This window comes from Dermacentor andersoni, chromosome 2, assembly GCF_023375885.2.
Source record: "Dermacentor andersoni chromosome 2, qqDerAnde1_hic_scaffold, whole genome shotgun sequence".
Taxonomy (NCBI): Eukaryota; Metazoa; Arthropoda; class Arachnida; order Ixodida; family Ixodidae; genus Dermacentor; species Dermacentor andersoni.
In genome coordinates this window covers 139,368-211,456 of record NC_092815.1, presented here as the reverse complement: position 1 = coordinate 211,456, position 72,089 = coordinate 139,368, and positions in this window count along the sequence as shown.

Sequence of the window (72,089 nt, the reverse complement as noted above, 5' to 3'; positions counted from 1 at the left end):
GAGGCGTACAAAAGCACAGTTCGCAATAGGGGATCAGAAAATTTGGACGTGGTAGTTCATAGTGTTTGTTATTTTTTTTTTTTTTTCATTGTTTAACCTAGGTAGGATATTAGGCAGCATAGTAGCAAGAGCTTGGTGGCGCAACCCACTGCCCCGTTCCGAAGGGGACGCTCATAACATCCATCCATCCATCCTGAAAACTTCCCTTTACTTCGTGTGGAGTGTGTTCTGTTGGATCGACGTGCTGTCGACTGCAAGTCCAGCCGGCGTTTTCAGCAGTGTCCTCTGTGCTTGCTCTGTGCTTGACGCTTCACTCAATGTAATGTAGATCAGCAACTTGATACTGACTGTGTATTTCTGGACTTCTCGCGAGCTTTTGATTCTGTTTCTCATGATGTACTTATTTTCAAACTTTCTCTTCTTAATATTGACCCAAACATATTTGCATGGATTAAGGATTTTCTCTCTAACAGGACCCAGTATGTAACCGCTAATAATTATACCTCTAGACCTTGTTCAGTTACCTCCGGTGTACCGCAAGGATCCGTACTGGGGCCCCTGCTTTTTCTCATCTATATTAATGACCTTCCTGACTGTATCTCTAACTCAATCATTAGGCTGTTCGCGGACGACTGCGTCATCTACCACAAAATAACTAACCTTAATGATTCCAGTAAGCTTCAAGATGATCTGGTTAGTGTATCAAATTGGTGTAGCAAATGGCAAATGCAGCTTAACACAAATAAATGCAAACATATGCGTGTCTCCTGCCGCTCTACCCCTTCTGATCTGCCCCCCTATTCTATTAACGGTACTGTCCTGTCGGTTGTTAACTCTTATAAGTATCTTGGCCTGCATATTACTAGCAATCTTTCGTGGAACATGCATGTTGAATATATCACTAACAATGCTAACCGAACATTAGGTTATCTAAGACGTAACTTTGCATCTGCTCCGACCTCACTAAAGCTTACCATGTTCAAAACGCTCGTCCGTCCAAAATTAGAATATGCGTGTGCCATATGGGACCCTGCTCATTCCAATCTCATTAATTCACTTGAAAGCATTCAGAACCGCGCAGCGCGCTTTATCCTCTCTAATTATTCACGTCATTCTAGCGTAACATCCATGAAAAAAACGTTAGATCTACCTGACCTTTCACTACGTCGCAAGCATTCTCGCCTTTGTCTTTTTCATAAAATATACTACCTCAATCCTTTCTTGAAAGAAAATCTCTTCACCAGACCCAGTTACATCTCATCTCGCATCGATCATCAATACAAAGTTGAAGTGCCATCTTGCCGCACTAATTTATACCATTCTTCATTCTTACCAAGAACCGCCACTGCATGGAACCGCCTTCCCGCCTCCTTAGTCACCATTTGTGACAGCACCAACTTCAAGCTTGCTGTTCAAAGTGCCTTATAGTTCCTTCATTATTTTTTTATTATTCTCTCGTTCTGCAAATAATGTACTCTACCACTCCTTTCTGTTGTGCCTGCCGGCCTTGAAAGTATGTACAATAAATAAATAAAAATAAATAAAATGTGCACTGTGAGTGAGTGAGAATGGCAAGCCGCCGTCGAAATTACTACTTTGCACCCGGGTGCAGAAGTAGCTACAGTCGCGTGAAAGATTCACTACAGGCGTCTTTTTTCAGCGTTCCACGTAATGAAGAACGGCGAAAGGAATGGGAGAGGAACCTCCACCGTGCAGATAAGACACTGGATGAATCTTGCGCGGTGCGGGGTCTGTGAGTTGCACTCCCAACCGCGATTCATAATTAGGGACATCGTGCACCTTATAGACGGCAAAGAGGTGCGCATTCTTCGTGAGAAGCCACTGCTATCAGAAAACGCTGTTCCCACGATACTTCCGAATTTACCACAGTAGCTGACGAAGACGACACCGAAGCCCAGGAACAAAAGGAAAAGGTGTGAAAATGACAAAGCACCCGCGAAGAAAACAAACCAATGCGCACTGGACAATAACCATTCGGAGTTTTCACCGGCTGCTCCCGGCGCTTCCGGGATAGACCATGACTCAGCGCAAGAGGAGGGCGTTACGGCAGAGCGTCAACACTGTTTGTCGTTTCTTTTTTATTTAAAGATTCCTTTCAAGTATTGGAGTTCACATCAACTCCCCGACCTTGACGGAGTGCTTTAGTGCACGTCGACCAACCTAAAAGAAGGCGTTGTCACGTCCGATAAAGTAGTCGTGTCCCTCTGCGACAGAAAACCGATGTTTACTGCAAGGTATACATGAGGGGTGTTGCTAATGGGTCGCAAGCCCCAAGGGTAGCGTTGGCCTGGCGGCCTGGGGCACAACTGGAAGCATCCGAAGGTCCAGGCAAAGCATGAGTCGACTGGTAACAGAACAACTTGTTTATTCTAGCATCGCAAAAGAGCGGGCGGTCAGGTCGACCGAAGTGGAGAGACGGGAGAGCACGTAACTCAACGGAAGAAATCGGAGCCTCTCCCTCGGCGTCCGGGGGCAGCTGCTCTTATACTCTCGGAGTCGAGGGCAAGAGGAAGGCCTCGTGACGAGACCACGTGACGGCGGGGCACGGACGAGCTGAGAGACACGTTGAGACGAGTGTAGTGACGCATCCGCCAAGCCGGCGCCGGACAGACCTCCTCGCTTCACACTTGGGGAGCTCCTCTCCCCGGCTGCCGCGCTTTGGCAAGCGTGGGCACACACACACACACGCACACACGAAGACACGTGGCACTGAAACACGCCTGGACGCGCTTGGCGGGGAGGCTCTGCGGCAGCTCCGAACGGGCCAAAATGTCCGCCGCTTTGAACGAAGCCCCGGCGTCCGTTGCATCCGCGCCGGCTATATCGCGCGTCGTAGGCGAAACGTAACAGACCGCCCCGCCGGGGGAAGGAGATCCCGATGGTCAGGGGACTGCATCCGCTGTCCGGAGGGATGTCGCTTGATGATGCTCATAACCGAAGTCGGTCGTCCTTCGGCGTTTCTTGAGCGCAGCGCACAGAGAAGGCCTCGTTCTCTCGTTCAGGTTCACACAGGACACTGCAAAGTGACTTCGGGAGAGTTGACATTTTTGTTCTCGTTCCCGGCAAGCGTTAGAACTACGCCGAAAATCAACCGCTCAGTCAGCAAGCACGGCACAACCCTCACTAAGCCCTGCCAGGCTCTTTCCCCTTTTATAGTACTGCCTAGTTCCTTACAGTAGTTTAGCAGCACTCAGAACGCGTCCACAAATCGGAAAATTGCACTAGAAAGCACATCATGACATTGAAACACTAAACAAAAGCAATATGTTAAAAATCCTGCCTCAGGAAGAAAAACATCAGTAACAAATAACTTTGAGGCTGATTCTTACGTTAGGGGCTTCGACTTAAGCCATCGGCGTTACCGTTGAGACTCCCCTTTTTGTAACGCACCTCAAAGGAATATTGTTGCAAAGCGAGGCTCCAGCGCAGGAGGCGGCCATTTTTGGGAGAGATGGTCTGCAGCCATTGGAGAGGGCAGTGATCCGTCTCAATGATAAACCTCGAGCCGGCTAGGTAGCATGACAATTTCTGAACGGCCCACACGAGACACGCACACTCTTTCTCGGTGGCGCTGTACGCCTGCTCACGACTGGTCAGCTTACGACTAGCATACAGGACGGGGTGTTCCACTTCTCCATTTTCCCGTTGGCACAGTACAACGCCCATGCCTCGCTCACTAGCATCGCACTGAACAACGAACCCTTTTGTGTAGTCTGGCGATCGTAGCACAGGCTGGCTTGTTAGGGCGCTCTTTAGGGCGCTAAAAGCTCTTTCCTTTGTCTCGTCCCATACGACTGTTTGGGGCTCTGTTTTCCTTAGAGCATCCGTCAGGGGAGACGCGATATCAGAGTACCTGGGGATGTACCTCTGATAGTAGCCGGCGACACCTAAGAACGACCGAATATCGGTCTTCGTGCGCGGTTGCGGGAAGTCTCGCACAGCGGCGACCTTTATTTCAGAGGGGCGGCGACGACCCCGTCCAATCACGTGACCGAGGTAGACAACCTCGGCCTGTGCTAACTGGCACTTGGGAGCCTTGACTGTCAAGCCCGCATCGCGCAGGCGGGTTAGCACTGCCCGCAAGTGGGCCATATGCTCAGGCCAGGATGCGGAGAATATCGCTACATCGTCTAGATACGGTAAAGCGAATTCTTGCTGTCCCCGCAACACTTTATCCATGAGGCTTGAAAAGCAGTATGGCGCGTTTTTCAAACCAAAACTCAAAACTTTAGGACGGAATGTGCCCATTGGTGAAATGAACGCCGCATACCTACTAGCCTCTTCTGTAAGTGGAACCTGCCAATAACCCCTGACAAGATCTAGGGTGGAAATAAACTGAGCGCTACTCACTCTCTCAAGGCGCTCCTCGATGTTAGGGATCGGATAAATTTGATCCTTAGTGATGGAATTAAGCCTGCGGTAGTCGACGCAAGGACGAGGTTCCTTGCCCGGTACCTCAACTAAAATCAAAGGGGAGGTATAATCACTCTCACCCGCCTCAATAACACCGAGCTGTAGCATTTTCTTTACCTCAGCCTCCATAATATCGCTCTGGCGGGGTGACACCCGGTACGCCTTGGATCGTACTGGCTCTGGGGAGGTAAGTTCTATGTCATGAGTAAGGACAGAAGTCCTACCAGGCCTCTCAGAGAACAGACCTTGAAACTCTTGTAAGAGCTGGTGTAGTTCGGTTTTCTGCTCAGGCGACAGCGATGCTTTACTGATTAAGTCACTAATGACTTGATCGGTGTCTTTCCTGTTCGTCACTGAGCCTAGTCCCGGAAGCTCGACCGGAAGCTCTTCGGGAACGTTTACCATCATGCACACCACTGCTTCCCGTTGTTTATAGGGTTTGAGCAGATTACAGTGGTAAACTTGCTGAGCTTTCCGCTTTCCTGGCAGACTCACCACGTAGTTAACGTCCGACAGTTTTTGAACAATCCGTGCTGGGCCCTCCCACTGCACGTCGAGTTTGTTCTTTAGCGACGTGCGCAATATCATGACCTCATCGCCCACCTCAAAACGACGGGCCCTGGCTGTCCGATCATAATAAGCCTTGGCCCTCTGCTGGGCCTTTGCCATTGCTTCACCTGACAACTCCTGTGCCCTTCTTAAGCGTTCGAGGAGCCTAAGCACGTACTCCACCACGACTGGGTCGTCGCCCCTGCCTTCCCACGATTCTCGAAGCATGCGAAGCGGAGATCGCAGTGAGCGACCGTACACCAGCTCAGCTGGCGAAAACCCCGTAGCCGCATGCGGCGCGGTCCGTAATGCAAACATCACCCCAGGCAGACACAGCTCCCAGTCAGTTTGATGTTCGAAACACAATGCTCTCAACACGCGCTTCATGACGGAGTGGAGCTTCTCAACGGAATTCGACTGGGGGTGGTGCACTGAGCTGTGTAACAGCTTTACCCCGCACCTTTCGAGAAAGGCTGTCGTCAAAGCGCTCGTAAACACCGTGCCCTGATCTGACTGGATTTCCGCAGGAAAACCAACTCGCGCAAATATGGACAGTAGTGCATTGACTATCTCAACTGAGCTGAGTTCTTTAAGCGGCACTGCTTCAGGGAACTTTGTCGCTGGGCAGATCACAGTCAAAATGTGTCTGTACCCGTGGCTGTTACCGGCAGAGGTCCCACTGTATCAATAACGAGCCGTCTTAAAGGCTCCGTAATGATAGGTACCAACTTCAACGGCGCCCTCGATTTGTCCCCTGGTTTGCCCACCCGCTGACAGGTGTCACATGTCCTCACAAAGTGGTCTGCGTCCCGAAAGCACCCTGGCCAATAGTACTCTTGCAAGAGGCGGTCCTTAGTTTTCTTAACTCCTAGGTGTCCGGACCACGAACCCCCATGCGACAAGCGCAACAGATCCTGACGGTAGCACTGAGGCACGATCAGCTGATCGAACTCCACTCCCCTGCGGTCTAGATACTTCCGGTACAGGACCCCACCTCTTTCCACAAAGCGAGCATTTTTCTTGGCGATACCTTCCTTGACAATGCAGCGTATGTTTTCTAGGCTGCCATCCTTCTTTTGCTCGGCTATCAAAGCCGACCGGCTGACTTTTAGCAACCTATTAAGTCCGTCTGACGTAGGCGTGATGAGCAAATCTGCAGATAGCTCTTCTAACTTTCCCGCATCGGGAATTTCCTCTCCAGTATCTGGTGCCTTTAACGCTACAGGCTCAATTTTATTCAGTTCGGGCGTGCTCTGAATATCAGCTTGCTGCGCCTCTGACCCTTTCTCATCGTTCGACAACGTCGGCCCCGCAACTACCGCCTTTGCAGCGAGCTCCCGAACCTTCGATCTGGTTAAGGCCTGAACGCTAGCCTCATCAAACAAAAGCCCCTTTTCGCGCAGGAGGTGATCGGACCTGTTCGAAAATAGGTACGGGTACTGGGGGGGCAGCATAGATGACACTGCGGCCTCCGTCTCAAGCGCTCCGAAAGGTCCTTCAATAAGCACTTTTGCTACGGGCAGACACACGCTATGAGCTTCCACGGCTTGCTTGATCCATGCACACTCGCCCGTGAACATATCGGGTTCTACGTAAGAGGGGTGAACTACATCCATTGTAGCTGCGGAATCGCGAAGCACTCGGCACTCTTTCCCGTTCACGAGGAGGTCTCGCATGTAAGGCTCGAGAAACTTCATGTTCTCGTCAGTGCTGCATAATGACAAAAACACGACTTTTGTTTTTGTTTCCGGACACTGCGCCGAAAAGTGACCCGGCTTCTGGCACGTATAACAAACGCGCGCTTGCCTCGTCTAGAACCGCTTTCTGCGTTCGGCTTCGGTTGCCGCCGTCTCCTTACGTTCGGTCGGACTGCTTTCACTCGCATCCGCACTACGTGTGTCCCACTTTGCTCTCATGGGTGTGAACTTCGGCCTCTCAAACTTGGAGCCAAATTCACCCTTTTGACCGTCCTTAGCTCCGCGAGCCCGACGCGTCACAAACTCCTCGGCTAGCTCAGCGGCTCTAGCCACCGTACTAACGTCTGGCCTATCCAAGACCCAGTACCGCACGTTCTCAGGTAACCGACTATAAAACTGTTCTAGCCCGAAACACTGCAGAACTTACTCGTGGTCACCAAACGCTTTCTCTTCTTTGAGCCACTCCTGCATGTTTGACATAAGCCTGTAGGCAAACTCTGTATATGACTCACTTCTGCCTTTCTCATTTTCCCGAAACTTCCGACGGAACGCCTCCGCTGACAGCCTGTACTTTTTTAGCAGACTCGATTTCACTTGGTCGAAATCCTCTGCCTCCTCTCTCTTCAAGCGAGCGACTACGTCGGCCGCCTCGCCGGGTAGCAAAGTGAGCAAGCGCTGTGGCCACGTTTCCCGAGAGAACCCCTGCTTCTCGCACGTTCGCTCAAAGTTCACCAGGAACAAACCAATGTCCTCTCCAAGCTTAAACGGCCGCATCAGGTCAGTCATTTTTAACGATACTCGTTCTCCTGCACCGTGTGCCTGACTTCCATTACGAGCGCGTTCCATCTCTATCTCGAGACGCTTCATTTCCAAAGCGTGTTGACGGTCGCGCTCCTCTTTTTCTTTCTCTTGTTGCTCTCGTTCTATCTGTTCTTTACGTTCACGCTCTTCTTTTTCTTTCTGTTCTTTTCGTTCACGCTCATCTTTCTCTTTCTGTTCTTTAAGTTCACGCTCCTGTCTCTCTTTCTGTTCTTTAAGTTCGCGCTCCTGTCTTTCTTTCTGTTCTTTAAGTTCGCGCTCCTGTCTTTTTGCCCTCTCCTCAATGGTCTCAAGGCATTCCGACAGCTCGTCATCCTCCGCTTCTAACTCAAGAATAGCCCTTAGCAGTTCTGGTTTTCTGAGCTTGTCTGAGACATCCAGACCCAACTCTCTTGCAAGCTCCAGCAATTTCGGTTTGCGCAACGACTTCAAATCCATGGCTGCTCTGAATGCTGCTTTCTCTACTGCCTACTACTGTCTTGCCGCAAACTAACCCGGCAGCAACGACAACCACAATTACCAGCTCTGTTTCTGACACTAACAAAAGCCTGGCAAAACTCGGAAGAAGAAAGTCCCGCACTCACCAAACCTCGCAGCCAAGAATTCAGCGCATTCGTTCCGCTGCAGGCAACCAGTCATCACACAGGGCTCGTTGCACTGCTCCCGGATGGTCGTTGTGCTGCTCAGCATACAGTCAACCGCATATCTTCGTTGCTGGCCTCCGTTGTCGCGATCTCACCGCTACCAGCCAGTTGTTGCTTTTGCACCGCTGGCACGAGTTGTTGCAAATGGGTCGCAAGCCCCAAGGGTAGCGTTGGCCTGGCGGCCTGGGGCACAACTGGAAGCATCCGAAGGTCCCGGCAAAGCATGAGTCGACTGGTAACAGAACAACTTGTTTATTCTAGCATCGCAAAAGAGCGGGCGGTCAGGTCGACCGAAGTGGAGAGACGGGAGAGCACGTAACTCAACGGAAGAAATCGGAGCCTCTCCCTCGGCGTCCGGGGGCAGCTGCTCTTATACTCTCGGAGTCGAGGGCAAGAGGAAGGCCTCGTGACGACACCACGTGACGGCGGGGCACGGACGAGCTGAGAGAGACGTTGAGACGAGTGTAGTGACGCATCCGCCAAGCCGGCGCCGGACAGACCTCCTCGCTTCACACTTGGGGAGCTCCTCTCCCCGGCTGCCGCGCTTTGACAAGCGTGGGCACACACGCACACACGAAGACACGTGGCACTGAAACACGCCTGGACGCGCTTGGCGGGGAGGCTTTGCGGCAGCTCCGAACGGGCCAAAATGTCCGCCGCTTTGAACGAAGCCCCGGCGTCCGTTGCATCCGCGCCGGCTATATCGCGCGTCGTAGGCGAAACGTAACAGGGGACAACAGATTAAGGAACTCAGCCTGAAATCTCAGGAACAAGCAGAGAACGTGCTGGAAAGCGTGGACGGGGCAACGTGCACTCTAAGAAAAGTTTACGCCATTTAAATCGTATCTTGCCACACAACGATAATCGTCATCTGTCTTGACCGCATTGCCTTTCTTTAACGCCGCGAGCCCGGTACGTCCCAGTAACGAACGGCATGCGCGTTATCAGCATGACATATCATTCCCGACAGGAAAGTAGCGGGCGCGGCGCTTTCAAGAAAGGAAATGCAAGCAAGGCAGATGAATATCGTTGTGTGGCTGGCGTGCATCTATTTGTCGTACAAAAATCCCTCACGTGACCTGATCCTAGGTGCCTAGGGACAGCATCGATTAGGGATTTTTGAGAAGTCGCGATGCTGGCGCCGATCGACGCCGTGGCGTGTTCGTCCACGGCGTGATCGTTCTCTGGACCGCGCGTTGTTCAACATTGCTCATGTGATTGTATACGTGCGTTGCTTGTGTGTTGGTTGTAGGTTCTGTGTTACTTGGCGGAAAGCCGTGAGTAGTAGCGGTGCGGCACTGCGGCTTTGGCCTCGGTGAGCTCTGGCAGTGCAGAATCTGCGATGTGTGACCCGTGCTTTCTTGAGAATCCGGCGGTGGTGACAATTGAAATATCGAAGTGGCCTAGCGCCTCTGCAGCGAAGTTCTGCGAACCGCGATGTGGCGTCGCCGTGTCCGACTTTGCTTAACGGACATCGAGGGATGTGCTGCTCGCTTCAAGTCATGTACATGCAACTGCGTCGACCGCCCACTGTTCTGCGCTGAATGTGTGTTTGGTGTGCTATGCTTGAAACGAGTGGTGCAGCCGTGCAGCGGGGGTGGCGGAGGAGCAGAGTGGCTTAGGGGCTCCGTTTGCGCGTTCACAGACATGTGCTCCCGTCTTGGTCTCATTAGCGGCTGTCGGGGGATTGTGGTGTGCTAGCTCCTTGCCTAGTATGAAGTTTACGACGCTAACACACAGCATGTTCACGTTTCCCGCGCTATATGTCATTTGCATGACGGCCGAGTTGAAAACGAGACATCTGTCTGTGTTCTTTGCGTTTGTGTGTTGTAAATTACTTTCTATTGTGGTAGTTCTGGGAGTCTTATTACGCAAGGAGTGCGAACGTAAACATAAACACATATGTGTGTCTGAAATTTTGAATTACCCATAATACCCTTTACGACTAACGAGTTGGCCACACGGCCTGTGTGAATCAGCTACCGTATGTTGCGACGTTCTTCCGTGTGGTAGACCGATGCATGGTGCACGTTTATTTCTGTACTGTTGTAAAAACCATTTGTTTATTCACTCAATACAAATGTTCGGCTTCTTCGCTGCAGAAATTTTAGTTACGTGGTGAAGCATACTAAAAGTGGGAGGGGGCCGCTATCGGCCAGCATAGTATGTCCACTTAGGTGACCTGAGAGGCGGCGGGTGCGCGAGTGTATAATTTGTGGGAGTTCCTTCGGTCTACCGGGGCGCAGTCGTTGCTGTGCCTAAGGCTCCGGACTTATTCGCCATTGCGAGGAAAACCCCTCCCAAATGCCTGCCCCTCGACCGCGCGCCGTTTTCCCCGGGCGCCGCGACCGCGTCCCGCAACGTCATGCTACGCGGCCCTGCGATTGGGTCGTGGGGGCGTGACGTAGGGAAGAAGCCCCGACTGGGGACGATCGCCGTGCGCGGGGGAGTCGTGCTGCGACAGGGACGAGCGCCGGTCACGAGAGGCAAGCTGCAAGGTACGTGAGCGACCAGCTATTTGTGTCCCCAACGCCCCGGCCTGGGGACGTTCACGTGCTTTGTCAGCTTGCGTAAGTGTGGCTTGCTGAGTGGCTCTGCGTTCCGCCCTTGCGGTAGTCGCAGGTGCTTAGTGCGTCACATTTTGGCGCCCAACGTGGGGCAGTAACTGCCTTTGCATTGCTGCCGTGCGTAACGAGCCGGAGACCCTCTTGATCGGCTGGCCGTGCCATGTTTTCCAGCTTCAAGGAGTCGTCATTGTTGACAACTCTCGCGAATGTCGCCCTGTTCGATTACTCAGCCGATGCTGGTGTCGAGCGAGGAGGCACAGCTCAACTCCCAGAGCACGAAACACGGAGTGCAAGCTTAGTTGGCGCAAACCTACTAGATTCGCGTGATATGTCCACGCCGCTCCGCGACGGGCGTGGATCTCTCAATGCAGCGCTAAGCAACGATGAGCTTGCCGCCATGGAAGAGGGGAGACTGCCGCGAACCCCACCCGCATTGAGGAGCTACGCAGCTGTGGCCTCCACCGCCAACGGCGAGCGCGGAGGGAGTAGGGGGTTACCGCCTGCCGCTAGCACCGTTGTGCGAGGTGGCGAGGTAGCCTCGAGTCGCATAGGGTTGAGCGAGGTACCGCTAACCGAAATGAGGGGAGGGTTGCAGGTGCCCCAGCCTGCCCAAATGCCGCCTGCAGACGCTCCTGGTGAGACGAGCTCACCAGACGCGGGGGCGTTGCTTAGCGAAGCCACGCGACTAATTCAGTCCCTTTCGAGTGCCCTCCGGACTTCCTTGGAGTCGCCAAGGCACTCGCGGCCGGTGGTTAAGCTATCAGTGCCCACATATCGCGGTTACGCGGATGCGGTTAGTGTCACAGACTTCCTCGACAGTTTGGCGCACTATCAGGTGGCTGTGGGGCTTGATGACCGCGAAATGCTGGCTCGTGTTGTGCCCGTTACTCTTACAGAGCGAGCAGCACAGTGGTACAGGCTTTCCGGCAACCGCGCAACGACGCTCGAAGATTTCAAGGCGGCTCTCCGCCAGGAATTTTTGCCTGTTGACTACCATCGTAGAATGCGGCGCGAGCTCGAGTTGCGGACACAGGCCCCGGACGAATCGCTCCTCGAGTATGTGCGAGCGATGGAGGAGCTGTTTCAGATGGCGGAGCCGACGGCCTCCAGCGACGAGAGAGTCGAGAGGGTGATAAGGCAGGCTCACCCAACTTTTGCGGCCTACCTGCGCGGAAGTCGGTTCCGTGATCTGGAGGACATGGCCGCCGAGGCCAAACGTATACAAGGCGACCTGCTGGCCATGCGTGCCTACCGCCCTCCACCGCCTGCAAGCGAGGCACTAGAGCCGCGCTGTGCGTGGACGGGAACTCTTTTTCATTCACGCCAACAGCAATCGCCCGCGCAGTCCACTTTTGCGGTGGGCTTTGAAAACCGGCAAGCTTGGGGAATCAGCGAACGCGCCTTGGATCCTCATGCGTACGCGCGGCGCGCGGCCAGTGCGGGGCAAAGGCCCAATCCGCCCCCTCAAATACGCCAAGCAATCCGCAGCAGCGCGCGCCCAGCGGAAGACGCATGTCCCGAACGGCCTAAGGGCAGCGCGGCGGGCGGAGCAGGACGACCGGGGCAGAGTGCTTTCAACCGCAGGAATGCGCGCGGCGGAGTCCGCTGTTTCGAGTGCAGTGAGCTGGGCCACATTGCCCGTTACTGCCCCAGACGCACCCTCCGGCAGGGAAACGGGGATGGGGGTCGGGCGTGAACGCACGTCCGACCGAAGTGATTGTCGCTCCCTCCGTGTGTCGTGCGGGCACTGTCACTATTGCCGGTCGCGAATTTGCCGCGCTCCTCGACACAGGGGCCAGTGCCTCTTTGTTTGGCGACGACGTTTTGACCCTCTTGCAGCAGCGCTTTGTTCGCTTGCGCGAATGCCGAGCAACTTTTAACCTAGCCAGCGGCTCCGTTCCTGCAGGCGGGGCAGCGAGGCTGTCTGTTCGTTGGGATGGTCGAACGAGGCGCCATCGCTTCGTTCATTTGCCTGGCTTGAGTGTTCCCGTGATTCTGGGTCGTGACTTTCTTCGTAAGACCCATATAGTGGTAGACATTGCGAACGGAGGCTATAGGGTGGGACCGTTGTCCCCTTTGAGGCTTTTCGCTGACCCTCCGGCTCCTGCATGTGTCGCCGCGGAGCGAGTGGCGGGCCCGCACGGCGCGCTAGATAAGGGGGTTGAGCCCTTTCTGGCGCAGTATTCTGCGTGCACTACCGCTCAGGTAGACGTGCCTGCGCGAGGTGGCGCGTTCCACCCTTTGATCGCCCGTGCGGTAGGGCTGGAGTTCAAACAGAAATCTGACATGTCCGAAGTTCTGTTCAGCTATGACGACCTGTTCACAGAAGACCCAGGTTGCACTGACCTTGTACGCCACAGGATTGAGACTGGGGATACGCGTCCTTTGAAGTGCAACCCCAGGCCGGTTAGCCTGTCCAAGAGACAGGCTATCGACGGTGTGCTTAACGAGATGCTGGCGACCGGTGTCATCAAGCGTTCCGATAGCCCCTGGGCATCTCCTGTCGTCCTGGTTCCAAAAAAGGATGGTAGTTTCCGCCTTTGCGTTGATTACCGTCGACTGAACGCACTTACCCGTAAAGATGCCTATCCGTTGCCAACCATCGAGTCAATTGTGGGCAGCCTAGGTTCAGCGAAGTATTTCACGACTCTGGACGCTGCTAAGGGCTACTTACAAGTAGAGGTGGAACCCGAGGACAAAGCAAAGACCGCCTTCACGTGCCATCGTGGGCTTTTTCAATTTGAGCGAATGCCGTTTGGTCTGTGCAACGCCCCAGCCACATTTCAGAGGCTAATGGATCGGGTTCTGGGCAATGCCAAATGGTCCCATGCCATGTGCTACCTCGACGACATCGTGATCTATTCCGAAACGTTTGAGGAGCACATACGTCACGTTGGGGACATACTTGGGAAGCTCAGGTCAGCGGGCATGACGCTAAATCCGGCAAAGGCACAAGTGGCGCAAACTCGAGTCCACTTGCTAGGGTTCACCCTAGGAGGAGGCTCCATTGAGCCGAATTCGGAGAAGCTCCGGGCTCTCCTGGATTTTCCCGCCCCCAAAGATGTACGCGGCCTCCGCCGCTTCCTCGGAATGGCCAATTTCTACCGGTCATTTATTCCATCTTGTGCGAAACTCCAGGCACCGCTGACAAAGTTGTTGGGGAAGTCTGTGGAGTGGCGTTGGGAACCGGAGCAGGAGCAGGCATTCCGCGGCTTGTCCCGAGCCATCGCCGAGACAGCTCGCCTCAGATTGCCTGACCTGACCAAGAAATTCGTCGTTCAGACGGACGCGAGCGATTTGGGATTGGGGGCGGTCCTCCTTCAGGAATTCGATGGTGTCCTGCACCCTCTGGCTTTTGCTAGTCGGGCGCTGCTCCCTGCGGAGAAGAACTACTCCGTGACGGAAAAAGAGTGCTTAGCGATTGTGTTTGCACTGAGGAGATTTGACGTCTATTTAGACGGCACGAAATTCGTCGTGCAGACGGATCACAGCGCGCTCAGCTGGCTCATGAGGCTTCGCGAACCTGCGGGTCGGCTGGCACGTTGGGCACTTCTAATACAGCACTACGACATTTCGGTGCAGTACCGAAAGGGGAGCACGAACGTCGTCGCAGACGCGCTTTCGCGTGCGCCGCTTCCCCACCCGGCTGATGCCGGAGGCGAGCGGCGAAAGACGGAAGCCGCCGATACGCCCGCCTGTGCGAGCGGTGAAGTGGCCGAGGAAGAGAGGGAGACCGTCTTCGGGTCCCCACCTATAGAGGAGACTGCGGTAAAAGAGGTTTTCGGCGTTGTACAGCCGGGCGGCGACGAGAGTTCTCCATCAGTGGGGGAAATAGTTGTAAACGAGCCAAAGGGGAGCGTTGTGAATAGATCGCCCGGCACTGGTGGTAACTTAACCGTTCATGAATGTGCCTTTAATGAACACGATGTCACAGCGCACGATGTTCTCGCACGTGTGCAGAAGGAGTTAGCCGCAGAAAGACAGCCGCGTACCACGACACCGGAGAACGAGGTCTTTGTAGTATCTCCAAAAGGAAGTAGTGGAACCGGCTCTCACTCTGGAGGGACCGCGATTATTTTCAGCCGAGAAGAGCTCCTAAAGGCCCAGCAGGAGGATTCATTTTGCAAGGAAATTGCTGGTAGAGTAGCGGAAACGGAGCGCCGTAACGTTGCTGGTGTTGCAACGAGCGCAGAAGTACCCGGGCCAGCTTTTATTGCTGGTACTTCCGAAGATTCCTACCTGCTGGACCACGATGGGCTCGTGCTTAGATATATCGCTACCGAGGACGAATCTATTGACTCGTTTAAGGTGGTGATACCGAAAAGTCTGAGGCGCGCACTTTTGCACTACGCTCATGATGAACCACTGGCTGGACACCTCAGTGGCTCTAAGGTCTTTGCAAGACTCAGCCACACTGTCACCTGGCCCGGTATGAAGCGCGACGTTTTCCGTTATTGCCGGACTTGCCACGTCTGTCAGGCGGTGAAATCTCGCGGTGGCCGTCCGCCGGGTTTAATGAAGCCGATTGACAGTCAGCGGCCTTGGCAGTTTGCTGCCTGCGACTTAATTGGGCCTTTTCCAAAGAGTAAGCAGGGCTTTCAGCACCTTTTGGTAGTGGTCGATCACTTTACAAAGTGGGTGGAGCTATTTCCGCTCCGCAAGGTGACGGCTCGGGCAGTGTTGGATAAGCTAATGGAAGTTTTCACACGCTTTGGATTTCCGGAGCGTTTGATTACTGACAATGCGTCTTACTTCACTTCTCGAGTGTTTCGTGAGACATGTACATCCCTTCAGATCGAGCATCGCCTCACATCGCCCTACCACCCCCAGTCCAACCTCACGGAACGCTTTAATCGTACTGTGAAGTCAATGCTCACGGCCTTTGCCAGGAGCCAGAAGGATTGGGCAGACCACGTGAACGAACTCGCGTTCGCCATTCGGACGGCGGAAAACCGCTCAACAAGTTTCTCCCCCGCTTTCCTCATTTTTGGCCGTGAACTGGCGAATCCGCTAACCATTGTTACGCAGCGCCGAGCAGGGGTTGAGAATGCGCCAGGGGACCTTTCCTCGTACGCAGCGCAGCTTCGCTCCCGGCTTGCCCGCGCTTTCTCTAGAGCAAGGGACAGCTTGGGAGCCGCCCGTGCCCAGCAGAAGGCTCAGTATGACAAGAGTCATCGCGACGTCTGCTTTCAGGTCGGTGACTTGGTGCTTAAACGCAACCACGCTCTTAGTGACGCCAGCAAAGGGTTTTCCGCAGCGTTGGCTCCTAAATGGCTGGGGCCTTACCGAGTGGAGAAACGACTTCCACCACTTGTGTATGAGCTGACGGATCCTCAGACAGGGAGAACGAGGGGCCGCGTTCACATTGCCGACTTGAAAGCCTACCATTGCAGGCCAGTCGAGCCGGCGCCGGAGCCCAGCGATCTCGGGTGTTCCGGGGAACAGAGCAGGTCCGGTGTTTCCGACCGCTTTCGGCCGTCGCATCGATACCCCCTCAGGCGACGACCACCATTGTGAGTTCGCCCTCGCGTTGCCAGACCTTTCTCGTAAACGAAACGCGTTACTCTTGCTTTCTGCCTCTGCGAGCGAGTATTTCTTTTCTCTCGGGATTTCCCGCATAGAGGCCAGCCCGCCACGGTTCCAGCCCGCCCTAACTAGATGTCAAAAAGTTTGCCCGTTTGTTCAGTGCTTGTATTTCTTCTTGTTTGAATAATAGGTTTAGTCTTCCGCGTGTGCATAGCCCTGTTTTCAAAGTGCCCCGCTTCTTACCCCGCATCGTCATTGTACGTAGCTGTAGAGGCGCGCTTGGTGCCCTCATTCTTTTGTTGTCTCGTCTTTGAGACTCGCCGCGTAAGTGTTCGGAAAGCGGGGGCGTGCGACCATGGCAGCGTCAGATGAGGGGGAGGTTTGAGACATTGGACGCCTCAGACATTGGTGTTGCCTGCGCCCGAATCCGTTGCAAGCCCTAAGGGCACGTGTCGCGGGTGCCTCGTGTGTGCGCGTACAAAAGGGGACGAAAACCACGTCCAGCTGGCTTCGCGACCCTCCATCCTGTGCCCCCATCTCTGCTCGCTCCTTCTTGGAAACGATTCGTGTCAGCATTTACTACTCCTGCTGGCACTGCTGCTGCCGGTGCCCGGAACTGTCTTTCCGCAGTCATTCTCTCTCGACAGTCGACTTCGTCGGTAGCTTGGAGTTGCAGCGCACTCGCGCTCAAGATGGACAAGCCGTCTGCCGTTGTCGCCCCTTCGAGCCGCCGCCGCAGCCGACGCCGGCGCTGGGTTGCACAGCCAGGCGCTCCAGCCGCAGGGATACTCCCTGCTCCAACGACTGTCCCGCCTGCCACAGCTACGGAGACCAGTCCGAAAACACGGAGTGTGGCCACCTGGACGTGCCAGGAGGGCGTATCGGCACCCCTCTGGTACGTGTCGGTGAAGGCATGGCCCGCGCAGCGCAGAGTGGAGAGGTGCCAGCACCCCGTGCCCTATCCTTTTAAGGGGCACACGCTCACTCTAACGGACACAGCCGCGGACGGCGCCCACTTGCCCCTCCCTGCTGGTGCTGCTACCTGCGGGAAGTGCGGGACCCTTGTTATTCACCATAGCCACTACACCGGCCGGATGCACCCGGAGGAGAGGGGGAAGAGTGCGGCGGGAGATCCTCCGGTGCCTTTTGGCGCGGCGACGGCGCTGACAGACGGCGAGCTGGCCCGATTGTGCCGGCAGAGGATGCGGGAGGACCCCGGATTCGCAGCGCTCGTTCGGCAGGGAGCTCCAGACGGTGAAGAGGCGGCCCACCGAGAGCGACATATCATTCCGCCGAAACAAACAAATCCGAACGTGGTGGCCGCCGACCAAGTGCCCGCGATGGCCTTGGAATGAGACGTTCGTGACTGAGCGCTGAGGCTCCGGGGACGTCTTGCCGTTTTCTTTTGTAGGTGGGGTTTCTTTAACTTTTTTTTTTATGTTTATTTGGGAGTGTGTGTCTCTGTGCGTGTGTGCGTATGTTTCTGTGTTCGTGTAGCAGACTGTACGTTTATTCTGGGGGTATTCTGGGGGTATTCTGGAGCAGTGTGTTCTACAGTTTTCCCTTTGAGTTATATTGTTGTACGCGATTTTCACTGGGTTTGCTGTATGCGTGTTAAATAATTATGCTATTAGTGTATTTTATTAAGGGCTGGAACGGAGGCAGGAGGTTAGCCGTCCTTGCAATATCTAATGCTGGCTGATACAGGGGACTTTTCCTTTGTGTTACATGCCGCCGGCTTACTTCTCAGCTGGTAGGGACATTTAAGGGGAGAGGGATGTGGGAGTTCCTTCGGTCTACCGGGGCGCAGTCGTTGCTGTGCCTAAGGCTCCGGACTTATTCGCCATTGCGAGGAAAACCCCTCCCAAATGCCTGCCCCTCGACCGCGCGCCGTTTTCCCCGGGCGCCGCGACCGCGTCCCGCAACGTCATGCTACGCGGCCCTGCGATTGGGTCGTGGGGGCGTGACGTAGGGAAGAAGCCCCGACTGGGGACGATCGCCGTGCGCGGGGGAGTCGTGCTGCGACAGGGACGAGCGCCGGTCACGAGAGGCAAGCTGCAAGGTACGTGAGCGACCAGCTATTTGTGTCCCCAACGCCCCGGCCTGGGGACGTTCACGTGCTTTGTCAGCTTGCGTAAGTGTGGCTTGCTGAGTGGCTCTGCGTTCCGCCCTTGCGGTAGTCGCAGGTGCTTAGTGCGTCACATTTTGCGTGTCCGAACCGTCGCAGACCATTGTCGGTGACGGGAAGCGCTAGGTAGCGTTTGCGAACGCATTTCGGCCCGCGCGCGCAAACCATTGTTCGACGCGGCGCGTAACCCGCCTTCCTCGCCATCGGGAACCGCGGGCGCCGAGTGTACTCCGTGTGTTTCGGTGCAAACTGGTACGTGTTGGCCATTTGCGATTAATAAACGCCTTAACTGTCCTGAACGCCTTGTGTTCCTGGGAGAGCGCCCATGCGTACGGCCAGAGCCGGCCAGGCCTTTCGGCTCGGTGCTCGAACCTGCGGTGGGTCTATCGCCGTACGCCGTCGTGCTGCGTCGTGAGGCTCCACTTCTCGGGGGCCACTTGGCCACGCCGTGCGCGGAGACGTACAGTGAGCCCACAAATTAAAAAACTCTTATTATGTCCAGTGACAGTGGCCCCTTTTCACTTTTAGTATGCTTCACCGCAGTACATTGCTTAGGCTTCACCGCGAAATATTAGTGTATTGCGAGAAAGATAATCGTAAAAAGCCTAATTATGCAACGTTTCTTTTGTAGCTTGCTACACCGCAATACAGGGGTGTAAATAAGCACCGTGCAGTAAAGCATACTAAGAGTGGTAAGGGCACATAGGTTTACACTGTGCTCATTATTTTCAATTGTGACATAATTTGCAAGTGCATCTGTGCTCATGGTAAGCTTCATTGACAATTCTTCGTACATTACAAATTCATATTGCAGGGAAGGTTACTAAAGCACATTCGCCATTATGGTACGTGTTATTCACCTTCAATGCAGGAGCACAATGCGGATTCTTGCCCCTGCTTTTGGCTGGACTGCACGTGCTCTTTGAGAATTGATTCATTTCATTGATTCATTCTTTGATTAAGCGCGAGACCTAGCATTCGGTAGCCCAAATATAGATTTGAGAAAACCAAAACGAATTCAGCAGTAAGAAGCTAAAGGGTTGTTTTGGTGTAGACCAGTGACCAAGTCCGGATATGAAAGAGGAGGAAGAAAAGCCGTCTTTCCACTTCAACACAAGAGTCGTGCAATGTCTGCCCGACTCTTGGCCAATCCCCGTGAGTGGGTAAGCGCCAAACTCCTCAAGGAAATCATCATCATCAACACTGGGAGGCACAACTCCGACAAATAAATACGACTCTTATTTTACTTTTTTTAAGGAGATTACCGACTTGCATTGGCAAGTGTTCACTTCAACAAACACTGCATGAAGTAAGCTTCCTGTGCATATTTCACCAGCTACTGCATCATTGTTTCACATTATGAGTGAAACTGCAATTTTCTTTATGCCACAACTTGCCCAATTTTGTGGTTTGCAGTAGGATGTTAGCAGTGCTATTAAGGCACTTAAATACTCATAAATAGTAGTAGAGAGAAAAAAGAAAGCAGTGGCTTTTCGTGCGTAGACTATGCATACACCTGGTGCTCTTATGGTCATTTCTTCTCTATCCACGTAACTAAAATGTACTGCGGCGAAGAAGCCGAACATTTGTATTGAGTGAATAAACAAATGGTTTTTACAACAGTACAGAAATAAACGTGCACCATGCATCGGTCTACCACACGGAAGAACGTCGCAACATACGGTAGCTGATTCACACAGGCCGTGTGGCCAACTCGTTAGTCGTAAAGGGTATTATGGGTAATTCAAAATTTCAGACACACATATGTGTTTATGCACTCCTTGCGTAATAAGACTCCCAGAACTTCCACAATAGAAAGTAATTTACAACACACAAACGCAAAGAACACAGACAGATGTCTCGTTTTCAACTCGGCCGTCATGCAAATGACATATAGCGCGGGAAAACGTGAACATGCTGTGTGTTAGCGTCGTAAACTTCATACTAGGCAAGGAGCTAGCACACCACAATCCCGCGACAGCCGCTAATGAGACCAAGACGGGAGCACATGTCTGTGAACGCGCAAACGGAGCCCCTAAGCCACTCTGCTCCTCCGCCACCCCCGCTGCACGGCTGCACCACTCGTTTCAAGCACAGCGCACCAAACACACATTCAGCGCAGAACAGTGGGCGGTCGACGCAGTTGCATATACATGACTTGAAGCGAGCAGCACATCCCTCGGTGTCCGTTAAGCAAAGTCGGACACGGCGACGCCACATCGCGGTTCACAGAACTTCGCTGCAGAGGCGCTAGGCCACTTCGATATTTCAATTGTCACCACCGCCGGATTCTCAAGAAAGCACGGGTCACACAACGCAGATTCTGCACTGCCAGAGCTCACCGAGGCCAAAGCCGCAGTGCCGCACCGCTACTACTCACGGCTTTCCGCCAAGTAACACAGAACCTACAACCAACACACAAGCAACGCACGTATACAATCACATGAGCAATGTTGAACAACGCGCGGTCCAGAGAACGATCACGCCATGGACGAACACGCCACGGCGTCGCTCGGCGCCAGCATCGCGCCTTCTCAAAAATCCTTAAACAATTCTGTCCCTAGGCACCTAGGATCAGGTCACGTGAGGTATTTTTGAACGACAAATAGACGCACGCACCTGAACATCGCCCCCGAGGGCTCTGTGGTCGCTGCGCATGCGTTAGCTTAAAGAAGGTGAGAAAGGAGGACAAGTTGACTTTACCGGATGTGACGTCACATTTTTGTTTGTTTTTGCTTTTATGAAATAACTACTCTCGAACTCAGACGGCATGGCTCGCGTCTCGTTTGCGCGCGTACCGTCATAGACCTCAGACCACCCTCAGACTCTGCCCAGGCGGCGCTGCGGAAAAACCCGTCACCAGCGCCCCCATCGGAGCCTTGGCGCGAACTGAGTAGTGCAAGAGGTCACAATGGACCCTTCTCTTTCGTTTGTGTTGAGGCACGGTTTCCTTAAAATCAAGGACCTGGAAAGGTTCTTCCGCCCATCCACGCTTCGGAAAGGAAGCTCAGCAGGGCGAAGTACGTGTACAATATAAAATAAAGTCTCAAGTGTTATTTAGGCGTGCTGCAACTCGCAAGTACAGAGAGCATCAGGTTTGTATATAGGCATATTAGCATAAAAATATAAGCATTTCAAATTGGTTTATATTGAATATGTCCTGAACACAAGACTTGTTAAGTATCTCCTATATTTTTATGTATTTTATCGTAATGTTCTGTCTCGCAATTATTTACAGAGAGTAAGTCCTTTCACAGCCTTTTCCAGGCCAACAGACAGAAAACGTTTTCCAACGCAGCAAACAGCGTGCGATCATAACGAAAGTAAGCTTCCTACAGTGCCTACGCGCTGCATCTTTCTTTCTCGCAGGAGCTACAGCATCGCTCAGTACATTAGTTTGAACTGTTTGCAGACGCTTCGAGCAACAAGCACGCACAAATAAATGTAAATAAATGCGAAGTTTTTTTCTTTACACACGTGCGTTATTTCGCAATTACTCATTCAGTGCTTCTACAGCAACTTTATTGCTCACGTTTGAAAAAACGCAGTCGAGCAGGCTCAGCACATTGCGAAGCGTGCTTGTTGTATCGGCGCAGGGCATACAAAATACCGAAAGTAAAAATGAGCTCGCGATGCAACGATGCTCTAGAACAGGATTTTGAATTCATAAACGAACCAAAATGTTTGGTTAAACTGACCTGCCAAATCTCTCCGTTCCACTTGTTGAGTTAAGCGGAGGCGGACGTCTGTTAAAAGGCGGAGATATCGATGGCACATAAGCAGGATGGTTCGCAACGTTGTTTTATGCGTCGCATATTGCAATCACTCAGTTCAGCCCTTGGGCGCGGCCGGGCAGCCACCATTGACCTTTAGCGCAACCACGTGACGTGACGTCACGACAGCCGGAGGAAAAGCTGGGCCCTGTTGTAATCGCACCGCTGGCACGAGTTGTTGTAACCTCAGTGCTGACACCCGTTGTTGCAAATGGGTCGCAAGCCCCAAGGGTAGCGTTGGCCTGGCGGCCTGGGGCGCAGCTGGAAGCATCCGAAGGTCCCGGCAAAGCATGAGTCGACTGGTAACAGAACGACTTGTTTATTCTAGCATCGCAAAAGAGCGGCCGGTCAGGTCGACTGAAGTGGAGAGACGGGAGAGCACGTTACTCAACAGAAGAAATCGGAGCCTCTCTCATAGAATAAAGAACAACCTTAGAGAAGGGAAACTGTACCTTCCGCCGTGGTTCGAAAATAAGCAGCGGCAGCGCATGGAACTTACTTTGGGGGACGCCAGATGACGTTGCTCAAACCGGAAGCGGAAGTGCACATTTTTTGTAGAGCAAAATTCAATATGGCCGTTTTTTGCCGGTCGCGTACGCTGGTACGCGCCGTGCTTGCCCTGCAGGCTATGCGGCATGCCTCAATGCCTTCGCTGCCGCGTAGGTGGTGCGTTCTAATTGCCAAGAGCCTCTACTGACGCCCATACAAACAAGCCACAAGTGAGTGAACAAAACGCGCGACTTTATTGGCAGAAGACAAGCAGTGTACATTCTCGTGCAATAGCAGAAATAAAGTTTGCATGTCGAGATACGCTGGAATCATTGACGCGAGCTCGTAAACGGCTCACCGTCGTCGTCGCACGTGGTGGTCAGGTTAACGAGCAACAACCAGCAGCGGAAACATATTGGACAGAGTGTGCCACTTGTTTGCAGCGACAGTCGCCGTTAAAAATGCCCAAATTGCATTGCGAAGCAATCGGGAGACGCAGGCATCTGCTACCGCAGCCTACACAGCGACATGGGCTACCCCAGATTTTAGCCATTCACTCCTTTCCAACCTGCACGTTTCTTTTCTTTCGGGGGCCGCTAATGTGTGGCTCACACTTGCTGTCTCACATTGTCTCACTATGGACAAGTCGCTTTCGTGGGCATCGCCTCCATCAGCTACTTTTGCGGGCCTTTCCAACCATCTGGCTATCAACTTCATACGCATCGGACTATGTAAGCACGTATGCTGGTCTCCGTTCATGCCTAATCGCGGCCGAGAAAGGCCAGAGGCACAATATGCCCATTGCTGCAGCAGGAAAGCGCGAACGGGGAGCACGAATCACGGTGCATGAAAATTGGGAGTCTATGTCGCTGTGCAGGCTGCAGGAGCGAATGCTTACTTCGAGAGACTGCTTCCCAGTGCAACCGACCAGGCCGCAATATTCTAAAAACATAACACTGCGACCATAACCAAGTGACATAACAGCAAAATTAAACAGCAATCAGTCACCGCATGAGGATCAGACAATACATTATACATTGGCGACGAACCATATGGCAACAGTGAGCATTCACATACACGGGTCTCTTAGGGTACATTGAGCTGCCTACCTACAGGCGTAGTGCCTGCCTTCGTCGCATGTGGTGGTCTACTAACGAGCAACAACCAGCAGCAGAAACAGATTGGACAGAGTGTCCCACCTGTTTGCGGCGACAGTCGCTGTTAAAGATGAGCAACTTGCAGTGCAAAGCAATCAAGTGACGCAGGCATCTGCTGCCGCAGCCTACACAGCGACATGGACTACCCATCATTTTAGCATTGACTCCTTTCCAGCCTGCATGTTTCTTTTCTTTTGGAGGCCGCTAATGTGTGGCTCACCCTTGGTGTCCCACATTGTCTCAATATGGACAAGTCGCTTTCGTGGGCATCACCTTCATCAGCCACTTTTACGGGCCTTTCCACCCAACTTCATACACGTCCGACCATGTAAGCACTTATGCTGGTCTCCGTTCATGCCTAATCGCGGCCGAGAAAGGCCAGAGGCACAATTTGCCCATGGCTGCAGCAGGAAAGGGTGAACGGGGAGCACGAATCACGGTGTGCGTAAATTGGGAGTCTATGTCGCTGTGCAGACTGCAGGATCAAATGCTTACTACGAGAGGCTGCTTCCCAGTGCAACCGACCAGGCCGCAATATTCGAAAAACATAAAACTGCGACCGTAACCAAGTGGCATAACAGCAAGATTAAACAGCAATCAGTCACCGCATGAGGTTCAGACAATACATTATACATTGGCTACGAACCATCTTACGGCATAATGCTTGCCTTTGTCACATGTGGTGGTCTGGTAACGAGCGACAACCTGCGGTACAAACAGATTGGACAGAGTCTCGCACCTGTTTGAACCAACAGTTGCCGTTGAAGATGAGCAACTTCCATTGCGAAGCAATCAGGTGACGCAGGCATCTGCTGCCGCAACCAACACAGCGACATGGACTACCCGGCATTTTAGCGTTAACTCCTTTCCAACGTGCACATTTATTTTCTTTCGGGGGCTGCTATGTGTGGCTCACACTTTGTCGCAATGTGGACAAGTCGCTTTTGTGGGCATCACCTTCGGCAGCCATTCTTGCGGGCCTTTCCACCCATACGGCTATCAACTTCATACACTTCGCACCATGTGAGCACATATGCTGGTCTCCGTTTTGAGCAAATCATGGCCGAGGTAAGCCACAAGCACAATTTGCCCATTACTGCAGCAGGCCAGAACGAACGGGGCGCACCAGTTACGGTGTGTGTATACTGGGAGTCTATGTCGCTTTGCGGACTGCAGGAGCAAATGCTTACCTCGAGGGACTGCTTACCAATGCAACTGACCAGGCCCCCACATCTGAGAAACGTAACACAGTTACCACAGCCAAGTGTGGCAGCAAAACCAGATTCTGCAATCAATCACTTCACTGTAGCTTGCACAAAGACCCAGGCTATCAAGGAAGAGGAGCAATCATCAACGAGACTAGGAATATGGAAAATGAGAAAGCTTGCATTCAAGAGAGAAGCCACTCTGCTCTGCAAGCATTGAAGGCTAAAAACACCAAGAAAAGTAAAATGGTACATAGCACATGTGCATAGGTTAATGCAAGACGCATGCCGATGCTGCATCAGCTATTTCAGGAGAGGAATTGCGCATGACAACATACACTAGAAGATACTGCTACAGATATGTTAGGCTGCTAGACAGTGACTGGTATTAAGTATCAGCGAAGAATCGGTTGACCTTTATATTTGGATGAGGATGAATGACCTCTAACAAAAATGGGCAATGAGAAAGCTTGCATTTATAGAAGAAAAATTACACTTGGCACAAACGGAATTAACATGGCTAGGAAGCTGATTAAGGGCAGACTGATGGAACTCAATCTTTTGGCCAGCGTCGTCCGTGCTTGGTCAGATGTTGCAGGTGCACCTGAAGACGAAGAATTTCTAGAAAGTCCTTTTTGAGTTACCTGGATGACTCAACCAAATGTCCGTGCTGGTGGAATGGTGGCTGAAGCTCTTTTCAGTCTTGACACAGTCCTCTGCAGAGAGAGAGAGAGAGAGAGAGGGCTCTTTATTGGAAAAACAGAGAATTTTGCCGGCGCGTATATAACTGCTGGCATGCTACTCTGTATAGGGTAGGGGGAATGGGATTAAAAGATTCCAGAAAAGAGTTGGAGAAAAAAAAGGATAAAAGTAAATATGAAATGTCCGAGTGGACCTTATACTAATATGTACAGGTGACATGGCGGGTAAATTTAAGCTTTTGCATGGGAAGGATGCAATTTTTAAAGCTTTCCTATTTGACCAATTTCTGTCAGGTAATTGAACAATAAATCCAAAACCCGTCGCTGTTTTGAAGGGCCGGGCATAGGACCTAAGATGCTCGGTAACGTTAACGGTTCGTGGCAAATCATGTCCATTTGGTGCTCAAAAAATTGTCTCTCGTCGCGGTACGCGGGGCATTCTAGTAATATGTGCTCAATTGTCTCTAAGTTGCGACAGTTATCACAGTATGGGTTTGTGGTAAGTCCTATGCGGTACAGATAATTGTTCGTGTATGCCACGTTCAGTCGGAGACGATGGTACAATGTCTCTAAGTGTCGAGGAAGTGGTCGTGGAATTTTCGGTCTCATTTCTGGGTCAATGTAACGTAGGAAGTTATCTTGGTGAAGCGGCAGATTCAAGATGCGGTCTTTTTCTTGATAGGCATATCTTTTTGCCATGTTTGAAGCATCGGCTTTTGTAAAATATGTTCTTTTGAACTTGCGGTATTGGAGTCCATTTCTGGCGGCTTCGTCCGCTCTTTCATTTCCCGAAATGCCGGCATGGCCAGGTATCCACTGGAACTTTATGCAATGCCCAGCAATCTTAGCCCTGTGGTGAAGATAAGCAATGTCAAATGCTGCTGGTTGATTATTGCAACGCTTGTGCCTGTTCCAGATACTTTGTAGGGCTGCTTTTGAGTCTGTGAAAATCACCCATGTCTTTGGCGGCTGCTGTCGAAGTACATACACAAGGGCCTCCTTAATGCCATATAGCTCCGCTGAAGTAGATGATGTCGCTCGCTCAAGACGAAACGAGAATCGTTGCCCTGTAGAGGTTACAAAAAGTCCGCATGATGAACGATGTGGAGTTGTAGAGCCATCTGTGAAAATGTGCGTTGCGGCTGCGTATTCTTTGTGCATATATTCTAAAGCTATCTGATAAGTCGCTGCCTGAGGCATTTTCTTTTTCGCACTGATTCCAGGTATATATGGCACGATTTCCAGTGGGGACAGTGTCCATGGTGAAATGTTTCGCGGCATAATTTGTGACGCCTGAGCAGGAATCGAAATAGATATGCTTCCGACGGCCTGCCCAAAGCTAGATGTAGCACGGGTTCTGGAAATATCCTTTAAAAAGTGAGTCTTCGTATGAATGACGTGGCGGAGGTGTATCCGAAGTGTCTCCTGCGAACGTAGCACTTCCAGAGGCAGGCATCCAGCTTCTGCTACAGTCCCTGACCGGGACGACCCCTTCGGAAGGCCAAGACATACGCGAAGGCAGTTGTTTCGTGCTGCCTCGAGTTTTCTCTTGCTTGTGGGAGATATTTTGTGCAGGATCGGGAGGTAATATCGTAGTGTTCCGTCGACGTAGGCCTTATGGAGGAGCACCATTGATCTACAGTTGCTGCCCCACTGTGATCCGGCTAAAAATCGGAATACGTGCGACGCCGAGGAAATCTTCTCACTCAGTTTTTTCACTTGGGGCGACCATGTGAGGTTCCTATCGATCGTCACTCCAAGAAACCTTTGCGTCTTGACGTATGGAAGGGCACGACCACCCAACACTAGTGGGTATTTTTCCATACACCTCCGCGTGAAAGCCATGGCAACGCTTTTGTCGGGGGACAATTTCAGACCCCTTGGATTTAGGTAGGCCGATATATTTGCTAGCGCTCTCTGGAGGCGTTGTTGGGTGGTACTGCGGGAACGCGCCGCACTCCAAATGCAGATGTCGTCCGCATACAGTGTGATTTTGACGCCAGGGGGCAGGTTTCTTTTCAGATGGATGAGGACTAAATTAAATAATACCGGGCTTAACACAGCTCCTTGTGGCACTCCCTTCTCGACGGCATAAAGCGCCGTGGGGCCATCCGGGGTACACATGAAAAGTTGGCGTCCTTGAAGATAGTCTTCAATCCATGCGTAGAGCCGTCCTCCAAGACCAAGGGTTTCCAAAGCGTCAAGTATTGCTTTATGATAGACCGAATCATATGCTGCCTTAATGTCTAAAAATAATGCAGTAGGTATGTTTCCAGAGACCAATTCCTCTTCAATTGATGAGACCAAGGCAATGACATTATCAATTGCGGATCTATTTTGCCGGAAGCCATTCATTTCCTCCGGGTAAACTTTTGCAGTTTCCAAGAACCAATTTAGTCGTTTGTAGATCATTTTTTCGAATAGCTTCCCTACGCAGCTAAGCAGAGATATGGGTCTGAAGGAGGCGTAATTTGTTGGCTGCTTCGCTGGTTTCAATATAGGAATGACTTTCGCAAGCTTCCATTCCGTAGGAACCTCCCCAGTTATCCATGAGGCGTTGTAGTACTCCAGAAGGCGTATGCGAGATGTGTGGCATAGATTTGCGAGCGCTTCATAGCTCACGCCGTCATGGCCAGGTGATGATCGCTTGTTTACTTGATATCTCATTCATATTCTTCTGCATGTGCTTCTTTGTTCTTGGTGTAAAAGCCTTGCAAATTCGGCTCCAGCCCCTTCCTGTTGGCGCAGATAGGAGCTCCTGTGATGACCAAGATGTGCTTGGCATAGACTCTGTTGAGGCAAAACGGTGACACATGAGATACAGCACAGATTAGCCAAATTTATGTGTGTTTTATATGTTCGAACCAATTATACTGAACCATAAATATGAACAAACATTCATATCTGCTGCAAACAGCAAGCCAATACAGCATATATCAAACATATTTATTTCTGAACCATGTGTTGTTTACCTTGTAGTAGTAGCCAATGTCCACACAATGACCTTGTTGTAGCAGGCAGCAGCTTCTGTTTAGTGCGTGGAGTGTGTTGCTTTATACTGGTGCCGTCTTCATTACTGCATGTCTGGAACAGAAATTTTGACTGAATCAGAAATTGAAAAAGCAAAGTTTTAAGATGCAAAAAGGTGTGACATATATGTTGTAATGATTTGCGACTACAGAACACATGCAAATGTACACTGTCTGTTCTAGGGTGCTTAAGCAGCATGTTAAATAAATATTGCTATTGTCCATAAAATTGATGTCTGCCTAACTACAATGCATGTCAACAGCGCAAGTACTATTAAGATCACAAATGAGAACATTTGTGGGTTCATTTATACACTAGAAGTGATCACACTGCTAGTTCCACAAGCAAATGCATGATAGTCATGAAGCTATTAGAACTGATGCATTATTTTTCTGCACGAACGTGATGCACCGCTTCACTACTGCAAAAATAAATGCCCTACGGTAAACCAATCTGAACAGCAAGAACATTTGGAACCAACAAGTACGAAATATGGGTGAATTATCATGCTTGCAACTGTTTAATACATTAAATTCTGTAATTTCACTTTATTTTACCAAAGGATTATTCGGTTTTGTGGACGAAAGACGTTGCCGGCCGACTCGAAAAAAATGTTTAATATGTATATTGATAAGGCTACTCAGTCATCTACAACCACGGCTACAATAACATGAAAAATGAGACGCGCGTTCCGATATCGCTCTTTCTTTCCTGGTTGTGTGTGTAAACCAAACGACAGCCTCGCAAGTAAAGGTTTATTTAGGAAACAGCAACTGAGATCCTCGCTGCCCATATGTAATGCAGGATCTAGTTCGTTAACTTGTGCCCGCCTGGAAGGTAATGACACGGATATTATATAACGATTCAAGCAGCGGTGTTAAACGACTCACCGTTATTGCCGTTGTCAGCCGCAGCAAAATCCAGCTCCCGTTTCGACGCAGACCTGTTCCGAATGGCTCACGACCGAAACCCAACTGCCGGGCTTACATGTCCTCTTGCAAACACGTAACTTCACCCCAAGTTAAATAACGCGAGACATCGAAGCGCAAGAAACTAGTTTTAGAAACAAAGCAGTCTTGAGTGTACGAACGAATGAATCCGTGCCGCCGTGCACTCGGAAATACCGGTAAAAATTTTAAATCCAGGCCAGAGGTCACGTGACAGATCGATGATGCTGAACGCTATTTGCGTTTATAATGGCGAAGAAACAATAAACTTACTAACAAAGAGCACAATATCTAATTAGCAATGATAATCTTGCCCTGTTTTTATGTAAAAGAAAATGCTTCGGTAATTGTAAGAGAAAGTTTGTAAGATAAAATTGCGCTTATTACGACGCCTCTACCGGGAAATGTTGGAACTAACGAACGAATCCCGAAAGTGATGCTACTACGTCGGCTTTGTTAGCAGCGGCGCGCGGTCGATTTTTTCGCCCTCTGTGGCCATTTGTTGAACTTGAGAGTGTGCTACCCCTGCCTCTCTCTCGGCGTCCGGGGGCAGCTGCTCTTATACTCTCGGAGTTGAGGGCAAGAGGGAACGTTTCAGGAAGAGGCCACGTGACTGCGGGGCACGGACACGCTGAGAGACACGTTGGGACGAGTGTAGTGACGCATCCGCCTGGCGGGCGCCGGTCAGACCTCCTCGCTTCACACTTGGGGAGCTCCCCTCCCCGGCTGCCGCGCTTTGACAAGCGTGGGCACCAACATGCACACACACACACACGCACACACGAAGACACGTGGCATTGAAACACGCCTGGACGCGCTTGGCGGGGAGGCGTTGCGGCGGCGTCGAACGGGCCAAAATGTCCGCCGCTTTGAACGAAGCCCCGGCGTCCGTTGCATCCGCGCCGGCTATACCGCGCGTCGTAGGCGAAACGCAACAGACCGCCCCGCCGGGGGAAGGAGATCCCGATGGTCAGGGGACTGCATCCGCTGTCCGGAGGGATGTCGCTCGATGATGCTCATAACCGAAGTCGGGCGTCCTTCGGCGTTTCTTGAGCGCAGCGCACAGAGAAGGCCTCGTTCTCTCCTTCAGGTTCACACAGGACACTGCAAAGTGACTTCGGGAGAGTTGACATTTTTGTTCTCGTTCCCGGCAAGCGTTAGAACTACGTCGAAACTCAACCGCTCAGTCAGCAAGCACGAAACAACCCTCACTAAGCCCTGCCAGGCTCTTTCCCCTTTTATACCACTGCCTAGTTCCTTACAGTAGGCTAGCAGCACTCAGAACGCGTCCACAAATTGGAAAATTGCACTAAAAGCACGTCATCACTTTGAAACACTACACAAAAGCAATATGTTAAAAATCCTGCCTCAGGAAGAAAAACATCAGTAACAAATATCTTTGAGGCTGATTCTTACCTTAGGGGCTTCGACTTAAGCCATCGGCGTTACCATTGAGACTCCCCTTTTTGTAACGCACCTCAAAGGAATATTGTTGCAAAGCGAGGCTCCAGCGCAGGAGGCGGCCATTTTTTGGAGAGATGGTCTGCAGCCATTGGAGAGGGCAGTGATCCGTCTCAATGATAAACCTCGAACCGGCTAGGTAGCATGACAATTTCTGAACGGCCCACACGATACACGCACACTCTTTCTCGGTGGCGCTGTACGCCTGCTCACGACTGGTCAGCTTACGACTAGCATACAGGACGGGGTGTTCTACTTCTCCATTTTCCCGTTGGCACAGTACAACGCCCATGCCTCGCTCACTAGCATCGCACTGAACAACGAACCCTTTTGTGTAGTCGGGCGATCGTAGCACAGGCTGGCTTGTTAGGGCGCTCTTTAGGGCGCTAAAAGCTCTTTCCTTTGTCTCGTCCCAGACGACTGTTTGCGGCTCTGTCTTTCTTAGAGCATCCGTCAGGGGAGCCGCGATATCAGAGTACCTGGGGATGTACCTCTGATAGTAGCCGGCGACACCTAAGAACGACCGAATATCGGTCTTCGTGCGCGGTTGCGGGAAGTCTCGCACAGCGGCCACCTGTATTTCAGATGGGCGGCGACGACCCCGACCAATCACGTGACCGAGGTAGACAACCTCGGCCTGTGCTAACTGGCACTTGGGAGCCTTGACTGTCAAGCCCGCTTCGCGCAGGCGGGTTAGCACTACCCGCAAGTGTGCCATATGCTCAGACCAGGATGCGGAGAATATCGCTACGTCGTCTAAATACGGTAAAGCGAATTCTTGCTGTCCCCACAACACTTTATCCATGAGGCTTGAAAAGCAGTATGGCGCGTTCTTCAAACCAAAACTCAAAACTTTAGGACGGAATGTCCCCATTGGTGAAATGAACGCCGCATACCTACTAGCCTCTTCTGTAAGTGGAACCTGCCAATAACCCCTGACAAGATCTAGGGTGGAAATAAACTGAGCGCTACTAACTTTCTCAAGGCGCTCCTCGATGTTAGGGATCGGATAAATTTGATCCTTAGTGATGGAATTAAGCCTGCGGTAGTCGACGCAAGGACGAGGTTCCTTGCCCGGTACCTCAACTAAAATCAAAGGGGAGGTATAATCACTCTCACCCGCCTCAATAACACCGAGCTGTAGCATTTTCTTTACCTCAGCCTCCATAATATCGTGCTGGCGGGGTGACACTCGGTACGCCTTGGATCGTACTGGCTCTGGGGAGGTAAGTTCTATGTCATGAGTAAGGACAGAAGTCCTACCAGGCCTCTCAGAGAACAGACCTTGAAACTCTTGGAAGAGCTGGTGTAGTTCGGTTTTCTGCTCAGGCGACAGCGATGCTTTACTGATTAAGTCACTAATGACTTGATCGGTGTCTTTCCTGTTCGTCACTGAGCCTAGTCTCGGAAGCTCGACCGGAAGCTCTTCGGGAACGTTTACCATCATGCACACCACTGCTTCCCGTTGTTTATAGGGTTTGAGCAGATTACAGTGGTAAACTTGCTGTGCTTTCCGCTTTCCTGGCAGATTCACCACGTAGTTAACGTCCGACAGTTTTTGAACAATCCGTGCTGGGCCCTCCCACTGCACGTCGAGTTTGTTTTTTAGCGTTGTGCGCAATATCATGACCTCATCGCCCACCTCGAAACGACGGGCCCTGGCTGTCCGATCGTAATAAACCTTGGCCCTCTGCTGGGCCTTTGCCATTGCTTCACCTGACAACTCCTGTGCCCTTCTTAAGCGTTCGAGGAGCCTAAGCACGTACTCCACCACGACTGGGTCGTCGCCCCTGCCTTCCCACGATTCTCGAAGCATGCGAAGCGGAGATCGCAGCGAGCGACCGTACACCAGCTCAGCTGGCGAAAACCCCGTAGCCGCATGCGGCGCGGTCCGTAATGCAAACATCACCCCAGGCAGACACAGCTCCCAGTCAGTTTGATGTTCAAAACACAGTGCTCTCAACACGCGCTTCATGACGGAGTGGAGCTTCTCAACGGAATTCGACTGTGGGTGGTACACTGAGCTGTGTAACAGCTTTACCCCGCACCTTTCGAGAAAGGCTGTCGTCAAAGCGCTCGTAAACACCGTGCCCTGATCTGACTGGATTTCCGCAGGAAAACCAACTCGCGCAAATATGGACAGTAGTGCATTGACTATCTCAACTGAGCTGAGTTCTTTAAGCGGCACTGCTTCAGGGAACTTTGTCGCTGGGCAGATCACAGTCAAAATGTGTCTGTACCCCGTGGCTGTTACCGGCAGAGGTCCCACTGTATCAATAACGAGCCGTCTAAAAGGCTCCGTAATGATAGGTACCAACTTCAACGGCGCCCTCGATTTGTCCCCTGGTTTGCCCACCCGCTGACAGGTGTCACATGTCCTCACAAAGTGGTCTGCGTCCCGAAAACACCCTGGTCAATAGTACTCTTGCAAGAGACGGTCCTTAGTTTTCTTAACTCCTAGGTGTCCGGACCACGAACCCCCATGCGACAAGCGCAACAGATCCTGACGATAGCATTGAGGCACGATCAGCTGATCGAACTCCACTCCCCTGCGGTCTAGATACTTCCGGTACAGGACCCCACCTCTTTCCACAAAGCGAGCATTTTTCTTGGCGATACCTTCCTTGACAATGCAGCGTATGTTTTCTAGGCTGCCATCCTTCTTTTGCTCGGCTATCAAAGCCGACCGGCTGACTTTTAGCAACCTATTAAGTCCGTCTGACGTAGGCGTGATGAGCAAATCTGCAGATAGCTCTTCTAACTTTCCCGCATCGGGAATTTCCTCTCCAGTATCTGGTGCCTTTAACGCTACAGGCTCAATTTTATACAGTTCGGGCGTGCTCTGAATATCAGCTTGCTGCGCCTCTGACCCTTTCTCATCGTTCGACAACGTCGGCCCCGCAACTACCGCCTTTGCAGCGAGCTCCCGAACCTTCGATCTGGTTAAGGCCTGAACGCTAGCCTCACCAAACAAAAGCCCCTTCTCGCGCAGGAGGTGATCGGACCTGTTCGAAAATAGGTACGGGTACTGGGGGGGCAGCATAGATGACACTGCGGCCTCCGTCTCAAGCGCTCCGAAAGGTCCTTCAATAAGCACTTTTGCTACGGGCAGACACACGCTATGAGCTTCCACGGCTTGCTTGATCCATGCGCACTCGCCCGTGAACATATCGGGTTCAACGTAAGAGGGGTGAACTACATCCATCGTAGCTGCTGAATCGCGAAGCACTCGGCACTCTTTCCCGTTCACGAGGAGGTCTCGCATGTAAGGCTCGAGAAGCTTCATGTTCTCGTCAGTGCTGCATAATGACAAAAACACGACTTTTGTTTTTGTTTCTGGACACTGCGCCGAAAAGTGACCCGGCTTCTGGCACGTATAACAAACGCGCGCTTGCCTCGTCTCGAACCGCTTTCTGCGTTCGGCTTCGGTTGCCGCCGTCTCCTTACGTTCGGTCGGACTGCTTTCACTCGCATCCGCACTACGTGTGTCCCCCTTTGCTCTCATGGGTGTGAACTTCGGCCTCTCAAACTTGGAGCCAAATTCACCCTTTTGACCGTCCTTAGCTCCGCGAGCCCGACGCGTCACAAACTCCTCGGCTAGCTCAGCGGCTCTAGCCACCGTACTAACGTCTGGCCTATCCAAGACCCAGTACCGCACGTTCTCAGGTAACCGACTATAAAACTGTTCTAGCCCGAAACACTGCAGAACTTACTCGTGGTCACCAAACGCTTTCTCTTCTTTGAGCCACTCCTGCATGTTTGACATAAGCCTGTAGGCAAACTCTGTATATGACTCACTTCTGCCTTTCTCATTTTCCCGAAACTTCCGACGGAACGCCTCCGCCGACAGCCTGTACTTTTTTAGCAGACTCGATTTCACTTGGTCGGAATCCTCTGCCTCCTCTCTCTTCAAGCGAGCGACTACGTCGGCCGCCTCGCCGGGTAGCAAAGTGAGCAAGCGCTGTGGCCACGTTTCCCGAGAGAACCCCTGCTTCTCGCACGTTCGCTCAAAGTTCACCAGGAACAAACCAATGTCCTCTCCAAGCTTAAACGGCCGCATCAGGTCAGTCATTTTTAACGATACTCGTTCTCCTGCACCGTGTGCCTGACTTCCATTACGAGCGCGTTCCATCTCTATTTCGAGACGCTTCATTTCCAAAGCGTGTTGACGGTCGCGCTCCTCTTTTTCTTTCTCTTGTTGCTCTCGTTCTATCTGTTCTTTACGTTCACGCTCTTCTTTTTCTTTCTGTTCTTTAAGTTCACGCTCCTGTCTCTCTTTCTGTTCTTTAAGTTCGCGCTCCTGTCTTTCTTTCTGTTCTTTAAGTTCGCGCTCCTGTCTTTTTGCCCTCTCCTCAATGGTCTCAAGGCATTCCGACAGCTCGTCATCCTCCGCTTCTAACTCAAGAATAGCCCTTAGCAGTTCTGGTTTTCTGAGCTTGTCTGAGACATCCAGACCCAACTCTCTTGCAAGCTCCAGCAATTTCGGTTTGCGCAACGACTTCAAATCCATGGCTGCTCTGAATGCTGCTTTCTCTACTGCCTACTATTGTCTTGCCGCAAACTAACCCGGCAGCAACGACAACCACAATTACCAGCTCTGTTTCTGACACTAACAAAAGCCTGGCAAAACTCAGAAGAAGAAAGTCCCGCACTCACCAAACCTCGCAGCCAAGAATTCAGCGCAGTCGTTCCGCTGCAGGCAACCAGTCATCACACAGGGCTCGTTGCACTGCTCCCGGATGGTCGTTGTGCTGCTCAGCATACAGTCAACCGCATATCTTCGCTGCTGGCCTCCGTTGTCGCGATCTCACCGCTACCAGCCAGTTGTTGTAATCGCACCGCTGGCACGAGTTGTTGTAACCTCAGTGCTGACACCCGTTGTTGCAAATGGGTCGCAAGCCCCAAGGGTAGCGTTGGCCTGGCGGCCTGGGGCACAACTGGAAGCATCCGAAGGTCCCGGCAAAGCATGAGTCGACTGGTAACAGAACAACTTGTTTATTCTAGCATCGCAAAAGAGCGGCCGGTCAGGTCGACCGAAGTGGAGAGACGGGAGAGCACGTTACTCAACAGAAGAAATCGGAGCCTCTCTCTCGGCGTCCGGGGGCAGCTGCTCTTATACTCTCGGAGTTGAGGGCAAGAGGGAACGTCTCAGGAAGAGGCCACGTGACTGCGGGGCACGGACACGCTGAGAGACACGTTGGGACGAGTGTAGTGACGCATCCGCCTGGCGGGCGCCGGTCAGACCTCCTCGCTTCACACTTGGGGAGCTCCCCTCCCCGGCTGCCGCGCTTTGACAAGCGTGGGCACCAACATGCACACACACACACACGCACACACGAAGACACGTGGCATTGAAACACGCCTGGACGCGCTTGGCGGGGAGGCGTTGCGGCGGCGTCGAACGGGCCAAAATGTCCGCCGCTTTGAACGAAGCCCCGGCGTCCGTTGCATCCGCGCCGGCTATACCGCGCGTCGTAGGCGAAACGTAACAGCCCCAACACAAGATGCAACGCATTCTTGGCTTAACCAAGCTAAGCCTGGCCATTTTTTTTTCTGTTACCAACGAAGTGGCGGCTGTAGATTCTTGAGTTTTCGCTTGGTTACCACGGTACTCCGTCAGGGCTACGCAACACAATTACAGAAGAACAAAATTGTCGCACTTTCTCATGCGAGCCGCTGTGTTGTGGGGAATGCAAGTAATCCGATTATCGAACAGGTTGAACGGCCCGTATCCAGCGCTCTCGCCTTTCCCCTTCATACGATCGCGATGGAAATCGGTAAAACGTAACGTTGTTATTCCGTCATTCACGTTCATGGCAATTTACAACACAACAGTAGCGTCTATTGCGGCGTTTCTTGGTAGCGCGCGGAGCTATCGCGGTTGCCGTCGTTTCCGCCATCAGTCTGATGAGTGAGCCAGCAAGCGCTTTATGGCAGTTCGGCGGCGCGTCCGACTAGCGTAGAAATTCATAGCTTTCTGTCTGGGTGTTAAATGCGCAAAACACTCGACATATGGACCAAAATCTCGTTAAATCGTCGTTTCGCAGTCGCTAGCTGCATAGGCAACTTAGCAAAGCAGCCGGGCTTCGCACTACTTAATTACTGCCTCTTCGCACCGGCAGGTGGCGCTACGCGTCTTGCAAAACTCCAGAGTCTGACGTCCATGATCTTGCCCGCTTTTGTTTTTGGCGAATGTTTAGAAGCTTCAAGTTGCGGACACTGCGGTGGGCCAGGGCTTGATGAAATTTGTTGCCCAGCTGCTGGTGCTACCGCGACGTACTTGGAGCAACGGTAAGTGTCGTGCGTTTACCCGTTCTCTCGCTGACACGTAAAAAACCGGTTGCGCATTCGAGCTGTGGTCGATGTGATCTCGAAATTCGAAGGAACACGAAGCGGTTGTCGCAGGTCCCGCAGTGGTCGCAGGATAATTTATTCATTCGTGCCTTCAACAATTACTACTGCAGTTCCTACGCGTTGCACCGATGTAAAAAAAAAAAAAAACGGCGACAGCTTCCACGCGCCAGCAATGCATGCACTCAACTAGTGTGGATGTCGTCTTGTGATATTTATCGCGTTCTTAAGTCTATTTTTCTCCATCTCTATAGGATGACTGCGCTACGCCCCTCTTATTTACCCATTCAGCGCATGGCTGCATTTCATTACCTTTCTCACTGCTCGCACTGACCGCAGTAGGGGCTTCAGAGGCTTTCATTCGTTGCAGTGAGATAACGAAAGCGTATTTGCTTCACTTAAAGCTTCTTAGTAGCTCCTTTGCGAGCCCTGGAGTTAAATCATACAATGCGTACGTTGTGGGCGAGCTGGTAAACGAACCCACTTTACTGCTCCTGCTACTATCGCTTTTACGGGAACTTCCAAAATTAAACATATATGAGTATGAATCGCCTCACCAAGCTTTATATGTACGTCCGTTGCTTTCGTTCATAGATCTTGTGCGTAGCTTTGCAATCGTGACCGATATTGTAAAAACAGCAATAAGGCGGATGACACAAGTAGTGTGTCCGCTTTAATTGTTGTCTGTGCTGTTTAAAGCTAAAGCGTGTTTTTTCTTGTTGCATGAGGAGCATTTGCTTCTAATTGTGGCAGTAACGTTGTGAATTGTCCTCGGCCCAGATCACTGACTGTGTGCAAATTTGTCTAATTTGTTTCACTTTGCTGCTGTCTTTACAGCTTCTGCTTATTTCCTCTGCCTGCACCTTATATTTGTTGTGTTTATCGAGACCTAGCCTGTCTCTGTCTCGTTGAAGACAAATGGACACAAGCACTGGTCGCTGTTGGTTTGCTCAGTCTGAGCGTGGTATGTATATCCATTGGCTAAAAGGGTATGCTGTGGCATCTAATGCAGGTACTGCTCATCTAAAGGTAGATTTAATTAGTAGTGGTTTTAGTGATGTATGACACCAGAGAGTTATTGTTCTAGAAAGGTGACAAAGCTGGTCGACAAATTTAAGGTATGGAGATGCTTAACCATTTAAGTGTTCTAAGTTGCCATGAAGTATTACACACATTTAAAATTTCAGTTGCAAAAGACATAGTAGAAGAAGAATCCAGAAGATTGGCTGCCAGATGTCTTGAGACAATAAATTGTAGAGAAAGCATTATAGTGTGAACTGCCAATGATTGTCGTCAGCTCTACCCATTTTTCTGTATAGTCACTGTTGCTTCATTGTATGTTGCCATCACATGCTTGTTATAAATAAAAAATTGAGCTGCGTGATTCCCCTGATTTTTCTCGCTCATAAGATACAAATGTTCTGATTTCGGCTGCCTTGGTGCCTCATGGTAGAAAATGGGTGTTTATTAGCCAGTTGCCAGCTTCTAAGATCATGTGCTTTGTAATGTGGGTGTTTTAAAGGATACTTCACATCTCCTATCATGACTGTGAGTGCTGCTTCCTAGCACTCCCAGGGCTATGCTTAGTACACATGCGCAGCTATCCAAGAAAATTTACATTGGGACAACTGCCGTTGAAGCTCACTTGGTAGAGCATTGCAAGCACAAGGCAGAAAACATGGGTTCAGCTTCGTTGTCTCTTGTGCAAAGCATTATCATGATCTGTCTCCTGGCCTCTTCGTACATCCAGTCATATAGGCTCAATAATAGTTAGTAACGTGCCTGATGGTAGGTCGTTAATCTGGGTCCGCAGTGCAGCAGCCCAATTGTTTACTCATTACGCTACAGGTGCATGCATAGCGCGCCAGATTAATCTCACTGGTTCTCTCGTAGCAGCTAATTCTTTCAGATGTTATCTGACACAGTTTGGGATTCAGCCGTTTCAGCTTATCGTTGCGACATTCGCAACCACTTTAGCTGCTCATAAAATCATTGAAGTGCATGTAAAGAGCCTCTATGTTGTGTCTGTTAAAAAAATTGGCTGAAGGCTTAGCTTGGTTAAGCCTGAAAGATTGCGAAAGCAATACTCTTGGCTCCGCCTTGGTTCGGCTGATGGTGTGGACATGGTTGCCCTTTGTTAAACTTATGGCTATACATCATCCGACATAGCGCAAGGCAGCGCGCCGACCACTGCGAGGAGCCGAGCTGTAGCCCCATTTATCCTCCTAGCGTGACGTCACACCAGCGAGCGCTACTGAGCACAAGTCCAGTGGCCAGTTAATCCGGCTTCCGACTATTTCTCAACAAACGGCCAAACAACGGCAGTCGGCTAGGGTTGCTTGGGCGGACACCAAAAGAATATGTCATAAGGAGATAGTTCGAAGAAGCCATAACTTAAATCCGTTTCCCTTTATCCTTTGATAGCATCAACACTTGTTAAAGAGGGAAGGTGTTTAAGCTCCCAAGTCGGCGCCCCTCGATGATTCGAGTGCACGGTGGCAGCGCGAGGAGCCATTGTCCTGTAAAGAGACGCTTTATTCAAACGCCGAGGTGTCTTCCCGACTCCAAGCCCGAAGTTCCGCTCTCCTCCACACAACCAAAACATGACTTTTTAAACACTCAGTTGCACAAAGTAGTCGCAAACCAGCCAGTCACACATGCGAGTTCACATCATTGCAACCAATAGCACAACCACCGTCGTGCCGCACACGGCATTGGTGCAAACAGCGGCACACTTTACAACACGCCAGGGGATAGGATTGCTCAAAGACACCTGTCAGCTCCCTCTCCCCCACGTTAGGCTCCGAGTATCGGCCCTTGATGTCCGGAGTGTGGAGTCGCATGGTCGACCGAGGTGGTCGCCTGCCGTACTGCTGCGTATATGGCTCGTGTTCCTCGCCGCTTCTCCCACGCTTTTGCGCATGTACTTTTGGATTACTTCTTGCATTACAAGCCGGACTTGGGCGAGTGAGGAATCTCCTATCCACACGTGCGCGGCTTTCTGCGTGTATGGCTGGTCGTTCATGAACACCACGTGCGCCGGAGTTGTGTGTCTGACTCACCACGTCTACGCTACCTCTAGTGTAAGGTGGATTGTATCGACATTCGCCGGTGTTGCGTTTTTGCGCGTGTTTAAATTACAACCACCGTGTGCGTAGTATTTGTGTGTGTTTGTCGGTGACGCTCACCTCGTGCGTGACATTTGTGTGTATTGCGCTTCTAGGCGCGCCGCACTGGTGCGAGTGAACCCTGCGATTCGCGTGTGTTTGTGCCGCGTGCTTTTATTTACTTTCCCCCCCTCTCTGTGTGTGCGTGCGCGCACGAATTATAACGTACTACGGCGGACTGCCGCACCAAACAAGCCCGCTCCTAGCGCTGGCCACCGACGAACGTCGAGTGCTACAAGCATCAACGTACCACTAACCTGGTCCACGTAATGCCTTGGTGTTCAGCAACGCGAAGTCGTAGAGGCGATGTCCGCACAAATCGCGGGCAAATGGCTCGCCAAGCGCGCCGCCGGCGCGGCAGCGGCTGTCGCGCCACCCTACAACACTCCTGTCACTCCCACTGGTGCTGTTAGCCAGCCGGAGCCTCGCACCCCGGCCTTCTCATAATATTCACCCTCCTTACATCCCCACTCGGCTCGGCCTGCTGGTTCTCTCGAACCAATTTCCGTGGAACTACCCGTGAGCTCCGATGAGGAAGATATGCCTTTGACTGCCTCTCGGAATCACGGCCTTGACAACAATGACGAGGGTGATGCCCCAGAGCAGTCGATGGGTTCCAGTGCTTTCCCAGAGAACAAGAAGTCAGCGCCTGTCCCTCATTGCCCCACAGCCGAGGACCGGGCTGCCGCTTCGACCGCATCCGCAACCAGTACCGCGGTAGCCGGTCCGGCCATTCCTGACAGAGGCGGCAGCCCCGGGGATGCTGTGATTGCCCAGACAACGGATTCACTTGTAGACATTCCTGCCATGTCTACTACAGGGGCCAAGGAGGTTCCCCAGAAACCTCCACTACAGGCTGCCCTCGGAAATACACCATGCAGCTGCGAAGGTGACAAGCGGCAAGCCACAGAGAGCAGCTGCCTTCCTGAAGATCCGCCAGCTCCTCTGACAAAGCGCCATGCCTCGAAAAAGAAGAAGGGCAAGGGGAAGCGACTGCTACTACCTCGGGCCCAGCGGATTCTCCGCAGCAACAGGCGCCACCGAAGCACACTCCCACCAGCCCCCAGATCGCACTCTCCCCGGCACCCGAGATCGGCGAACCAGCAGAGGACGCGTTCACCACAGTCTTCTCTAGGAATGCCCAGCGTCTAGAACCAGGGCTCTACAACAAGCTGCCACCATACCATGCAGTTAAGAGGAAGCTTTAGCGTTCACCACAGTCTTCTCTAGGAATGCCCAGCGTCTAGAACCAGGGCTCTACAACAAGCTGCCACCATACCATGCAGTTAAGAGGAAGCTTTAGCTCGGGCCCAACTCCGACGCGGCCTATTCAAATACATGTAAAACGCAAAAACGTTTTTCTGAGATAACCCCTGGACCGATTTTAGCGAAGTTTGTTGCATTTGAGAGAGAAAGTTAAATTCTAGTGACTGTCGGAAGTGGAAATTCGATTTAGGTCCTGGATCTTGTTAAAAGAATTTTCAAAAATTCGGAAGTTCGAAAAAAATAGAAGCACGAAGTTTACAAATTCGTAACTCTGCATCAAAAACTGATATCGCGGTTCTGTAAACGGCATCCATTAGACCATTGAAAGCGGACAGATTTGATTTGTCATTTTATATCTTACGTGAATTTGTTACGTTGTTTACAAAGGTTCTGCAAAAGCTGTATTTCCATATTACTAAATTTTTTTAGATTCATGTATAGCATATCAATTTTGTCCGCTTTAGATGTGCTATTAGATGCAATTAAAATAATTGTATTATCATTTTTCGTTTTAGTGTTACAGAGTTGTAAACTTTATAGTTTCTTTTTTTGAAAATTTGCGATATTTGTCAAATTTTAATAAAAAAGTGACGACCTAAATCGAAAATTCGAAACCAACAGTCACTAGATTTTAAGTTTTTCTTTTAAAAGCAACAAACCTCGTCAAATTTGGTGCAGTGGTTGCCGAGAAAAACGAATTCTCCTTTTACATGTATTTAGATTGGAGCACCCGAGCTAAAGCTTCCTCTTAACCCAGCGGTGGTCGGGACGGCCTTGTTCCGCCCTTCTGTCCCGGCAGGGGCCTCAAGCAAGGATCCCGCCTTGCGATTGCCGCTGTGCTCTCATTGCGACCACGTGTGTCCGCGGCCCGTGTTAACACAAAGAGAAACGTCGTGGCCGCGGACGCGACCTCGCATCCCTGCTTGGAGGAGCTGCTCGCCACCACCGAGCTCCGAGGCATTCCCGTTGCTGCTCGTCCACCAGCTGTCTGTGGAAACAGCACGCGTTTTATATGCGTCATTGACGGCTAGTCTACCGACGCAGAGCTGGCTGGGGCGATCGAGTCCAGTGTCCCTATTCTGTCTGCTACCCGCTCCAGCAACATGGCGACACTCCGCTTTAGCAGCCCGGTCCCTCCCGAGCATGTGTCCATATACAAGTTCCAGTTCCGGGTGAGGCCTGGAAGACCGCGTCCACTGCAGTTCCAGCAATGTGACCGCTATGGGCACGTGGCTGCAACCTGCGACAGACCTACCAGCTGCCTGCACTGTGGAAGGTCGCACAAGCAAATGCCGCCCACTGCAACAATTGTGGTGGCAATCACCCTGCTAATACTCCTGCCTGCCCCAGGTGGCAGGATGAACGCAGGGTGGCAACCATCATGACGGCCGCTCCTACTCCCCTCTCGTCATGCCGCACCGGGGCCTCTGTGCGGGAAGAGACAGAACAGGCGAAGACCTCTACACAGGGCTCGTATGCACAGGCCCTAACCGGCCGCTCACGAATGTACCAGTCGGCGATGCTCCCTCCTGGCCAGCCACCCAAAGCAGCCCCACGGACCCTCCAAGTCGAACCATCTGAAGCCGCCACCACAACCACGGAGGCACCAGCCACACCACCACCGCAGGCCCGTCCAGACCCCGGCGACCAGCTGATTGCTAGCCTGCAACTGACACTGAAGGCCATCGGAGAGATGGTGCCTGTTGATAACCCACTCCGAGTCCTCTGCCTCCATGCGGGAGGCATGCCATCAGCAAAACACCAGCATGGCCAGCAACACATCGAGGTCCCGCCGCCGCTGCCCGAGGTTGCTCCAGTTGAATGTCAACTCGCTGCAGCGGCGGCACGGAGAGCTGTGTGAGTACCTCCTACAGTGCGACTTCGACGTACTCGCACTGCAGGAGGTATACGGCGTGGCCGAGAACCTACGGCTCCCTGGCTACACGGGCTACTCGGGCGCCACCACCTGTGCCACATGCCGTTGGATTGTGGCACCCTGCCTAGATGGAGCCCACAAACCAGGGAAGCCACGCACCGCAATCTACGTCCGCAGCACCCTGGCGCATGCGTTTCTACCTGTTGCTTACATCGTGGATGGCCCCTTGGAGTCATGCGCCATCACGGTACGCCTTGGCAGCCAGGACACGGCTGTGGCGAGCATCTACATCCGCCCAGGAAAGCCGTGGGATCCCTCCAGCCTCGTCCAGCTGGCTGTTCGCCTCGGTGGGCACGCAGGCCTGTGCAGTGACTTCAACGCACACTACACGGACTGTGGAAGTCGCAGCTGCACCCGCCGAGGCAAGGGCCTCACATACGCCATCAGCCGAGCTGGCCTGCTGATCTTGAACACCAGGGAGCCCTGTTGTATCTGGAGGACAATCCAAATTGCTGTCCCCCAGATTTTGGACCTTGCCGTTGGGTGCGGGAGTTGGCCGAAGTTGAGGAGGACTGTGAGATGAAAAACTGGAGGTTTATTTAGATTATTTACAGTGAGATTACAAAGAAATTAACAGTCATAAAGTCATTATGGGCCGGCAGCAACTCGGACGCTGCGGCCCGTGGCAAGAAGCTCGAAAGAGATCAATGAAGGAATGCTCTCTGCTGCTCCCGGTCTCTGGCTTTTAACCCCTTCGGTGTCTTGAAGTCACGTCACGTTCCGCCAATCGGCGAGCCCGCTCAGGTGGCGTCATTTTCGGTCAATCGTCGAGCCCGCTCAGGTGTCGTCATTTTCGGCCAATGGTAGGCGAACGTGCGATTGTGTCACACCCGGCGCAGAGGGTCGCTCCTTCGGCTCCAATTGTCCGAGGGCTTACTCCTCTCTGCGGTATTGCCTTCCCTGTCTGCAACTACCGTCACAAATGCGGGTGGGGGGGATTGCTGCCAGGGCTTCACGGTGCATTACAGCCGTCTTGCCTCGGGACTCACGTTTCCTGGAACAGTGCCAGGCTGTCGCTACACTTTCGGGAAGAGTCAAGCAGTCAATAGCTCCACCTGCGGCGCACGAGGTGGGGGACGCCAACTCGTTTGCACGTGCCGCGCCTCGGGAACGGGGCAGATGTGCTTCTGCGCTCCTTAATTAGCTGTGACGCGATTCGATGTGGTCTGGTGAACTCGAAGGAGGCTCAGGAAACGGTCCCGTAACTAACAGCCCACTTACGTTCGCCGCGGAGCTCGCATGGCCATCGACCTCTCCCTCACCACCGAGCAGTGCTCCTATTCCTGGGCCACAACTCCGGACACATTGGGGTATGACCACTTCATTATCGTGATCAGCCCCGGATCTGGGAGAATGCCTAGATAAAGAACTTACCACGTCACAGGGTGGTCCCTGTTCCGGAAGCATTGCAGCATGTTGGACGATGACCATGACTTCCTGAGCCCCATCGCGGATTGTGCTCAGGCTGCCACCGTTCAGTGCTCTGCCCATCCAGATACCCCCGCTCCGGACCTCCAGGCGCAGAGCAGAGCGTATGGAGCGCAGAGCAATCCGGACGGTCAAGGCGGAGTACTGGACTCAGTACAAACGAGTAGATGCCCGATGCGGACGACAGGCCCGGTGCAGGAGGAGTCAGAGCTGGAGGAGCCTCTGCTCTGCCATTGAGGACAGGTCCAGGGGACCCCTGGCTTGGAAACTACTCAAATCTCTCACCGGCAGGAGAGCAAGCCTACAACCTGTCCTCGCAGTGGCCATCACGCTGGGCATAAGCGAAGAGGCCCTTGCGGAACTCCTGGCCGACCAGTTCGCGCCGGCTGTACCACGCACTGCAGCCATCCTTCCGGTAGGACAGCCTTCCGTCAGCCTACCTAGCTGCCTGCACAACCACCACCCGGGTGGACATCGAACCAGGTGACGGCTATCTGCCAGGACCCGCTGACGCTGCACGAGCTCCAAATGGCCCTGAATAGGGGGAATCGTCGCAGCGCACCAGGAGCTATCCGACGGAGTGACGACCCAAATGCTCCGCAACCTGGCCGCCAGCAAGCAGCACCGACTGGATGGATGGATGGATGTTATGAGCGTCCCCTTTGGAACGGGGCGGTGGGTTGCGCTACCAAGCTCTTGCTACTATGCTGCCTAATATCCTACCTAGGTTAACCAATGAAAAAAGAAAAAAAAAAAAACACTATGAACTACCGCGTCCAAACTTTCTGATCCCCTATTGCGAATTGTGCTTTTGTACGGCTCCGTCTTTTGTCGTTTCCCTACTTTTCTTCCACCAATCCTCCAATCGCCTCTTACTAATGTCTATTGCGGACCTGTTTGCTTTACCACTGCTCCCGCTGAACCCAAGGGCTTCAAGGAGGCCAGTGGTGCCAAAATCGACCACTGGGTAGACGTCTTCACATTCTAATAAAACACGCTCCGTAGTTTCCCTGGCTTTACCGCAGCAAGCACATGCTTCTTCTTCCTTCTTATATCTCGCTTTATAGGTGCGTGTTCTAAGGCATCCCGATCTCGCTTCCAAAAGTAATGAGCTTCCCTTTGAGTTATCATAAATGGTTTCTTTCCTGATTTCGTTCTTTCCTCTTAAGTAGTTACTCATGGCAGGTTTCTTTTCCATTGCCGCCACCCATGAGATTAATTCAGCCTCTCTGACTTTCCGCTTGACCTTCCTTCTTGCTGTGTTGCGCACCCCACAGGACGCATACTTGCTGGTAAGCTTCCTAGTTCTTTTCCTCCACTGTGAATCAATGTTTTGCCTGTACAGATACCTGAACACTCACCCAGCCCATTTACTTTCTTCCATATTCCTCAGCCGTTCTTCATACTCAATTTTACTGCGAGCTTCCCTCACTTCAAAACTAGTCCAGCCCACATCCCCCTGCACAGCTTCATTTGTAGTCTTCCCGTGAGCGCCCAATGCGAGGCGACCCACTGACCTTTGGTTCCCGTCGAGTCCTGATTGTACCCCTGATTTAAAGCAAACAACCGCATTTCCAAAAGTAAGTCCTGGAACCATTACCCCTTTCCACATACCTCGGAGGACCTCGTACCTATTGTATCCCCATAGCGCTCTGTGCTTCATTGTGGCTGTATTTCTCTTCCCCTTGACTGTTATGGTTTTTTCCTGTGTTTCCATATATCCATTGCCTTCGTTTATCCATATACCAAGGTATTTATATTCTGTTACCCGAGGTATTTCTTGGCCCTGTATCTCCACTGTCTGTTCACTGTTTTCATTGAATACCATAACACCTGATTTTCTAACACTAAATTTCAAACCTAAATTATTGCCTTCCTGTCCACAGATATTAGCCAGACGTTGCAAATCGCTTTGCTTGTTAGCGAGCAACACAATGTCGTCCGCATAAAATAAACCTGGGAGTTGCTGCTCTATTACTGTACCTGCCTGTTTGTATGAGAGATTAAACCCGATATTACTTCCTTCCAGCGCCCTCTTCATCCTCACCATGTACATCATAAACAGCAGCGGGGATAAAGGGCACCCTTGCCTCAATCCCTTGTTGATATGAACTTTCTCCGCACTCCTCATCCCTTCCCATTCAATGCAAACGGTATTTTCTAGGTAAATCTCTCTCAAAAGCTGTATACAATCGTTACCTAAGCCTTCCCCTTCCAGAATATCCCACAAAATGTTGCGGTCTACGTTGTCGTAGGCTCCTGTAATGTCTAAAAAGGCCACATACAACGGTCTGCTTTCTGCTTTTGATATTTCAATACACAGAGTAAGAACAAACAAGTTATCGTCCAAATGCCTGCCTATTCTGAAGCCATTCTGAAGCTCTCCCAAAATGCCATTATTCTCTGTCCGTGCTTGAAGCTTTAATTTGATTGCCTGCATTACTAGCCTGTATATTACCGATGTAATGGTCAACGGTCTATACAAGTGAATTCTGTCTTTCTCCCCCTTACCTTTATAAATTAAATTCATTCTACTTTGTCGCCAACTGTCTGGTATCCGTCTATCTTTTAAAGTTTTTTCCACTGCTTTCACCAGAGCTTCCTTACTTTTTGGTCCTAGTTCATTTATCAGCTTAACGGGAACCTCGTCTAGCCCTGTGGCTGTGCGCTTAGGAATTTTCTCTTCCGCTTTCTTCCAGTTTAAATTTGTCAGAACCAGCTCCTTTTCCTGGGTCTCTTTCATGCTCTTTTTTTCCTCAAATACAACCTCGTCATTGCCTTGGAAAGATCCGGCTGTTATTTTTCGGATGTAATTTATTGCCGCTTCTCCTTCCAGTCTCCTTTCATCTTCGTCTAGGATATGTTGTTGTATTGTTGTTGACTTACTGCCTAATAATTTTATGTGGTTCCAAAATATTCTAGGTGCGGCCTTCTTTTTCTCACGTATTTCTGACAACCAACGTTCACTTTCACCTTTTAATTTTGCTTGCACCAGTATTTGAACCATAGACTTTTTCTCCCGGTATATTTCCCATTTACTAGTTACTTCATCCTGTGACAACTGCGCCTTCTTTGCCTGCCTGTGCTCTCGAGATGCTTTCTGTCGTTCGGCGATCGCTTCTCGTATCTCCTGTTCCACCAGCTTTTTGGTTTCTTTTTTTCCTTTCCAACGAACATGTTGTTTCTCTTTCCGTATTTCTGTCGTTATTACACTTAGAAGCTCACCATATTCCCACTCTTTACTTGGCCATTTGCCAAGTTCTTCCTCAACTCTAGTGATTGTATTTGCTATTTGTTCAGCGTTCAAATTTGGACTGGCCATTTCGCTCCCCTTGCTCTCTTTCCCAACTACATATCCCATTTTCAATATGATGCGTTTATGGTCACTCCCTATGCTGTTAAACCCTTCCTCATCGATGACCATTTCTCTCAACTTATCATGAATTCCTTCTGTCATCAGACAGTAATCAATGGTTGATTGCCGGTTTCCCACTGCCCACGTGACCTGTCCTTCACACTTAGGCCCTGTATTCACGATCACGAGGTTATGTTGCTCACAAAGGTCCAGCATTGACTTCGCGTTATTGTCGGTATAGCTATCTAAATCCTGTATGTGGGCATTCATGTCACCTAATAGGACAATTTCAGCACCACTACCGAAACCCTTAATATCAGCGCTTATGCATTCCACTAACTCTTTATTCTTCTCCGTGCAATTTTTTCCGGTCCACAAATACGTAACACCCAGCCAAGTTTCTTTCCCACTCATTGTACCTGATAACCAAAGATGCTCTTGACATTGTGAATTTACTCTTTTCCATTTGGCTCCCTGATGGATGAGCGTTCCGACTCCCCCTCCCTTTCTTTCCGACTTAGTTCTGTTGCACCCTTCCCAAACATAATTCTCAATAACTGGCGGCTCTTCTGAGTCTCTAAGGTGCGTTTCTGTAACCGCATACACCCCTATTTGTTCTCTGTGTGACTGCTCCTCAATCTCTGCCCACTTTTCCTTTCTTCTGCCGCCCTGCATGTTTATGTAGCCTATTGCATGGCGAGCTCTTTTTCTTGTTTTCCTCCTTTTTCTATTATCGACGGCGATGCTCTTCTGATGTTCCCCTAGGGGACCTTCTTCATTACTATCTACTCTGACCTCCTGAGCGCCTGCGGGCCCCCTAAAAAAGCAACAGCGCGACCACCAAGTCGCCAGCCCACTTCTCGTGCTAACCTGTAATTGAAGTGGATCCCGTCTCGTTTCGACTGCTACACTGCTACAACGACATCTGGCGGTCAGGACAGGTGCCGGAGTCATGGCGCACAGCCATCGTGGCCCCCATCCTGAAGGCCAGAAAGCCGGCTGGAAACCTGAGTTCCTATCGGCCGGTTTCCCTCACCTCCGCCGCTTGCAAGGTGATGGAGGTCATTGCTCTGGTCCGACTGGACTGGGTGGCCGTGTCCATGGCTTCCTGGTCGATGAGCAGACGGGTTTCCGGTGGTGCAGATTCACCGCGGACTCCATCGCGGACATGGTCTCCACGCAGCAGGAGGCCAAGGTCTGCGGTGACGCCGTGCTGGTGCCTATCGAAATCAAGGGGGCCTTCAACGGCCTGCCCCATCCAGTCCTTCAGCAGGCCCTGGACCTACTTGGCATCAACGGGAACCTTCGGCGGTTCATCTGGTCGTTCCTGGAGGAATGCACCCTCAGGGTACGAGTGGGCGGATCGAGGAGCTCTCCTCAGCCGGTGGCAGCGGGCATCCCACAAGCGTCAGTGGTGAGCCCTTTCCTGTTCAACCTGGCCCTGGCCCGGCTGGCTGCTGCCCTGCCGATCGACCCCCACTACCCCGTGAATGCCTCCATCTACGCGGACGACATCGTCCTGTGGGTGCGAAGTCCACCAGAGCCACCGCAGCTTGCGCTCGGCCCTGCAAAGAGCCCTCGACACCGCCACTGCTTACCTGAGCAGCATTGGCCTTGCTATCTCGGCAAGGAAGACGGAGGCCATGCTGCTCCACCCAAGAGCAGCCGCCCGCCGCACAGCTGTCCGGCAGTGACGCAGCGGGGGCTGCGCATTGATCACCGGCTGCCTGCTGTCAAGACCCTGCATGTCCAGGTCCTCCGGATCCGCAAGGCAGTCTCCCAGCTTCTTGCCCGAGGACAGGGTTGTTTCACTAGTTGGGCTCTGCGGCTGTACGATGCAGCAGCCACCTCACGCCTGCGGTACGCCCTCCCACTCGTGGCACTACCACCTGACCGTCTCAAGAGGCTGGAGCTGCAGCATCTGGCCGCGATTAGGCTCTGCCTGGGCGCTCCCCGCAGCTCTCAAGTCGCTGCGACCTTGGCCGAGGTGGGAGCATGGCCCCTGTCACTCCTCCTCCCGCAACAGGGGCTACGCCATGTTGACCGCATCCATCATGGCCCAGACGGCAGTGCCCTGCTGTCCCGACTGCGCTCACTGCCCCATTCCCAGATGGGGAGGCTGTACGAGGAGGTGATTGGGAGGCCTCCAGCGAACAACGCACCGCTGCCTCCTCCCCAGAAACCACCCATACTCATCACCGCAAAGCTGCCCGGCGTTTGCAAGCGGCGCTCCCCGACTTGTGCCCTTCAGCAGACGGCTGCCTCCCTCCTACATGCGGACCAAGGAGGACACTTGCAGGTCTACGTTGACGGCTCGGTGATGCCGGATACGGGCTCGTCGACTGCTGCCTGTGTGGTGCCCGCCCTGCGGAAGAGCAGGCAGTTTCCCCTCCCCGACCATGCGACGTCAACAGCGGCAGAGGTAGCAGGCCTCCACCTGGCTCTGGGCGTACTCGCGGAGGAGCTGCCACCTACCCCAGTGACCATCTACTGCGACTGGCCTTTCTGGCCTGCAGAGGCCAGAAAAGGCCAGCCTTGGGGTCGCCCTGCTCTCTAATAGGCTGATGGCGCTCCAGGAGGCGGGCTGCTCGGTGTCCCTGCACTGGCTACCAGCCCACGTAATGATACCGGGCAATGAGGAAGCTGATGCACTGGCAAAGCGGTGCCCACCACTGCGTGGTCCCGCCCAGCCTCGCAGTAATAGCCAGTAACTCCACAAGCCACAGGCTGCGACGTCATCTGCTGGCCTGCCATCCGGACAAGCGGATGTCCTTGGGCCGCCCTCCACGACCCCTTCCGCAGCAGGGCGTCGCACACAGGGAGACCTCCCTCCTGCTGCGACTGAGGATTGACTGCTGGTGGACGGGGGCTTGTCGCCACCGGCACGATGTCATCGCCTCTCCAGCCTACGCCTCCTGTGAGGAGCCCGAGACCCTGGGGCACCTCCTGCTGGCCTGCCCTGCTTACATGCAGCAGCGTGGCCGCCTCCTGCAGAAGTTCCGACGCCTGGGGCTTCCTTCTGCATGGCACGAGGACATCCTCTTCCCTGGTCGCATTGAGCTACCAGCCCTCCTAAGTGTCGTCGAGTACCTCGACTCGTGGGGGCTCTCGGCGAGACTAGGATTTTCTACGAAGACGGATAGCCTCACGGCTATCCAAACCACTCTAGGCTACTCGACCTACCCCAACCATCTGGCTCCTGCTGGATCACTGCCCTCTGGCCTTTCACCAGATTACCATACCTGCCGGACCCACTAGGCCCTTCCTGCCGGCCTGCTCAGCCGCTGCCATGGCGACACTTTAACCCCTTACTCTCCTATCTCCTTTGCTCCTAGTACCTCCTCCCACCCCTGTTGGCGCTGAGCCGTGCTCCCGCAAGGGCTGCAGAAAATAGCGTCAAGCTTGTGGGGATTTGGGGAATTCGACGCGCCATTGCGCGGGCGCATTTCACCCATGTCTGCAATCCTTAAAAGCCACATCGTCCTTGCTTCGAACCAGTTTTGGCGGTGGCGCTCCACTCGTGGTGGTTCGCGGTGCGGGCGGAGCTAGTGACGTCACGGAGCGGCCCCTGGTGGCTACTGCCGTGACGGTAGCGACTCTCTTGCTCCTTGGGACTGCGCCGGTACGTACATGCTTCCTCTCGTCCGCCGACACCTTTGTGACTAGGACTGAGCTCACGCACGGTGCCTTTGCCCGGTCGGGGAGCGCGTACCTCGTGTTGTTCCTATCCCGACGCTAAGCCGAAGAACGTGTGCCTAGTGCTCGCGCGAGGTCGTACCACGCCGAGCCGCACTCATCGGAGGCCAAAGCCGAAGGAGATTGCCCGAGCTCTCGCGAGTTGGCCCATTGGTTATCGCGAGAGCAAGTAGCATAGCCGCCGGGACTTTTCCTAGCGGCGCGTCCCAGCTTGAGCCTGTCCTCTCGCAGCGACGTGCTACAGGCGCCCCTAACTGTATTTTTCGCCCTTGGTGCGGGACCCCTTTGGGTCCCCGCCGTCCCGGGACCGGGCGTTCGTGCAGTGTTGGGTGCCGTTGGAGACAATAAACGGTTTCCCTCAATCTAGGGCAATACTGTGTTCTTGCGTGCGTCGCTCGGTAGCCCCTCGTGGCCTGAGCTCGCGCGCAGCGGCGCTAGAGGCTGACGGCTGACGCGGCCCTGTGGCTCGCTAAGCTCGAACCCGCGGTGGTCGGTACTCCTGTGAGACCTTAAGACCCCACAAGCTTTACCTTTTCCTCTGAAGAACTACTTCTCTCTTGATGTCCTTCCCTTTTCTCCTGCAAGCGGTCGCTTCACAAGATACGAGAATGTTTCCATGAAACAACGGCTTATTGACTGCATGTCTGCCGGACAGTTGGCTGCCCTGACAGCACTGAGAAAAATATGTCCCCCGTGCAGCGGTGGGCCGGTTCGCTTGAAATCCCAACACCATAATTGAAACCCGATGGCGATCACACAGAACAGCATCCATCGGTCGTAGCCGCTAAATGGTGGTAAACCTACCGCCGTTTTCACAGGCATTCTCAAAAGACACACGGATGCCAAACATTGACACTCAAACCGGCTCGGCATTATAGCGCCGCCCAATTTTCGTGACTGAGACGGTCGACGGTGTACTGGATCGCAATATCATGCCTGGAAGTCAACCAGTGCGCATGTGCAACACTCCCCCTTATTATCGCAGCGCTTCTTATATACCCGGCTGCGTTTCGGAATAAAGTGCTTTTTGTTACCTGCTACTCGTCTGGCTTACAGTGGGAACATGTCTGACATGTGGGAAGTGCATGGGCATTAGCGGTGGCGGTGACCTCAAGCACCCCTACCTTTTATCTTCACGCCCGTCTCCCCGAACGCTCCCCTTCAGCTCGGACCGTCGACGGGACATGTGGGAAGTGCATGGGCATTAGCGGTGGCGGTGACCTCAAGCACCCCCTACCTTTTATCTTCACGCCCGCTTCCCGAACGCTCCCCTTCAGCTCGGACCGTCTACCCTTTTGTTCCGAGCGAGGGTGCAGATCTGGTGCCTTTTTTACGGCGCAGGCACTAATCCGATTTCTTTCCACGCGTGGGTGTTTCCTGCGTCCCCTCTTCGCGGAACCCACCTGCGTACTTCGTTTCCGGTTATTGGCTGATACAGCAGCGTGTGAAATCGTCCTGCGCTTTGCTTAAGTCGCCTAAACTGGGCCACAAAAGAACGGCAAGACGAACTCCCCTACCTCAAACTGACTCAATACTCGTATAACTTTTGGGGCAAAGCCCGAAGCAAGCACGCGAGAAGTTGCCGGGTCTTGTGGAGCGAACAGTAGAGTCCTTATGAAACATCGATTGTACCCCTTTCATCTGAGCCTGCAGCAAGAACTAAGACACGGACTTCTTGAGACGCCTGGACTTTTGATTCAGCTAGACTGAGATTCAGATTTCCCCAAGAAAATCATTTAGACATATGAAGCCCAGTTTTGTCGAAAGTCAGTTGCGAACATTCACAACGCGCATTATTGGGCAAATTTAAATTCCTACTGGCTTCGTGAGCATAATCACCTAGTAGGGTGGTCGGTTAACGTGTGCTGTGGGATTTACAATGACGAAGGTATCGGGCTATATTTATTTGATGGTACGCTCACTGGTACGCTGTACACCAATCGGATACCAAAAGAAGTCGTAGGAGAATTCATCGCTGAACTGCCTCTAATTCTCTTGAAATACACTTGGTACCAAAACGACGGCGCTCCTATAGGCGGTGTCGTGCCTTCACAGCACTTTCTCTCTTCAATGGATAGGACGGAATGGACCCTTTCCGTGGCCGGCATGCTCTCCAGAGGATCTGATCACTTTCCGATCCTACTCAATCCGCTTCACAATGTACGCTGGCAAGTGAAGTCCTACAGTGTTGTGAACTGGCTCCGCTTTCGCGAACTGTGTGCTGCTGTGCCAGTCGCGTCGGACCTTTTCGCGCACATCGCCGATTGTGCCAGTCGTGCATGTGTGACTTGTGAGGTGCCTGCTAACACCCCTGCGCCGGACACCAAACAACTCAACCTGCGCGCTGCTCGCCGTAGAGCTTAGCGAAAGGCTATCCGCACGGATAACCCCAAACACTGGACCGTCTACAGTCGCATCGACGTCATTTGCCGCAAACACTCCAAAGATCGCCGCAACGAAAGTTGAGCTAGTCTATGCATCAGCCTCGACGACCCACGAAATCAATCGCGATGCTGGCGCATCCTCGGCGCGATGCTCCGTCCCAAAGTGCCACGCTCCCCAGCGCTCTTATTCGCTATTGCTCGCCACATCACTGCGGCCGCAGCTGCTGGACTGCTGGCGGATAGCTTCCTTGCGTCAGTACAACCTGTTCCTCCCTCTACTCTCGCAGAATTAGCACCGCCTGAACACAACAGGTGCGGTCTTCTTGCACCCTCGCGTTTCTTCCCAACGCAACATATTAGACTGGAAATCCGTGCTTTGTGCAGCGCTGACTTCATCATCAGAGAACTCACGTTCTTCAAAGCCGCAAACGGCGCTCTGCACCGGGAAGAGATGGCATAACGTATCAAATGTTACGCAATCTCGACCGCTCCCAGCTTCCACAACTCCTCGAAGAGTACAACGAAGTTTGGCGTTCCGGAGCCTTGCCACCCTCATGGAAGAAAGCCGTCGTGGTTCCACTTCTGAAAAGAGGCAAACCCTCTTCCGAACTCTCGTCCTACCGGCCTGTTTCACTCACATCCGCCGCGGGAAAAGTTTTCGAGGCCATCGCCCTCCGTCGCATCGAATGGATTTCTGCCGCACTGGACTTCCGCCTCCTGAACTCAGTGGCTTTCGACGATAACATTCGACAGCTGACTGCCTCGCCGATGTCATCTCCACCCTCGAGGACGCTAAGCACCGCTGAAAAGCAGGGTATCTTGTTATTTTGGATGTGCAGAGCGCTTTTGACTCTTTACCGCGCGTTTCAATCACAAATGCCCTTCGCGCAATGAGTGTCTGCGACCGCCTCCTCTCCTATGTTGCCGCTTTTCTGAATGGCCGCAGTTTTCGTGTTCGAATAGGCGGCTCATTAACTGCGCCCCGTCCTGTCTCCACTGGTGTTCCGCAAGGCAGCGTACTCAGCCCCTTTCTGTTTAACTTGGCTATCGCTCGCAAGCAGGGACTTCGTTCCGCGCGTTCTACCTCACGAAGTCCGCATCATGCTGACGACGTAGCCCTTTTCGCCACCGGACCCACTTCCCGCGGCCGGCAAGTTCGTCAAAGCATTCAATGCGCCATCAATGCAGTTGAAAACTTCCTTTCTGGCATAGGCCTCAACCTATCACCTACCAAAACGGAGGCCCTACTCCTACACCCTCGTCTTAAAGCGCGCTTTCAGGTTCCTCGACTCAGTCTATATGCGGCGTTTCTCTCCCGTGGGCTCGCAAAGTTCGCTACCTTGGCGTCCTTATCATAGAATAAAGAACCAACTGTCCTTATAGACCACCGTCTTAGCTTCAGACCGACTGTGGCCGGTCTCGGCAAGACCGCCATCAAAGTTGTCAGTGCCGCCCGTTCCCTCCTAGCTCGAGGCCGTGGATGTTCTCCGCAACTTGCTCTCAGAGTATACAATGTGGTTTCCTCCTCGAGAATCCTATACGGTCTCCCCTCGGCCTCTCTCAAACCTGCTTAGTGGCAGTCACTCAACATGCAACACAGAACAGTCATCCGCCAGATTTATGGCCCCCCGCGCACTTCTCAAATAGGGCCCAGTCTGGCGGAAGCCAAAGACTTCCCCCTCTCACTTAGAGCGGAATGGCGCGTCCTAAACCACGTCGAGCGACTACAACTCACGCCGCAGGGGCAAAAGCTCGTCACGCGCTTTCACTCTCTCCCCCACTCTGGCATGGGACGGTGCGCATCTGACTTTCACTCACTTGTGAAACTCGCCCCCGACTGTGGCTGGCTTCCGGCCACCCCCTATTCGCAACTTTCACGTACGGTGGCGCCGCTGTGCGGCGGTGGCCGGAAACAATCGAAAGATTATACTCGCCGCTGGCTGCCGCCCGTTTGGGTAGCGTACATATTGGTGTTGTGTACGCTTTTCCTTCAATTTTGGTTGATGTTAATTTTAACGCGTTCAAAGCTCCAGTGGGATACTGAAGGACACTTAACATGCTCAGAATGAGCAAACATAGAAGTAACCGTATTTGCTGCGTGCCGTAATGGGTGCCGAGCGGTAGTTACGCGGTAGGCGATGTGAGCCTTCACTCATTCCCACCGGCTGCGTCCATGAGGAAGAAATTGATTATTAAGCTGCGGATAGGCAAAGCTGTCACAGAAGCGATGAAGGTTTGCGATGCGCACTTCACGCCGGAGGACTTTTTTTGGAATACGACAGATGAGTGACGATTCCGAGCACTAGAAATCGCGAATAGACGCACCTCCATAAAAAGGCAGGCATAGCACTATATTACATGCAGGGAAAGAAATAATGCGCAATCTTAACTCAAATGTGTTGTAGGATGATTGATGCTTGCGTTCTTGCCACTCATGTCATTGCGGCTACGTTGGAGCGCAAACATTCTCCGTGAAACCTTGTACCTGCTTCAAAATTTCTTGTTCTCGTTCATGCATTCGTGCTCTGCAACGCCGGCTTGACATTCCACCATTTTCGAACAGAGAGATGAGTTTCTCATTTGTGCATCGAAGCAAAGTGACGTAGGCGTAGAGGGACCTGGAATTCGTACCTCGTCTGCCACTTCGATGCGCGGCTGCAACGTGTGCACAGGCGTGCATGACTGCACTCGTAAGCTAACAAATTCTAGTCCTACAAACGTTAAACTACTGTGCGGTGTTCGCGTAGCGAACCCTCAGCTGATCTACGTGTATATTATTTTTTAAAGATAACTGGAAGAAGGAAGCGAGCATTGCCGCGAACCGGTAAATATCGACTATGTATCGCTTGATCTGTCTATAGGCAAGACGCAGTAGGACTCACGCAGGCTGTAAAACTACCGCAAGACTGTAGCTTGCACAGCACGCATAAAGCGCAATAACTAAATTACAAGGGTGAACGGTTATGGTATTAGCTCGCAAAAGCAGTCAGATGTGGTTTTTTGTTTACTTCTCGTGTTCAACATCCAGCTTTGTGAACACAGGCAGGGATAACTAGACAACAAATTTTCGCACACGAAACACTGCTTTAGGGCTGTTTTTCACGCCGTCGATGTTAAGGACTTCGGTCGCGCGACACCAGGAAGGTTTTTTTTCTCGACACGGCGGCTTATTCAAGCGGTCCAAGTAACAACTTGCAGAGAGCACCACACCGTATAAAAGCTCATGGTACCCGTTCAAAGAGGTCAAAATAATGGAATAACAAATAAAAAGCACGCTCACTTCTCTTAATAACACCGTCGTGGTAAAACTGAAACCACAGCTCGCGTGGTTTGCTTCGAAGCCGCGAAGTTTGTATGCAAAGGCCTTCAACAGCACAGACGTCGACGCGTGCACGCTTTTATGCCGCAGTACACAAGATGACAAGCGTTTAGGACTTCCTCACCTTCAAGCAGGCTTCGAATCCTGCGTTTTGCTCGCCCAATGTGAGCCATTACGCAGGCTAACGACAGCGGGCGTGTAAATTGAAGAGACATTTCAACATGACGACGCGAAACATGTCACTGAGCAAGACGACCGCAGCACTGCACCGACCTGCTCTAGTTCTTAATCTCTCGGACAGCCATGTTGGATTTAAGGTGGCGCCCCCTATAGGCCGTGAAAGTTGCGAATCGTTACCGCCCGCTTGACATCCGTACTACAGTACCCTGGGTGAAAAGCAAGCGGAACACAACCACCTGCGTGATTCTTCACGAGATCGCCGCCACCTTTGAGGAGCGACTGTCGGGCCGCATGCTCGTTTTCACCGACGGCTCGGTTTTCAATGACGGCTCCTCATCCGCAGCATGTGTTATTCCCGAACTTTCGCTGCATAAGGCGTGCCGCCTCTGCCGCGGTTGTTCCTCAACGCTTGCCGAACTTGCCGCCCTTAGGGCCGATTTAACCCCGTACATGGTCGCTCCGCTAGAGTCACTGGAAAAAATTTCAGAGTACCGCATTCGTTTTCCCCGCGCCGCCGGCGCCTTCATTGGCCCAACCGTGCCACGTGACCTCTGGGGCGCCATACACCTTCCAAGCGCCGGGCGGGCCGGCTGAGTTAGAGCGCAGGCAGCGCAGGTTCCCTACTTTTTTTTTGTGTTCCGATTGTCGCGCTCGCCTGTGGTTGCAAGGAAATCGTGCCTGGCTGCTGCGCCTTCGGATGCAGCAACCGAACTGGGTCTGGAAAGACTTTTTTTTCTAGATTCCGGCCGGGAAAAATGACCGAGAGCGTCGTTCTGCGTGGTGACACAGAACCGGCCGGGAGAATTTCAAGCCTACAACAAACACCCGCGTGTGCGAGGTATAAGTATACGTTGCTTGTGCTTTTCGGCACTGTTTTAGAAGATACTTAAGCGAAGTGCACGCGGTGTTAGCGATGCTACGAAAATAGGAGTTCATTGTAGGGATCGTTCGCGTATTGCACGCTTGACGCGGGTACACGTGTACGCGTTTGTTGCTCAACACACGCGGTTATTCCGTGCTCGTGGCACGCGAAGGCACACTTGTCGCGCGAGAATTCCGCGTCCTCACGTGCACCAGGTACTCGCATGATTTCTCCAAGCGCTCTCGCCTCAAGTCACTCGACCCATATCGCACTTGTTTTTCGCAGATCGTGACGATCGCAGTCAATAAAAACCTGGTCAATACGAGGCCCATGATACTTCCTTCTTTCCACTTATCCTTTGGTCATTTATACATACGCATTTCGAGCTTGAGACCAATGGCCAGGTGGTATTCACAACACATGCTTCAAATTCTGAGCTTGTAAGCCGAGCACATGCAATAACTGAAGTCAGCATACATATTATGTTTTATGTTGAAATGCTACGGTACATACCCATATACTGTTGTGCTTGATGCATAACAAGAAATACAAAACAACAGAACACCCAGTAGCTTTAGTTTCACTCTGTCACTATGCATGTTACATAAACCGCTCTGAAAGCACAAGAATCTTGTACATTGGCCATGTAATTTAGAAAAAAAAAGTGCTGCGTCACCAGCCGGCGTTCCTGCTTTCTTTTTACACAGGCAGCATATCTTGGCAGTCTAAGAAAACAGTCATACATAAGTTAAGAGTAGCCGCTCATGGACGCACTAGACAGCCGCGTTCATAAATTGCAATGTAGCAAACTCTCGCGCATTATCAGTGTACAGAAGTACATATACGTTGCTGTAATAACGCAAATGGCTCATATTGGCCTTCCACGAGATTTAGTGCGCAAAATGGTAATCGAAGTTGGTTTTTACGCCTGCTGCGCACATATCGTCTTATGATCACGGCCAAACACCGGTGCGCACACGGCAGTCGCAGTGTGTCGTGTGTATACGGCGGACGAAGTCGCCGGGCAGAGTCGAGAACGCGCGGTATCCGATTACAAACTAAATAAATGTATCCGATTTAGCTTGTGAAATTATACAATGAACGTACGTGCCGATGACACTGTCAGGTGTTAGTTTCGTCCTGCTTGGAAACATTCAGTAGAAGCCGACGGCGGTCCACGATGTTCATGCCCAAAAGCACAAGCTTGCCTCATTCCGGCTCGAAGTGACGAAATGTCTCCTACGTAGCTCGCTCCGCGGAAGGGTAAAGAAACGCGTGCATAAGCTCCCGATAGCAGCGCTAAGCTGCTGCCCACAATCGTAGCACAGTTCCAGCAGTAAACACGATCGGAGGGCAAAACAACCGCCGGCTGCATTACTTCGCACAAAATAACGTTTTCTTTTCGTTCTTAGCAACTATTATCTCCGGGCACAAAGTATTTGTACTTGAGTAAACACTCAACCCGATGTGTCACTGAATATCAAGCTCTTCCAACACGGCGGCCTCCACGCGACGCAGTCGGCTTGGAAGGTATATGGCGGTGGCCGCTCAGTGTTGCCAGTCAAATCCCGACCTTTGCGGTACTCTGAAATTTTTTCCAGTGACTCTAGCCGATTTACTTCTTGAGCGCCCCCCCCCGTCAGTCGCCATACTCACGGAATCCCGCGCGGCGCTACTCACGCTCGCCAAAGGGAGAGGGCCCCTCATCGCGCAACGACTTTTTTAAAGTTTGGTTACGCATAAGAAATGGGCTGTGATCTGATTTTCCAATGGGTTCCTTCGCACGTCGGAATCGATGGTGTAAGAGTTGTCGGACGACCTTGCCGCTGCCACCATTTGAAGGAGTTGAAGATCGTAGAGAGGAACTCGGTGAACAGGATTTATTTACATATTAACATTTCAAGCAAGATACATTGGCAGTCTAGCGCGACTCCCATATGGAGCCCGCAAGACTAACATACAGCAAACAGCTTTCGAGCACACAGCTCACTAGTATATTCCTAGCATGACAAAGAGCACTCAGCTCACTACGAAGAGCACGACACGAGCACACTCTAGCAGCCGACAATCACTGCTTATAAGCTCTCTGCTTGACGTCATAGTTCGACGTCATTCAAGATGACCCGCCTTTTTTGGAGGATGAGGGCTGTCGACATGGAGGAGGATGAGGGCTCACATACACGTGCCGCACATACACACAGGATTCAGTGCCGCACAGTTCTCGGTACCGCCCAGCTTTCAGTGCCTCAAAGCCTTCAGTGCCGCAAAGCATTCAGTGCCGCACAGTTCTCGGTACCGCATAGCTCTCGGTGCCGACGTCAGAGGGCTTCGTAGAACTCTGCTTTGTCCCGGGTGGCTCGGCCAAGTACCACGTCCCTGAGCTGACCGCGCGCCACGTGGCTGCCGGCCATTCGCAGTTCTCCGAAGTGCGCCCCGTCTGGTGGGATTGGAACACTTGCAGCGGGCTGAAAGCTGGCGCGTTGCCACCCCGTACGGCCATTCCTAACAATGGTAATGAACGAGCCGATCACCTAGCCAAAGAGGCTCACTCTCATGTCGCGCCCTATACCATGCCCTATACCAACTTCGTCTCCCTGTTTGACACTGCACGCTATTAGATTCGTCGGACGATCCCACCGCTGTTACCAGTTGTAGGAGTTGTCGGACGATCTCGCCGCTGCCACCATTTGTGAGGGTTGAAGGTCGTATAGAGGAACTCGGGAGGAACACGCAGTATTATCCACCTCAAAAGAAAGTTACAAAGGATGCGTAAAAAGAAAACGAACGTTTATGCTATAAATGAACTTCCGCAAATGCTTAGAGCAGAAATTTCTTCAGCAAGAAGCAATTTCTTCACAAATACGCTGACCAATTTTATGACACACGAGCCAAGAAAGTTCTGGCGTTACCTGGCAAAACCGGGGGCGTCTATCGACCAAATGGAAATAGACGGAGCCATTACGGATAATGCAAACTGTATCGCGAACGCTTTTAATCACTATTTCCAGTCTGTGTTCCCCCGTGCTACTACCTCAGAGTTCAATCAAGCGGAATACCACTCCTGCATGCCTGACCTTGTCATAACAGAATGCGGCATTCTTAACTTACTGCTACACCTTGATGAAAAGAAATCGCCTGAGCCCGACGGATTACCCAATGCTTTTCTAAAGCGATACGCGCAACAACTGTCTCCCCTTCCTTAAAAAATTTTTTCCTTACCCATGGCAACAGCAACCGTGCCCGCCGACTGGCTTTGTGCGAAAGTGGTCCCGGTGTTCAAAAACAATGGGTATAGGCTCTTGGTAAGCATGTACAGGCCTATATCACTAACTAGCTCTTGCTGCAAATTAATGGACCATGTAATTAACAAAGCAGTCATAACTTATCTGGAAAGCAACAAGCTTTTATATGTTAACCAGCACGGCTTTAGGAAGGGACTATCAACAGTTACGCAATTACTTGAAGTTACACATGACTTCGCGGCTGCTATTAACTCTGGTTTGCAAGTGGATGCAGTGTTCGTAGACTTTGCAAAGGCTTTTGATTCTGTCCCACATTGTAAATTAATTGAGAAGCTTGAAATGATTGGTATTAATTCAAACATAGTTTCCTGGATTGCAGCTTACCTCTCAGGCCGTACTCAATACGTCGAAATAAAAAATGCCAAATCCATTAGCCTAGACGTTTGCTCTGGTGTTCCACAGGGATCAGTATTAGGACCTGCACTTTTTAAAATCTATATTAATGACATTTTTTCCTGTGTCACTCCAGATGTTGTACTGAGATTATTTGCAGACGACTGCGTTGTGTACACCACGGTTCGTTCACAAGATGACCAAAATAATCTGCACTTAACACTAACTAACATTGATTCTTGGTGTAAAACTTGGGATATGAAAATAAATGTAAGCAAAACGTCATCTGTCACCATAACAAGGAAAAAAACTCCCATCTATTTTACTTACCTTTTATCAGGATCTTCTGTGACGCGTAATAATGAAGTAAAGTACTTGGGGGTAACGTTTACTGAAAAATTGAGTTGGGAATCCCACGTAGATAACATATGTACAAAAGCATACCGACAACTTGGATTCATCCGACGAAAATTGTCAGCTGCACCAGCGCATGTAAAACTAAACGCCTATATGACGCTAGTAAGACCCATCCTGGAGTACAGCGCCATAGTTTGGAACCCCCATCAGTCTTACCTGAAAAGGAAACTTGAAAGAATTCAAAGCATAGCACTCCGTTTTATTTATTCCCGTTACTCCCGCTACAATAGCGTGACACTTCTCCGTAAAAGGGCTAGCATCTCGACGTTAGAATGCCGACGACTAACTGCATGTATGAAATTTCTTTTCCTGTTATATCATGATTGCATCAACATAACTAAAGACGTGTACCTAAAGCCACCTCACCACCGCTCCAAAAGAATCAATCACGACTTGTGCATACGGCCATTTGCTGCTAGATGTAATTTATTCAAATTTTCTTTTTTTCCTCGATCCATAGAACTATGGAATAGCCTGCCCCGCCATATTGTGAATGATGTGTCAATTGATGTTTTTGTTGCGAATGTTGAATCTTTCTTTGAAAATGCTTTCGTAAATGTGTTGTAGCCATAGCCTTCTTGATTATGAGTCATGAATTGTATGATTCTACAGCTCTGCACACTTTTTGATTCTATTATTTATATAAGTTATGTATCTTTTCATTCATGTTCCGGAACACCAAACCTGTTGTACCACCTATTGTATATTCCACTCCTGTCAGAGCCTGAGAAAGGCTCACAGTATTATGAAATAAATAATAATAATATAACTAGGTGAACAGGGTTTATTTACAGGATTTACATTTGAACATGGGATACATTTACACAGTCTAGCGTGACTACCAAATGGAGCCCGCAAGACGAAGCATACAGCAAACGAGCACACAGCTCACGAGTACATTTCGAGCACACTCTAGCAGCCGACAACAGCCGCTTATAACCACTCCGTGCGACGTCATCGTTCGACGTCACCGTAGAAAGTCCTCGTGGTCGCCTTTGTGAGAAGAGGGTAGGGGTTTTACACACACACATGCCGCACAGGTTTCAGTGCTCTCTCCGAGGGCCGACGACCTTTGCAGCGCAGTCGTCGTGGTATCCATTGTCTGGCGTCCCCGTAGTCAGGTGGTCACGCCCGAACCCAGCCGGCGTCTCTAAATTCCAGAGCGGACCTCGCACAGCGGCCTCCGCCGCTGCACATTGTCTGATGTCTCGAAAAGCGCATGGGGGGGGGGGGGCTTCCGCCAATTACCTCCCCTCGAGAACTCCCCTGAGCTGACCCCTCGCCGCGAGGCTGCCGGTTATCCGCAGTTCTCTGAAGGGCGCCACCACCCCGTTTGGATCGAAACACGTGCAGCGGGCTGAAGTAACTTGCACTTTGCCACCCTGGCAGGCCATTCCTAGCAACGCCAACTGGTCTCAAATGCAGTCAGAAGCAAACACCCTGACAATCGCGTCGCCGCTGGCGTTCCACCCCGGCCGCTACCAAAACTGGGACTCTCACAGGCGGATAGGGCCCTTTTACTCCGCATTGGCTGCTTCAACACAGCGGAGCGGATCTCTCGCCAATCAGGCGCAGTCAGTTCCGTTTGCCAGAACTGCACTGCTGGCGTTGATGAAACTCTCGCACACATTTTTCTCGACTGCGCGGCTTACAGCTCAGCTCGAGAAACCATAATCGCCTCCTATCGACGCATAGGACTCCCCACAGCCCGTCCTGAGGACTTTCTATTTCCCACGGGTTTTTCGGGTTTACTCAAAAGAGCCTTTCCAGCTCTCATTGAGTTCTTTGAGTCCTCGAACCTTTACACGCGGTCATAGGCACCGTTTCACGATTTATTCAATCACTGCTTTACATCAAAGCAAGGATCATTGCTGCATGTGCTGCAATTCAACCTGCAATGCTCAAGCGAGTCTTTGATTGCATGAAAGATAGGTTGATGATGTGTGTTGCCACGAATGGCCATCATTTTGAACAGTTCCTTTAAAGGCATGTGATTGGAACAACACTTTGTGTGTATGTGTGTATGAAATACGTATAAGTCTGCTAACAAGTAGCTTGCTGAGCAGTGGCTTCCAGGACTAAAGCTTTGTTGAGTGCTGTTACGTTTCGCCTACAACGCGCGGTAATGCCGGCGCGGATGCAACGGACGCCGGGGCTTCGTTCAAAGCGGCGGACATTTTGGCCCGTTCGACGCCGCCGCAACGCCTCCCCGCCAAGCGTGTCCAGGCGTGTTTCAGTGCCACGTGTCTTCGTATGTGCGTGCGTGTGTGTGTGCCCACGCTTGTCAAAGCGCGGCAGCCGGGGAGCGGAGCTCCCCAAGTGAGGAGCCAGCAGGTCTGTCCGTCGGCGGGTTGGCGATGCGTCACTACACTCGGCTCACCATGTCTCTCGGCTCGACCGTGCGCGCCGTCGTGGGCTCATGCTCCGCCGTCGCGTGGGCTCATCCCGTGACCTTCCTTCTGGCCCGCGACGCCGAGAGTATAAGAGCAGCTGCCCCCGGACGCCAGGAGAGAGGCTCCGATTTGTACTGTTGAGTTACGTGCTCTCCCGTCTCTCCCCTTCGGTCGACCTGACCGGCCGCTCTTTTGCTATGTTAGAATAAACAAGTTGTTCTGTTACCAGTCTTCTCATGCTTTGCCGGGACCTTCGGATGCTTCCAGTGCCCCAGGCCGCCAGGCCAACGCTACCCTTGGGGCTTGCGACCCATTGGCAATAACGGGCGTCAGCACCGAGACCCCAACAACTGGTTGCCAGCGGTGAGATCGCGACAACGGAGGCCAGCAGCGAAGAGATGCGGTTGACTGTATGCTGAGCAGCACAACGACCATCCGGGAGCAGTGCAACGAGCCCTGTGTGATGACTGGTTGCCTGCAACGGAACGACTGCGCGGAATTCTTGGCTGCGAGGTTTGGTGAGTGCGGGACTTTCTTCTTCTGAGTTTTGCCAGGCTTTTGTTAGTGTCAGAAACAGAGCTCGTAATTGTGGTTGTCGTTGCTGCCGGGTTAGTTTGCGGCAAGACAATAGTAGGCAGTAGAGAAAGCAGCATTCAGAGCAGCCATGGATTTGAAGTCGTTGCGCAAACCGAAATTGCTGGAGCTTGCAAGAGAGTTGGGTCTGGATGTCTCAGACAAACTCAGAAAACCAGAACTGCTAAGGGCTATTCTTGAGTTAGAAGCTGAGGATGACGAGCTGTCGGAATGCCTTGAGACCATTGAGGAGAGGGAGACGGCAAAAAGACAGGAGCGCGAACTAAAAGAACAAAAAGAGAAAGAAAAAGAAGAGCGCGACCGTCAACACGCTTTGGAAATGAAGCGTCTCGAGTTAGAGATGGAACGCGCTCGTAATGGAAGTCAGGCACACGGTGCAGGAGAACGAGTATTGTTCAAAATGACTGACCTGATGCGGCCGTTTAAGCTTGGAGAGGACATTGGTTTGTTCCTGGTTAACTTTGAGCGAACGTGCGAGAAGCAGGGGTTCTCTCGGGAAACGTGGCCACAGCGCTTGCTCACTTTGCTACCCGGCGAGGCGGCCGACGTAGTCGCTCGCTTGAATAGAGAGGAGGCAGAGGATTTCGACAAAGTGAAATCGAGTCTGCTAAAAAAGTACCGGCTGTCAGCGGAGGCGTTCCGTCGGAAGTTTCGGGAAAATGAGAAAGGCAGAAGTGAGTCATATACAGAGTTTGCCTACAAGCTTATGTCAAACATGCAGGAGTGGCTCAAAGAAGAGAAAGCGTTTGGTGACCACGAGAAAGTTCTGCAGTGTTTCGGGCTAGAACAGTTTTATAGTCGGTTACCTGAGAACGTGCGGTACTGGGTCTTGGATAGACCAGACGTTAGTACGGTGGCTAGAGCCGCTGAGTTAGCCGAGGAGTTTGTGACGCGTCGGGCTCGCGGAGCTAAGGACGGTCAAAAGGGTGAATTTGGCTCCAAGTTTGAGAGGCCGAAGTTCACACCCATGAGAGCAAAGGGGGACACACGTAGTTCGGATGCAAGTGAAAGCAGTCCGACCGAACGTACGGAGACGGCGGCAACCGAAGCCGAACGCAGAAAGCGGTTCGAGACGAGGCAAGCGCGCGTTTGTTATACGTGCCAGAAGCCGGGTCACTTTTCGGCGCAGTGTCCAGAAACAAAAACAAAAGTCGTGTTTTTGTCTTTATGCAGCACTGACGAGAACATGAAGCTTCTCGAGCCTTACATGCGAGACCTCCTCGTGAACGGGAAAGAGTGCCGAGTGCTTCGCGATTCCGCAGCTACAATGGATGTAGTTCACCCCTCTTACGTAGAACCCGATATGTTCACGGGCGAGTGCGCATGGATCAAGCAAGCAGTGGAAGCTCATAGCGTGTGTCTGCCGGTAGCAAAAGTGCTTATTGAAGGACCTTTCGGAGCACTTGAGACGGAGGCCGCAGTGTCATCTATGCTGCCCCCCCAGTACCCGTACCTATTTTCGAACAGGTCCGATCACCTCCTGCGCGAGAAGGGGCTTTTGTTTGGTGAGGCTAGCGTTCAGGCCTTAACCAGATCGAAGGTTCGGGAGCTCGCTGCAAAGGCGGTAGTTGCGGGGCCGACGTTGTTGAACGATGAGAAAGGGTCAGAGGCGCAGCAAGCTGGTATTCAGAGCACGCCCGAACTGAATAAAATTGAGCCTGTAGCGTTAAAGGCACCAGATACTGGAGAGGAAAATCCCGACACGGGAAGGTTAGAAGAGCTGTCTCCAGATTTGCTCATCGCGCCTACGTCAGACGGACTAAACAGGTTGCTAAAAGTCAGCCGGTCGGCTTTGATAGCCGAGCAAAAGAAGGATGGCAGCCTAGAAAACATACGCTGCATTGTCAAGGAAGGTATCGCCAAGAAAAATGCTCGCTTTGTGGAAAGAGGTGGGGTCCTGTACCGGAAGTATCTAGACCGCAGGGGAGTGGAGTTCGATCAGCTGATCGTGCCTCAATGCTATCGTCAGGATCTGTTGCGCTTGTCGCATGGGGGTTCGTGGTCCGGACACCTAGGAGTTAAGAAAACTAAGGACCGTCTCTTGCAAGAGTACTATTGGCCAGGGTGTTTTCGGGACGCAGACCACTTTGTGAAGACATGCGACACCTGTCAGCGGGTGGGCAAGCCAGGGGACAAATCGAGGGCGCCGTTGAAGTTGGTACCTATCATTACGGAGCCTTTTAGACGGCTCGTTATTGATACAGTGGGACCTCTGCCGGTAACAGCCACGGGGTACCGACACATTTTGACTGTGATCTGCCCAGCGACAAAGTTCCCTGAAGCAGTGCCGCTTAAAGAACTCAGCTCAGTTGAGATAGTCAATGCACTACTGTCCATATTTGCGCGAGTTGGTTTTCCTGCAGAAATCCAGTCAGATCAGGGTACAGTGTTTACTAGCGCTTTGACGACAGCCTTTCTCGAAAGGTGCGGGGTAAGGCTGTTACACAGCTCAGTGCACCACCCCCAGTCGAATTCCGTTGAGAAGCTCCACTCCGTCATGAAGCGCGTGTTGAGAGCATTGTGTTTTGAACATCAAACTGACTGGGAGCTGTGTCTGCCTGGAGTGATGTTTGCATTAAGGACCGCGCCGCATGCGGCTACGGGGTTTTCGCCAGCTGAGCTGGTGTACGGTCGCTCGCTGCGATCTCCGCTTCGCATGCTTCGTGAATCATGGGAAGGCAGGGGCGACGACCCAGTCGTGGTAGAGTACGTGCTTAAGCTCCTCGAACGCTTAAGAAGGGCACAGGAGTTGTCAGGTGAAGCAATGGCAGAGGCCCAGCAGAGGGCCAAGGTTTATTACGATCGGACAGCCAGGGCCCGTCGTTTTGAGGTGGGCGATGAGGTCATGATATTGCGCACATCGCTAAAGAACAAACTCGACGTGCAGTGGGAGGGCCCAGCACGGATTGTTCAAAAACTGTCGGACGTTAACTACGTGGTGAGTCTGCCAGGAAAACGGAAAGCACAGCAAGTTTACCACTGTAATCTGCTCAAACCCTATAAGCAACGGGAAGCAGTGGTGTGCATATGGTAAACGTTCCCGAAGAGCTTCCGGTCGAGCTTCCGGGACTAGGCTCAGTGACGAACAGGAAAGACACCGATCAAGTCATTAGTGACTTAATAAGTAAAGCATCGCTGTCGCCTGAGCAGAAAACCGAACTACACCAGCTCTTACAAGAGTTTCAAGGTCTGTTCTCTGAGAGGCCTGGTAGGACTTCTGTCCTTACTCATGACATAGAACTTACCTCCCCAGAGCCAGTACGATCCAAGGCGTACCGGGTGTCACCCCGCCAGAGCGATATTATGGAGGCTGAGGTAAAGAAAATGCTACAGCTCGGTGTTATTGAAGCGGGTGAGAGTGATTATACCTCCCCTTTGATTTTAGTTGAGGTACCGGGCAAGGAACCTCGTCCTTGCGTCGACTACCGCAGGCTTAATTCCATCACTAAGGATCAAATTTATCCGATCCCTAACATCGAGGAGCGCCTTGAGAGAGTGAGTAGCGCTCAGTTTATTTCCACCCTAGATCTTGTCAGGGGTTATTGGCAGGTTCCACTTACAGAAGAGGCTAGTAGGTATGCGGCGTTCATTTCACCAATGGGGACATTCCGTCCTAAAGTTTTGAGTTTTGGTTTGAAGAACGCGCCATACTGCTTTTCAAGCCTCATGGATAAAGTGTTGCGGGGACAGCAAGAATTCGCTTTACCGTATCTAGACGACGTAGCGATATTCTCCGCATCCTGGCCTGAGCATATGGCGCACTTGCGGGCAGTGCTAACCCGCCTGCGCGATGCGGGCTTGACAGTCAAGGCTCCCAAGTGCCAGTTGGCACAGGCCGAGGTTGTCTACCTCGGACACATGATTGGTCGGGGTCGTCGCCGCCCCTCTGAAATAAAGGTGGCCGCTGTGCGAGACTTCCCGCAACCGCGCACGAAGACCGATATTCGGTCGTTCTTAGGTGTCGCCGGCTACTATCAGAGGTACATCCCCAGGTACTCTGATATCGCGGCTCCCCTAACGGATGCTCTAAGAAAGACAGAGCCGCAAACAGTCGTCTGGGATGAGACAAAGGAAAGAGCTTTTAGCGCCCTAACAAGCCAGCCTGTGCTACGATCGCCCGACTACACAAAAGGGTTCGTTGTTCAGTGTGATGCTAGTGAGCGAGGCATGGGCGTTGTACTGTGCCAACGGGAAAATGGAGAAGTAGAACACCCCGTCCTGTATGCTAGTCGTAAGCTGACCAGTCGTGAGCAGGCGTACAGCGCCACCGAGAAAGAGTGTGCGTGTATCGTGTGGGCCGTTCAGAAATTGTCATGTTACCTAGCTGGCTCGAGGTTTATCATTGAGACGGATCACTGCCCTCTCCAATGGCTGCAGACCATCTGTCCCAAAAATGGCCGCCTCCTGCGCTGGAGCCTCGCTTTGCAACAATATTCCTTTGAGGTGCGTTACAAAAAGGGGAGTCTCAACGGTAACGCCGATGGCTTAAGTCGAAGCCCCTAACGTGGGAATCAGCCTCAAAATTGCTTGTTACTGATGTTTTTCTTCCTGAGGCAGGATTTTTAATCTATTGCTTTTGTGTAGTGTTTCAAAGTGATGATGTGCTTTCTAGTGCAATTCTCCGATTTGTGGACGCGTTCTGAGTGCTGCTAAACTACTGTAAGGAACTAGGCAGCAGTATAAAAGGGGAAAGAGCCTGGCAGGGCTTAGTGAGGGTTGTGCCGTGCTTCTGACTGAGCGGTTGACTTTCGGCGTAGTTCTAACGCTTGCCGGAAACGAGAACAAAAATGTCAACTCTCCCGAAGTCACTTTGCAGTGTCCTGTGTGAACGTGAACGTGAGAACGAGGCCTTCTCTGTGCGCTGCGCTCAAGAAATGCCAAAGGACGCCCGACTTCGGTTATGAGCATCATCGAGCGACATCCCTCCGGACAGCGGATGCAGTCCCCTGTCCATCGGGATCTCCTTCCCCCGGCGGGGCGGTCTGTTACGTTTCGCCTACAACGCGCGGTAATGCCGGCGCGGATGCAACGGACGCCGGGGCTTCGTTCAAAGCGGCGGACATTTTGGCCCGTTCGACGCCGCCGCAACGCCTCCCCGCCAAGCGTGTCCAGGCGTGTTTCAGTGCCACGTGTCTTCGTATGTGCGTGCGTGTGTGTGTGCCCACGCTTGTCAAAGCGCGGCAGCCGGGGAGCGGAGCTCCCCAAGTGAGGAGCCAGCAGGTCTGTCCGTCGGCGGGTTGGCGATGCGTCACTACACTCGGCTCACCATGTCTCTCGGCTCGACCGTGCGCGCCGTCGTGGGCTCATGCTCCGCCGTCGCGTGGGCTCATCCCGTGACCTTCCTTCTGGCCCGCGACGCCGAGAGTATAAGAGCAGCTGCCCCCGGACGCCAGGAGAGAGGCTCCGATTTGTACTGTTGAGTTACGTGCTCTCCCGTCTCTCCCCTTCGGTCGACCTGACCGGCCGCTCTTTTGCTATGTTAGAATAAACAAGTTGTTCTGTTACCAGTCTTCTCATGCTTTGCCGGGACCTTCGGATGCTTCCAGTGCCCCAGGCCGCCAGGCCAACGCTACCCTTGGGGCTTGCGACCCATTGGCAATAACGGGCGTCAGCACCGAGACCCCAACAGTGCACTAAACTCCGGGTTCATTGAGCAGGTTGTCATTGCTGCAGTAGTAGTATTCCTTTCTTTTTTTCCCCTTCACTCGGAGAGTTATGTTCATATCTGTTTTAGTTTGCGCGTTTTCATTTACACAACTCGAGCGCACGCGTTCGAGATAGCTTTCCCGAAGAAAGCGAATTTTGACTAAACGTCGTTTTCATCCACAGCCTGAAACGGCATTTCGTCGGTGGAAGTGCATGGACACACACGTGACGCCAAGCGGAATGACGAAGTAAATTTAGCGGCCCGCCGGCATTGAAGCGCTAGGCCAAAGCTGCAGACAGCAAGGAGATAACGCAAGCTACTTGCGGCGCCGG